Below are 70,050 nucleotides of genomic sequence, written 5' to 3'. Positions count from 1 at the left end.
CTCACACTGGCATTATTTCCCCTTGGAGACCCCTGACTCCTGCTCAACCACATCACAGTACACAGCAGGATCCCAAGCAGGGGCACCTTCATGAAGGTCAGGAGCACAAAGTGGATGTTGCAGAGCAGGGCCCTGCACAGGGAACATGGGGACAGGAGTGAGCTGTCTCTTCAGGGCAGCCCCAGGCCCCGCCTCTCCCTGCCTCCTTGAGCCAAGACCTGTGTGACAGGCAAGCCTTGCTCGCTAGCCAGGAAACCCCCTCCGAGGGGCACAGTCATGATGCCCAAAGGCAAAGCCTTCAGGGGCCCCCCCTACAGGCTCAGCCTGGGGCCCAGCACCTTTGCTCTCTGTCTCCATCCCCCCTTTGGCTGGTGTCCCATAATCCTCTTCAACTCATCTGCACTCCAGCCGAGCTTAAAGGTCTGCCCTTTCCTGTTTTTTGATTCTGCTTCTGCCGTTCTCTCGCCTGTGTCTCCCTTTGTACATTCCACCCTTCTTTCAAGCTCAGATCTAATATTACCTCCTTGAGGCAGAGGAAGGTCCCTCTAGCCCCGTCAACCTGGCTATTTACCTGCTGAGTTCTCCTGGGAGGGGCCTTTCCCGGCTCTGACCCTCATCTGATAGCACATACGAGATGCTCTATCTCAAATGTCCCTTATAATTGGCGCTTGGTCTAGCTAGACTACTGGGCCCTCGGTTACATACGTCCCTTGGTAGTTCCTATCAGTGCATGAGAATTTGATGCCCCCTCACCTTCTGCCTCATTCCCTCCCCTACAAGCAGTGCCAGGACCACCCCTCCCCGCCCCATGTGGACACAGGCCACCCTTGTCCTCTCGCTCAGCCTGCCTGAGCAGATGAGTCATGTTGATTTCACTAACAGGTCTCATGAGAGAGAAAGGCCATGCTGCGTTGCACATTCTAAAATTATCCTTCAGCCACTGTGTTCTTTTCACAAGTTCCACTCCCTGTGGGGCGCTGCACCCCATCTCTCTCTCCCCGCCAAGTTTCCTCTTGTGCTTCTCCAGTCTTGCTAAAAGTCCCGCGTTCTGCGCTCTCAACTCAGCAGAACAACTGCCCTCCAAACAGCTTCATTCAGACTCATCATTGAACAAACTGTCCAGCAGGGGCCAGGCTCCAAGGAATAGGACCTTGACAAAGGAAGGGAGTTGGACTGGAGCAGGGAAGAGAGCCGATGGAGGGCTGTTCTGAGAGGCATGACCCCGAGAGAGAATGGACCTTGACCCTGGACTTTGGGGAAGCCTGAGGGCACCGGGCTGTGATGGGGTGAGACTGGGGCAGGGTGTTTTCTCTTTGGTGCAAGAGCTTACTGATTGCTCTTTGGATGCTTCTGGAGGGGGTGGGCTTCAGGTTGATGTCTGTACCTCTCTCCCACGTTTCCCTGTGAGAAAGCAGGAATCCCAGCTTCCCGCTCCCTCTCAGCATTTCCCTAGCACGTGGGGGAGAGGACAGCTGCAGCCATGAAACATGTACCTGCCCGTGACTGTCATAAGCAGAATAATGACCCTCAAAGATGTCCTAACCCCCAGGACCTGTGACTGTGTTATGTTACACGGCAAAGGGCAACTAAGGCTGCAGATGGACTTAAGGTTGCTAATCAGCTGATTTTGAGATAGGAGATTGTCCTGGGTGATCTGGGAGGGCCCAAGGTAATCACTGGGGTCTTTATAAGTGAAAGATGGACATAGGAGAGTCAGTATTAGTACGATGCAATGTGAGCAAGACTCAACCGGCCATTGCTGGCTTTGGAGATGGAAGGGGCCGCAAGCCAAGGAATGTGGGCGGCCTCTAGAAGCTAGAAAAGGTGAGAGAATAGATTCTTCTCTAGAGCCTCCAGAGGGAACTCAGCCCTGCCAACACCTTGATTTTGCAGTGAGACTCATTTCAGACTTCTGATCTGCAGAACTATAAGATAATAAAATTGTGTTGTTTTAAGCCACCGAGTTTGTGGTCATTTGTTACAGCAGCCACAGGAAACTCACACAGAGCGCTTCCCTTGCGGCACACTTGAGGCTGACCCTGCTACACCTCCTTGTGCTTCTTGGGAGTGGGGTGGCAGTTCGGAGGGAGACCAGAACCTTCTTTCCTGCAGCCCAGCTGAGGAACTTTGTTTGATTAGGTTCCTCGTAGGGAGTGAGTAGCTCTTTAAGTACTCAGAGGCATGGGGGGGAGGGAGAGGCCCAGGCCAGACTTGGCTGTTTCTTTCCCGCACAGGAAACATCAGAGGGTCCCCACGGGGGTCCCTGACAGAGCGCCCCGAGGGGAGCAGCCACAGGCAGCAGTAGGAAGGGTCTTCGGGGGCCAGCTCTGCTCACCTGCTGAGGGGGCTGGTCAGAGCCAAGGGTTGGCTGCTGTTGACGCTCTGGGTAGTTGGAGACGAGGAAGCCAGACTGGCCGGTGTGTCTGTGGCCACAGGTTCGATGGTGTCTGTCGTCACAGTTTCAGTCCTGTCTGTTGTCAGCAGCATGGGTGGCATTGTTGAATATGCTGCTAAACGAACGGAGCAGAGCATGGTTCTGAGGGGGCCCCAGGTGGCTCCCCGTGGCCTTCTCCATACCATACCCCATGGATTAAGAACTTTTCTGTCTTAGTGCCACCAGTCAGCCACATCGGTCTTCTCTCACATCTTTTTGGTTTCTTATTCAAGACATAACATTACTTCATTTACAGAGAAACACCATTTTACCACCATGTGAAGGATTTTGGGTGGCAAGCTATGTAGGCAGTTTACAAATATTCAGTTTAATTTCAGAGTCCTGCTCAGCACAGCTGAGCACGTAAGAACTGTGTTCCCACTCCTTAGAGTTTTAAACTGGCTCTTTTCTGAGTCTGAGCCTTGGCTGAAGCAGGCTCTGTGCCACCTGCCCTGACGCAGTGTGACCCACGGAGCTGGCTGCTCCGGGATTCCTCTCTCTCCTGCAGCTGGGCCGAGCGCCAGCAGCCTCTGCTTTCCCCTGGAGTCCTCCCTGCCTCCCATTGGCTTCCTCATTTCCCCATGCCTGCCCAGTGAAGACTTGTCTGGCTTGGAGGGTCCCAGCCTCCAAATCTCCTGGAGCCAACTCCTCCACTCTTCCACACATCCACCCACCTTGGTTGTCTTTTTCAACTAATTTCTGGAACACTGTAAAACCCGCAGACCTCCCCACTGCACACATATGCACACCATATTTGCATATATCAAGTTTGAAAAGACTTTTCTCTGCTTTATAAATGGGCTCATGGATAACAGATATATTACCCACCTAGTGTTTGTGTGTGTGTGTGTGTGTGTGTGTGTGTATTAGTGGGGGGCAGGGAGGGTAGTTTCTCTGGTGTCCAAAGTAGAGACAAGACTGAGGGATCTAGATGTGGAGCTGTGGGCTGGGAGCTAGAGCCTGCTCTCTTTCTAGGCCTCTGTCTCCGGGGAGGTCCGAGTGCCTCTGGGGCAGGTGCGGCTGAGCCCACGTTCCCCCTCGAGGCTGGGAGGCAGCCAGAGGAGCTCCGTGGGTGCCCCCTGCAATATGGTGGATCCTGCCTTCCCTTCTTCCAGAATGGAGTTCAGAATCTCTCACCCTCTCCTTTGCCCTTAAGTTGACAGAGGAGGGAGAGGAAGAGAGAGAGGGCCAGGGTTACTTGCCCTGGAGCTGAGACAATCTGGATCATGTCTTTCTAGCACCCAACCTTCCCTGCACACTGGATAAGGCCCCGGTCAGGCTGGGGCTGCTCTGAGGGTAGAGGTGATGCCCAAATGACCTGGAAAAGAGGACCTGCCTTCCCTGGACAAGCCTGTCCAAGCCGAGTCTGTCTTTCCCTGCTCCCTCCGAGGACAATAGATGGAGACGTGCGAATATGCCGAGGCTCGCGCTCTCAGTCTCCCCAGACTCTTGGTGCATGCTCCCGCACATGCATATACACATGCGCTCGTCCACACAGAGACACACAAGCAAGTGCACACGTGAGTTTCAGGCAAGACTTGTCTCCAGCCCTCGAGGCAGAGAGAAGAAAAGTTCTGAATCCTCTGCGGGTCAGGACCAGGGCCTCAGAGTACAGGTGGGAGTAGTTCCTACCTGCATCAACCATCACTTGCACTCGGACCCCCAGGTCAGTTCCGGTTCTCTCAATCCCACACCAGTAGGCATCTGCATCATTGCTCCCGAGGTCCTCCATGGTCACAGTGAACGTGTGCCGTCTGTGATCATCCTGGATGGACACACTAGGCCCTTCTTCACCTCTTGCTCTGACCCCTTGGTTTAACGAGGGAGGATCTGGCAGGAACGCCAGGCCTTTCCATGGCCCCACCACTTCTTGTAGGTCTCCCACCCTGGATCATAGCGACACTGAACGGTCACCAAACCCCCTTTTGGGCCGCTCACTGCCCCTGGACCACTGATGGAGAAACAGCCTGGAAAACAGAAACCCAACATCCGTCTCCTCCTTCCTTGAGTCCAGGGCTGGCCTGGGCACTGCTCAGGGCTTGCGGCACCTCCTTGGGGGTTGACCGGGAGCCTCTGCCCTCTGCCCTAGGGTTCTCAAAACCCTGCATCCTGCCTGTTCCTCAGTTCCCTGCAGTGTTTCTTTTACTGTCACCTCACTTGCAAAGTTCCCCTTTGGGCTCCTAACTGCCCATACAGCGGCCTCTGCTCACTCTCCATCCTACTGACCATCAACCACCCCCTTGTTTTGGAAGTTCTCCCCTCCCTTGCCCTCAGGCAACACCTCCTTCCCCACCAGCCTGTAGTCCACACTGCAGCCACAGGTTTATTTCTGAACCTCAGAGCTGGTGAGGTAGACGTATTGGCCTCCTCCCACTGCCACTCCCTAAGATTCTGCACCCACGCTCACCCTCTGAATCTACACGTGTGTTGAAGTTACATGGAACCGAACACACACACTCATGCACACACAGTCACACACTCTCACACACAGAACACACAGAATTTTTTTTTAAACCTAAAAACCATGCTCTTTTGTGTCTCCATAACTCTGTACAAACTCTTCCCTCTGCCTAGGATGTTCTCTCTTCTCTGCTTAAAGGAATCAAGCCCTTATGACTTGTTCCTCAAGGCTTGGCTCAAATATCATCTCTTCTAAGGGTTCTCTGATTCTGCTGCCAACTCAGCCTCTCCCCGGTGCCGCCAGACCACCTTGTCCCCGTCTTGTTGTTGCACTTACTATACTGGACGACAGTCTGGTCTTTGGCTCGTCCAGGGCAGAGACTTAGGCAGGCAGAAGTGTGGAGTTGAGCAACACCCCAGAGAGCCTGTTGCACTCCGGTTTTGCTGCTGTCTTCCTCCCTGAACTCTGAGCTCTTTGGAAGAGAGAGTCTCAGCTCTGGCTGCCAGTCAAGACCAGATGTGGAGGCTTTTAAGGGATCCGGATCCCTGAGCTCTGCCATGACTGAGTGAGTCTGAGCTGGAGCCTGAGCGTCTGTGCTCTTTAAAAGCTCCTCAGATAATCATGTATTTATGTATGTGTGTATATATGTGTGCATATGTGTACCTATCCATCCATCCACCCATCTGTCATCTGTCTGTTGATCTAACTGCCAAGGTTGAGAAACAGTACCCTAGATATCTAGTATCCTTTCTTTCCCCAACACCTAACTTAGTACCTGTCAGATAACAAAATTTTTAATCTTTTTTTTAATGAATAAGTGCAGGGATGAATGACTAGGCCCTGCCATTTCCCCCTAGGACAGACCCTCTCCGTGTCCTGCTCCAGTCCTGCAGGCTCCAGTTCCCGAAGCCCCAGCCCCACTCACCTGGGACGATGAGGAGGAGCAGAGCTGGGAGCAGCCACATGGTCCTGCCTTGTCTGGGTTCCCTCCCTGTGATCATCGGATGCCAGCTGCCATCCAGGGCCTTGGACTGAGACCAGAGGCAAACTGCCTTCTATTTGTCTAAATTGTTATTTTTTAGTTTCTCTCGTCTACTTCCCTTAATTTTTTTTTCAGTTATTTCCTAATTTCGTTAATTAGGGGAAAAGCAGCGTCATCTCTTGGGAGTGTATGACTGGTGTGATGATGCGTCTTCAATGATTTTGGGGAAGCAAAGCATCTAGGCCTGGCCAGAGCTCCAATTGCAAGTGTGTGAGGAGCTGAGAAGGTGGCTGCCAGCAAAACAGGGCATGAAGTGCAGCGGGCCAGGAGAGAGGAGCTCCAGGCCACAGGTCCAAGGGAAGGATGGAGCCCCCGGATCTGCACTCTGGAATGCAGCCCTCAGGGCTCACACCCAGGATCCCTGGAGACACAGCCCCACCCTAAACCTCCTTCCAGGCAGCCCCACCACAGTGCATCTCAGACCACCATTCCTGCCCTGGGCCACCCTCCCTCCCTGAGCCTGACCTGCTGCCCCTCCCTCGGGACGCCCTCCTCTGAGGTCCTGAGTCACTCTGAAGCAGAGGCTGCCACGGGGAGATTATAAGAAGGAGAAGTGGCCTTTTCCCGGCAGCCTCATTTTGCCTGAGATGCTTCCTCTCCCGTCTCTTTGCGTAGTTTCCCAGCTATGGGCTGATGGCCACCTCACTGCACCCAAACTGCTTCTTCCAGTGACCTCCTAAGTGGCTTCCCAACCTCTTCCCTCTTCCTTCAGATGTGCCCCTCCCTCCTCTGTCCCCCTTTCCCTCTCCCTCTCCTCTCTCTCCTCTGCTGAATCTCTCTCCTTACTCTCAGCCCCTCACCCCTAGCATCTCCTGGAATCTGTCCTTGCTGTTATTCTCTCAGGGAGCATCCCTGCCCCGCTCTCTAGCATCACCTCCACACACAGGACTGTCACACGCACACCTCCTGTCACCCCCACCTCTCGGCTCAGTTCTTCGCTTTCATTGCCAATTCCTATTGGCCCTTGTGTAGAAATATCCACCCTGTTAGCAGCTCAGACATGCTCGAAGTGAAAGTCCTTGTCATCCCCCCTCCTCAAATCATCTGTCACAACAACTGGTCCATGGGCCCAGAGAGTCCCCGTCCTGCCCGCCCCTGCCAGACTAGCCTTTCTAAGATGAAGCTCAACGAGTCTTCTTCCTGACACCTGCCACCCTCAGGGGGCTTTGCAGGGGTAGGGGGCTTGGAGGTGGAGTTGAAAGGGCTTTAGCGGCAGGAGCAGGAGAGGGTGTGGTGGGCCAGTCAGGGAGGGTGTGGGGAAGGAGAAAGAGACTGAGCAGCCTCTGTTTATCCTTACATTTGAGGGCTGCGCCTTCTGGGCTGGGGTGCCCCAGTGAGCCTGGGGCTTCTGCCTGCAGCCAAGAATTTAGCAGGGGTCAGGGCAGGACTGCAGGGAATGCTGGCCTCCTCCTAACCCCCCTCCCTCCCTTCCTTTCTTCACAGTTTTATTGAAATGTAATTGGGATAAAATAAACTGCGCACATTTAAAGTGCACAGTTTCAAAAGCTTTTCTTGTTGTTTTTATTATTTTTTCAAATCTGACATATAGTGAAATTCATTTTGTTGGGGTGTGCAGTTCTGTGGGTTTTAACATACACATCACTTCATGGAACCACCGCCACAAACATACAAACAATTCCACCACCTCCCTCAAAAGGTCCTTAACTGTGAATTTGTTTCTTTAACGGCGGGCAGTCAAGCTGGGGAGGTTAAGACTTCAAGTGCTGACCTGGCTTCTGTGTACCGTGGTTGGACCCTAGTTCAGCTTTCTGAGCCTTTGAGATGCAGTCGTATCTGGCCCCTGTGCGCCACCCAGTGGCCAGTCTGTGAACCGCGCAGTGGTCTTCCCCAAGTTCTCCAAGTCTTGGGTCTTCTCTTCAAGGTCTGAGCCGGCATGCACAGCTGGGGGGTGATCCTGGGAGTTCTAGGTCCCTTTCTTGAGCTGCTTCCCCTTCTTGATCTTCCCAACACCCTCTCTCAGCTTTAAGAGCTGTCTACCCCGCTTCCCGGTCCTTTGGCTGGAAAGCTGGGGCTTTTCCCACCCTGATAGGCTGAGTCAGCCTCCAGGGCCAAGCACAGGGAGAAGAGAGAGAAAATGCAACAGTAGTTCCCCCATGTCTTCAGACCACAGTTCCTCCTCCTCCTCAGAGTTCCAGGTGTGGGCCCCCAGCTGCTGCAGACGGAATTGCAGCTTCTGTACTGAGGCTTGCTGGGGATGGGGGGAGGGAAAGGAAACAAACACACACCAAGAAAACACCACGAATCCCCCCTTTTCCTTTAGGGCTCCCTCTTTCTGCTCCTCCTGAGCTCTTCCGATCCCTGCTGAGTGCGCAGTCAGGATGTGGGCTGCAGGGTTTGCGCCCAGGCAAGGGGGATATAGAAGGAAACAAACCCGGAAAAGTCACGGCTGGATTGGTCCTGCTCATTCTGTTTTCTTTCCCTAGTTTTCCTGCCACCATTCACTGTGCAGAATCCTCCGACAGCGGATCCACGCGTTCTGTCTGGGTTCTTGCTTGCAGTGAGTGGGAGAGATCCGTGGAGTGTGTTGACTTCATCTTACCTGGAGCTGGAAGCCTGCAGCGTAGATTTACAAGAGCAAGAGGATGGAAACAGGCTCAGTGGCCATCAACACAGGAGTAGTTAATTACGGTGAAGCCACCCAATGGGACATTAGGCAGCTATTTAAAGAATTAAGTGAACATACATGCAAAGGCTTGGAAAGATTTTCACGGTAAAATTTTAAAACTTTTTATTGGCATGTAAAATTCACACGGAGTGTGCACATATCAAAAGTGCACAGTTCAATAAATTTGCACAAATGAAACACACTCATGCAACCGGGACCCAGGTTAAGACACAAACATTACCATCCCCTAGAAGACCCTCTCGTGTTTCCTTCCAGCTGCTATCCACAAAGCCATGGTGTCACAACTTCCTTCCAGTCACTGCCCATGAAGTCACCACCCTCCTGACTTCAGGCTAAGAGCCTAAATTCATTTTGTTGGTTCTGCAACTTTGTACAAATGAATCACACAGTGTACACTCTTTCCTGTCTGGCTTCCTTTGACCACCATTGCGTTTGTGAGATCCATCAACGTTGTTACAATGTAGTTGTATTTGTAATTTGTTTATTCTGATTATGATATAATATTTCTTTGTGTGAATATACCAAATTTATCCATTCTGCTGTTGATGAGTATTTGACTAGCTTCAAGTTTTGGGCTATTATTAATAGTGTTGCTATGAACATTTTAGCCCATGCCTTTGGTGAACATCTATATATCCTCCTTAGGAGCATTTAAAGAGACCCTCATCCTTTATCAAGAGGAACAATTGTGATGTAGGACCAGGACCTCATTTTAAGAGAAGTGAAACTTCAGCAGGGGTTAAATTCTCAGCCTCAGCAGGTGTTTTAGGACCAGTGTTTCCTGATCTGGAAAAGTGAGCCCCTGAGACTTGGGATGGCACATCTGCCCATGTTCTTGAACCCTTGATCCCCTCCATTTCCCTGGACCCTCTAGGTCTGCAGAAGTCGCTCATCCACTTATTAGGAGATAGTGACTCCCCATGAAGACTATGCAGAAATCTCAAAGGAAGCAGACCTCACAGGACACTGCTCATCCCCTGAGGATCTACTTCAGGAATCTGCCCTCATTTCCCCTCCTGACCACCAGACCAATAACTGAGGTTAAGGTCAGCACGGCCCACCTGGGGATATGCTGGGCTACAAAGGGGAGAGGAAGCTGATATGTACAGGCAGGAACCAGAAGAGCGTGCCTGGGATGGACCTTGAGGTACTGGCTCAGGGTGGTGGCACATAATGCTGAATTAGGAAGAGTTGCTCAACATAGGGGCACTCAGACACACAATAGAGGGACACTCGATACACCTGCAAGCCCGGGAGACTGGTACTAGTGCGCAGCTGGAGTGGTGCTTAGAAGCTTGGAAGCAATGAAGTCCCACATTAAATGAAGACAAGACGCCAGAACGGCCATGGCAGAGTGTGGAAGAAGGGGTCAAAGGCTCAAAGAATTTAGCAGGCTAAAATAGAACTATTATATTTGACCTGAAAACCTACCAAATGTGTATTATCCTTGGGAAATCCTGGAGGACACTCCATTTACAAGGAAAATAAGAAATATGCCGGTGAGGGGCACACGAGCATTGTCCAGAGGCTCTGTAGTGGCTGTCTTCTCTGTGCTGGGTTCATGGTAGGCGAGGCCATGACATATCTAACCTCCACAGGATCAGTGGGGGTGCTAGAACTCCAGAACAGCAGAGGGCAGGTGGAAGCACTTACTGTCTGAGGGAAGGGGAGCATAATTAGTGAGCCAGGTAGTAAGTTCTGAATGGCGCCCACCTGCAGGGATCAACAAAGACAATTAGCAGAACAAGAGACGAGATCAAGATCCTAGATGCCAGAGAGGTGCCTAGCTGGTCATTTTCTTGGTTTCTGGAAACATAAAGGAAGTAGATCGTCTAGCAGTTGGCACAATCCTCCTATTGATTTTTTGGCTCATGAGGTAAGTGATCATATTGGGGAGGCCCAAGTGGAAGCCCTGAATTGCCCCTCTGCTGTGACCAAGAGAGTAAATCAAACACAACATCACATTCACTGAGAAATACCAGAGATTAGCGCCACCCTCCAATACTTTAAGGACACAGGGTGGTGGTTCCAGCATATTGCCTGTAATTCACCAGTGACAATGGGCTAGTGAAAGCTTACCCAAAGTGTAGCCAAACTGCAGCTGCTGTGCCGATAGTGATAACTTTGCTAGAGCAGGTGAACACAACCTGGTGTGTTGTGTGTGACTACCGTCCTGGCAAATGTATCCTTTTCAATGCCCATCAGAAAGCAGGAACAGAGGCAGTTTGCGTTCACTTAGTATGGACAATGGTATACTTTTGTAGTCATGTCCCAGGACTGTGTCAATTCTCTTCTTCTCTGTCACAGTATAGTCCTAAGGCACCTGGATCATCTGGACATTGCTCAGAAGATAGTTAGTCCACTATGTTGATGATATCATGTTAATAGGACTTGATGACAAAAAGAGACAACCAACTGGATGTGTTTATCTGGTAGATAAACCCTATCCAGATTCAGGACCTCCCATGTCGGAAGTTTCCGAGATCCACTGATCTGAGGCATATTGGGCGTACCCTCAAACTAAATGTCAGGTAAAATATACTGCACTTTGCAATGCCTCCCTCTCGCTGACCTGCCTGATAGAACTCAGGGGAGGCTTTGAACTCAGAGTCAGCAGGGGTATTGGAGAGTGTGGGTGAGGGGTGGGACTGGAAACTGGGGAGGCGACAGGAGCTCTGTTCAAGAAGCAGTTCCCCAAACACGTGCGTCCTTGCATGTTCCACAAATGCCTGTAGGCAGGCGTCAACTCCTAAGCAAAAGATCAGAAAGCTCTTGAAGTTGTTAACATACCTGGGGAAACCACACAATTAGAGAGGATGCTGAAGGCCAGCTTCACTCCTCTTCATTCTGGAGCATCGAGGACTCCTCTCTGCCCGCTCACCTTCACGCATATCTTACAAGTCAAGAAGGCTCAAGCAATTTGGCATGATAAAACAATGATTTACATACTGTTTTGCTCCTTCGTACTCAGAGGCCTCAGTCAGCTATATTTTCGCTCATTCTCAATTATGATCAGAATATCAAGAATTATCAGACATTTGAGGAAGGCCTGTAACATAAAAGAAAAGGACCAACGGAACCAAACTGAAAACGTGACCCCAGAGTGAAGAGATACGATTCAGGGGACAGAAGAGAGTTATAAAAACATCAGCAATCAGAGAACCAAAAAAGGAGCTTTTGGAAATAAAAATGTAATTTCTAAAACAAGTATTTCATCCAGGGGATGGAAGAGAAAGTAAAAACACAACACAAAACAGCAACCTCCCAAAAGGTAGAACAAAATCCACAAATGTGGAACATATAAAAGAAGGAGAAGAGACAGTAAGAATGGATTCAGAGAGGAGAGCCAGAGGGAGCGGGCGACAGAGGAGGGAGGGGCACATCTGAAGGAAGAGGGAAGAGGTTGGGGAGCCACTTAGGAGGTCACTGGAAGAAGCAGTTTGGGTGCAGTGAGGTGGCCATCAGCCCATAGCTGGGGAACTACCCAAAGAGATGGGAGAGGAAGCATCTCGGGCAAAATGAGGCTGAAGGGAAAAGGCCACTTCTCCTTCTTATAATCTCCCCGTGGCAGCCTCTGCTTCAGAGTGACTCAGGACCTCCGAGGAGGGTGTCCCGAGGGAGGGTCAGTGGGTCAGGCTCAGGGATGGAGGATCACCCAGGGCAGGAATGGTGGTCTGAGATGCACTGTGGTGGGGCTGCCTGGAAGGAGGTTTAGGGTGGGGCTGTGTCTCCAGGGATCCTGGGTGTGAGCCCTGAGGGCTGCATTCCAGAGTGCAGATCCAGGGGGGCTCCATCCTTCCCTTGGACCCGTGGCCTGGAGCTCCTCTCCACACTTCCCACTGCCAGCTCTGCCTGCTCCTCCTGGTAGAGATCCCCTGCCTCCTCATGTGCAAACCCGACCAGGCACGGATCCTTTTCCTTTCCCACGTGCACAGAGATCTTGACACAGTTCCCACCACACACTGTAAGGAATGATACCCCCTTCTCCTAATATATAAAATGGGGAAGTAGGTGTAGACACAACAGGAAGTGAACGAGAGAGAAACTCAAAGGAGATTCAAACAGCTTCACTCGAATCTTGAAGGAGATTCAGGGCGTTCACTTCTGACCTTGGCTTCAAGTCCTTGAAGGATGTTGGGCACTTGTTATCACTGAGGATGGGAGACAGGACCCTGTGGCTGGCCCCTCCTCTGCTCCTTCTCTTCCTTCCAGGTGAGTGGGGCTGGGGCTTTAAGCAACTGGAATGACCGAGGCTGGGCAGGAAACAGAGAGCATGTGTCCTGAAGGAAGGGGACATGTCAGGGAACATGGCAGGGCCAATTCATTCATCCAGACACTTATTCGTTAAATAAAAACCAAATTTTTGCTATCTCACAGGTTCTATGTAAGGTGCTGGGAAACCAACAAAAAGCAAAACAAAAAAATGCTCCCCTTTAAAAGACAGTTTTTCAACCCTGGCTGTTCTACACAAACAGATGAACAAACTGATGAGCGAATCCATCCTTGATGAACTTTTAAAGAGCACAGATGCTCAGGTACCAGCTCAGACCCACTGAGTCATGGCAGAGCTCAGGCATCTGGATTGCTTAAAAGCCTCCACAACTAGTCTTGACTGGCAGCCAGAGCTGAGAAGTTTCCTTCCACAGAGCTCAGAGTTCAGGGAGGAAGACAGCAGCAAAACCAGGGTGCGACAGGCTCTTGGGGTGTTGCTCAACCCACACATTGCCCTGCCTGAGTTTCTGCCCCAGACAAGCAAAAGACCAGACGGTCTCCCAGTGAAGTTAGTGCAACAGCCAAAACGTGTACAGAGCGGTGTCACCAGGGACTAGGTGTCTATTTCTGGGCTGGATGTCAAGTCCCTGGGGGGCAGCTGGCACTTCATGCTTAGAGAAGACAGGTGCTAGGGAGGCAGGACCATATGGCTGCCCCAGCTCTGCTGCTTCTCATCCTCCCACGTGAGTGCCACTGAGGAACTGGAACCACAGGGCTTGGGGCAGCATGCAGAGAGAGTCTCTTTGGGGAAGAAGGTTATCACGGGAAATAAAGTGACCCCGTTTATTCATCCATTGACTTATTCATCATATATGTAGGAGACAAAACTCTGATAGGGAGATTTGCACGCAGAAAATTTACTGGAGAAACTTGCATGTTATTATGCTCTTAATTTGGAAGTTAACAAGGGTTAAGAGGGGTACATGCGTATATTACTCAGCTTGGGCTGTCATAGCAAAATACCCTAGACTGGGTGCCCTAAACAGTAGAAATTTATTTTCTCACAGCTCTGGAGCCTGGGAAGTCCAAGATCAGGCTGCCAGCCGATTCGGTTCCTGAGGAAGGCTCTCTTTCTGACTTACATTTCTAAGCGTAATTATCAGTGTCTGCATTATATTTCGTTGTATACTTAATTATTTCCCTAAATGATGGAAGTTAACCTGTTTTCTTTGTTTTTGCTATTATAAATATTATGTAATGAATCTTTGTGCACACATTTTTGTTAGCCTCTCTGATTTTTTCCTGAGGACCAAATCCTATAAACATAATTACTGGAGCAAAGGTCATGAATATTTTTGGTACATACAACTGCCGTATTGCTTCTGTAAGGGCTGAACCACTTACATTCCCACCAGCAGCTTCTCCCTGTGCCCACCCCCTCACCCGCGTCAGCGATATGTTAACACTTGTTTGGTTTGATACGAGAAAAATGGCGTTGTCTTCAACATATTTTATCAACTAGATTATTTAGATTTAACATTTTGAATTTTATTATCTGCCTGAATTTCCTCTTCGTGACTTGCCTCTTCTTATCTCATCAATTTTCTAAATGGGATCTTAATGTTTTTCTTGTATATACTCTTTATCAAGAGAAAAGATGTTAATTCTTACCTGTATTATTCGTTCTTAATATTTCTCCCAATTGGTTCTTTGCCTTTTCAGTCTTTTTTTTTTAATTTAAGACAACACAAATTTATTCTCTTACAATTCAGAGATCAGATATCCAAAATGAGTCATGCTGAGCTAACACCAAGGTGTTGGCAGGACTGCGTTCTTTCTGGAGACTCTAGGATGGTCTGTTTTCTTGCTGTTTCCAGCTTCTGGAGGCTGCCTACATTCAGTCTTTTTATTGGTATGTCCAAGTGTTACATTTGTATACTCTCAGATTTCTGGCTCCTGTGTGATGTCGTTCATTAATTTTAAGTTTAGAAAAAGTTCTCCCTTTGATCCAGAGATTTTAATAAAGATTCACTTCTATCTTCTTCTAGTTTAAAGAATGATTTGCTGTTTTATGCTGACCTCCCTAATCTCCCTGAATTTACCTATGGAGCTCGCTGAGAGGCGACAGCGTCCTGACCCTCCCCTCCCCCACTTAGCTTTTTAGTCTTCTGTGGTGCGTGTGAACTTCTTCAATAGACCAGGCCTGTTTTTAGGCTATTGACTATTCTGTTGATATGTTTATCTATTCTCACTAGATTTCCAAGCTGGTTTCTTTATTATGGCCTGATACTGTTTTAAAGTCTAGCAGAGGGCGGGCCCCGTGGCTTGGCGGTTGAGTGCGCGCGCTCTGCTGCCGGCGGCCCGGGTTCGGATCTTGGGCGCGCACCGATGCACCGCTCCTCTGGCCATGCTGAGGCCGCGTCCCACATACGGCAACTAGAAGGATGTGCAGCTATGACAGACAACTATCTACTGGGGCTTTGGGGGAAAAATAAATAAATAAAATCTTTAAAGTCTAGCAGAGCAAGTCTTTCCTCATTACTTATTTTTAAAATGCTGAAAATTCTCACCTGTTCATCTATTCAAATAATCTCTAGATTACATATATGTATATATTATATATAATATATAGTATTATATATATGTATGTAATATATATACATTTTATATATGTGGATTATATATATGTTCTAAAATAGTTTGCTGGTTTGATTTTGATTGCGCCAAATCTATAAATTCATTTGGGAAGCAGAATGTTTACAATATATCTCATTTTCATTCAGGATCTATATAATATATGTTTTCTTTTGTTTAAACCTTTTATGTCTCTCAGTAAAATTTCATTGTTTGTGTTTTTACACAAGTCTTGATTGTTTCTCTCAAGGTCATTCCTAGGTACTTAATAGACTCCTATTGCTATATGAATGAGCTGTTTTCTACTTTATTTTTCAGTGTTTATTACTGGTTTATAGGAAAGTCACTGATTTTTATATATTTATTGTTTGTTTAGCCACTCTATTAACTTCAATTCTGAACTAAAACAGTTTTTAATTTAAGATTTTAAAATTGTTTCTCAATATTGTCATTTTTTTTCAATAAGTATAAGTTTTATATTTTTCTGTATCTCGCGACATTGGACAGAACTTGCAGAGTCAGGTTACTGTATATATTGGGAACTCATGTTTGCTCATGATTCAATTGGAATGCCTGTAGTATTTTACTGTTCAGCATAATTGGCTGTTGGTTTATAATATTCATACAAGTTTTCTAAATTGTGGAAAATAACACATGTACAGAAAAGTGCATAAAACATCAATGTCCAGGTTAACACATTATTATAAAATACACACCAATGCCTCACATTAATTGTATTAACTGAAGCTTTTGATAGATAATCCCTATCAGATAAAGGAAGTTCTATGCTTATTTTGCTAAGACTTTTTAAAAAATCCTGAATGAGTGTTGAATTCTGTCAAATACTTTTGTCTGCATCTATTGAGATGATCATATGATTTTTCTCCTTTCTTCTGTTAATATGGCATACTGTTATTACACTTATTGGTGTTCTAATATCCAAACAATTTTGTATTCTTGGCATAAATCTGACTTGGGGATAATGTATCACCTTTTTTATGTATGCCTGGATTCTGCTTGCTGGTTTTTGTTTTCAGACTTTTGCATTTATGTTCATGAGTGACATTCAGCTATAATATTTCTTTCTTGCACTGTCCTTGTCAGGTTTTGGCATCAAGATTATGCTAGTTTCATTAAATAGATTTGAGATTGCGTCCTCTTTTCCTTTGTTCCACAATTTTTTGTATAAGATGGACATTATTTCTTCCTTAAATGTTTAGTAGATCTCTCCATTGAAGCTGTATAGGCCTGCAGTTTTCTTTTGTGGAATTTTTTAGTAATGCATTTGATTTATTTAAATAGTTCTAGGATTATTCAGGATTTCTATTTCTTTCTGTGCTAATTTTTTTAGGAACTCGTTATTCCATCTAGAATTTCAAATTTATTGGCATAAACTTGTTTATATATCCTTTTATTATCTTATCCCCATATTATTTTATCTTCTTCTTATCTTTTTATCTGTGCAGGATCTGTGGTGGTGTCTCTCTTTTCATTCCTGATGTTGATTAGTTAGACCTCCTCTCTTTCTACCATGAATATCTTGTTAGCGGTTTCTTTTAAAACAATTGTTGGCTTTGTTGGTCTTCTGTATTTTCCTTTTATTTCCTACTTCATTAATTTTTGTTCTTTTCTTCACTATTTCCTTCCTTCTATTTTCTTCTTGTTCTTCTACTACTACTTCTTGTTATTTTTTTGACTTTTGAAATAGATGTTTCACTTATTAAATTTAAGCCCTTTTTTCTTTCCTAATATATACATTTAAAGCTATAAAATGTTGATTCAAGACAGAGTGATATCAGCATCATGGCAGCATAAGAGGTCCCTCCTTTTTGTCCCTGCTTTTTAACAACTAAAATTTGGCATCCATCAACGAACAGTAGTGCGTCTGTGAGAGCTGTGGCGTCCAGCACCATCCACCAAGGAACTTGGGAGGAGTCTCACCCACCTGTGCGTTGAGAAGTAGGCAGACAGATCTCGCTAGGGGCTGCAGAAGAGCAGGAGCCACTGAACTGGCCCCTGCACCTCTCAGCCACAGTCAGGGAAAACCTGGAGAGTGCTGACTTGGGCAGACACTCATGGATGAGAGAACCTTTGTACAAATCCAGGATTCTGGAAAAGAGGTCTCAGCATTGCACTGGAACAACAAAAATATGTGTTTGGATGCATGGAGAAGGTAAGAGGAACTTGGCTAGAGCCACCTCGTCCCCAAGGTGGCACAGGATGGGGCTGAACTGGTCAGTGGCAACTTCTCCTATGGTGTTGTAAGAGGTTCGATGGATTCAATCGGAGGCGTAAAAAGGAACTTTCCAACCCAAACGAATGGACTGAATGCACACTTTATTATATAGAGAAGGGTAAAAGTGAAAGTCAGCAAATAGATCATAATAGGTCAATAAAAAGAAGAGACAACACCAGATCGATCAAAGAGAGAAACATCAGATCGATCGAGAGAGAAACATCAGATTGGGTACTTACAACATCCACGCCCTTACATCGGGGAGAGTCCCTTTAAGTGACACGGCTAGGCGGGAGTGCCAATCGAAAGACGTCCTGGGCAAGGCGTCCCCCCCACAGGCAAGACTCTCATCAGGCCCCAGTTTCCAGCAGCTTATATAGTATGAGTAATTTCCAGAGTAAGCATTTGGTGTCTTCACGTACAAATGGTTATCAGTTGTGTACGTGCATTGAGCTCCACAGATGGCCAGTCCGTCCCAGGCTATGACGCCCGTGGACGTAATCTTGTAATCTTACAAGTTGCAACTATCTCTGTGGGAGAAGGGCCAGTTCCCACCACACAGAAAGCTGCTTTATATTTCTTTGTGTGCTGGTGGCTGTAGGTTCATGGACCGGCCAAACATGGCTGTACTCATGTCAAGACATATAGGGAAAGGGAGAGCAGTGAGTGAGTGCCTTGCTCCCCAGCTGTGCAGGATGCTGCCTTAGGAACCCGTTTCTCTCCTGCAGCACCCAGTGTTGAGGCAGAAGCTCCATGACTGTGGGGAAGGAAGAGATGGAGACAGAGGCAGATAAGAATGTCACAGGGCATTAGAGGGAAGTGGTTCCTGCTGACTGCATTCAGGACTCTGCACGAAGTCAGCTCACAAGCTGCTAGGAAACCCTCACCTGAGAATCCCACCACCTGGACCATGGGTACTCCAAATGTCCCAAGTGCTAAATCCACACCTTCTCCCATTCTGCAGCTGGCTCCTCGTGCATGCTCCCGAGTGCGGTAGTGGTTCCAGTAGAAAGGGAGTGCACTCAGGAAACAGGCTGGTGTCTGAAGAGAAGGGACAAAGCACAAACTTGAACTGTAGTGCCACTTGTGAGAAAACAAAAGAGAGGTTTCAGGCAACCAGGCTGGCGAGTTATAAGATCAAGAGAACACATATGCTTAAGAGATCTGCCCCAAGAGGGAGCAAGAAGCAAGGAGCAGGTACATCCACACAAGACTGGAGAAAGTCCCAGATATAAGCAGGAAAAAGAAACATATCTCCCACTTGAAGGCAACTAGTAAAGATTAGAGGAGATGATGCTACTTCAAATGTGAAAACAGCAACACAAAACTCCAAGGAAACATGATATTGCCAGAAGATGACAATAATCCTCCAGTAACTGAACTCAAAGACATGGATTTTCACAATTTACCTGATAAAGAATTCAAAATGCCTGTTTTGAGGAAATCAATGAGCCACAAGAGAACACAGAAAGACAATTAAATGAAATAAGAAAAACAATAAGTGAACAAAATGAGAAATTTAATAAAGACACGGAAATTATAAAAAAGAAGAAATGAGGGGCCGGCCTGGTGGCGTAGCGGTTAAGTGTGTGCACTCTCCTGCAGCAGCCTAGGGTTCACAGGTTTGGACCCCAGGCACGCACCAATGTAGTGCTTGTCAGGCCATGCTGCGGCGGCATCCCATATAAAGTAGACGAAGATGGGCATGGATGTCAGCCCAGGGCCAATCTTCCTCAACAAAAAGAGGAGGATTGGCAACAGATGTTAGCTCAGGGCTAATCTTCCTCACACACACAAAAATTTAAAAACAAAAAAAGAAGAAATGAATTCTGGAACTCAAGTATTCAATGAATGAAATGAAAAAAAAAATGTAATGGAGAGTATCAACCTCAGAATAGACCAAACAGAAGGTAGACTCAGTGAGCTAGAGGATGGGAACTTTGAAATAACCCAGTGAGAGGAGAACAAAGGAAAAACAACGAAAAAGTGAAGAAAGCCTAGGTGAACTATGGGACTCCATTGAAAGAACAAATATCAGAATCTCTGGAGTTCCAGAAGAAGAGAGGGAGAAGTGGGCAGAAAGTTTATTTCAAGAAATAATAGCCAAGAACTTCCCAAACCTAGGAGAGACTTGGACATCCAAGTTCAAGAAGCTAATAGATCACCCCATTATCTCAATCAGTGCAAAGCAACCATTTCCAAGAAACATTACAGTAAGAATGTCAAAAATCTAAGACAGAGAGAGAATCCTAAAATCAGCAAGAGTGAAAAAGATGGTAACCTACAAAGGACCCCCTGTTAGGATATCAGCAGATTTCTCAGCAGAAACCCTACAGGCAAGGAGAGAGTGAAATGATGTGTTCAAAGTGTTGAAAGAAAAAAATTGCCAGTGAAGACTACTCTATTTGGCAAAGTTATCCTTCAGAAATGAAGGAGAAATAAAGATATTCCCAGACAAACAAAAGCTAAGGGGATTCATCACCTCTAGACCTGCCTTACAAGAGATGCTGAAAGGAATTCTTCAAGCTGACATGAAAAGATGCTAACTGGTGACGTGAAAACACTCGAAAATATACAATACAATCAGTGACACTTTTTTTTTTCTGCTGAGGGAGATTCACCCTGAGCTACTAACATCCACTACCAATCTTCCTCTTTTGGTACGTGAGCCGCCACCACAGCATGGCCACTGACAGACAAGTGGTGTAAGTCCGTGCCTGGGAACCAAACCCGGGCTGCCGAAGCAGAGCTTGCCGAACTTAACCACTAGGCCACCAGGGCTGGCCCAAGCTGCCATTTGTTATCGTGCTTGAAGTGTTGTTTTTCCCACAGTAAAGAAGCATTTCTCTGTATCCTGATTCTTTCAAAGGTGAGAAAATGAACGAAAGAACAAGAAAAGCACGTTATAAGAAAACTCTGCTTCACTCTATAATACCTGCCTTATAGCAAAGCTATAGTATTCAAGACAGTATGGACTGGCATAAGGATAGACAAATGGATCAATGGAACAGAATGGAAAATCCATAAATAACTCACATATTTACTTTTTGACAAGGGAACCAAAGCAATTCAATGGGAAGAAAATGGGATTGTGTGACATGGATTCCATAGTACATGGAGGCCAGTTGGCACCACTGTTTTGGTCAACTTCAAAGGCATTCTTGCCAGGGTGGTTTACTATAGAACCACTAGAAGCCATCAGAGCCACTAGGAACAGCCTCACCACAGCCATGAGATGTGGATGTTTCTGCCGGACCTCCTGAGGTCATTGATACAAAGTCAGGGAAGCGATCATCCTCCTGGGGAAATGGACCCTCGGTTATTTCCTCCCCATCAGACCAGCATAACAGAGATGGCTGCAAAAGGACATTGGTTGAAATATAAAGTTTTACTGGCTATAGAGAAGGGGAGCGGGTGAATTACAGGAAGCTATTATTGCTCAGTGTCAATATTTTTGTTTCTTTGAGATCTGTAGTTGTGCTCATAGGTGATTTTCCTGGTGGTTTGACCCAGTAGAATTTTAAAGGACAAAAGATCTATCTTGTGGAAGGTGTATTCCTTCCTCAACTGCTATTCAACTCGACAGGCCCTGGGATTTATTGGAGCTATTTGCAATGCAGGAGGCTGTGGCCCTCCCTCAGGGTGGGAGATAACAGGTACCCGATTTGTGTTTTCCAGGTTTATCTGCCATCAGGGGTCCAAAAGCAGTGAGCGGCCTGGAGCGGGGCTCGTTGACTGTGCAGTGTCGCTATGGCCAAGGGTGGGAGACCTACAAGAAGTGGTGGTGTCGAGGAGCTGATTGGAATCTCTGCACGATCCTTGTTAAAACCACTGGGTCAGAGCAGATGGTGAAGCAGGGCCGTGTGTCGATCATGGACAATCAGAGAGACCACGTGTTCACCGTGACCATGGAGGAGCTCAGACAAGATGATGCGGACACTTACTGGTGTGGGATTGAGAGAACCGGAGTGGACCTGGGGGACAAAGTTAAAGTGACCATTGACCCAGGTAAGGGTGTGATGTGTGGATGTGTCTCTTCAGGGCCTGCTCTGTCCTGGTCCCTGAGGTCCCTCTCCAGTGACTTAACCGTCACTCAGAGAGAGTTGTCACAGAGGGTGGTTGAGTCCTGGGAGGGGCTGGGCTTCTCTTAGATGCTCTCGTGGCTTCCAGGGCCTCCTCCAGGAAGGGATCAAGCCTTTCTGGGCACAGTTTTTTTCTCTGCACAGCTCAATGCCTGAGTGTATTGCCCTTAGAGATCAAGGTGATGGTCTCGGTTTCAGTCCATGGGCCAAAGGGACCCCATTCCATGGGACCCAGAGACCCCAATACCTGCCAGTGCTTTCCTGGGACCTCTGGTGCCCAGGTGTCCCTGCTCTTTGTGGAGTTTGGGCCTGGGACTTCATAGCTTCTGTTCCCACCACTGTTCCATATCCAATCTCAGGGGGAAAGAGGCCCAGCACAGTCGGGGCTCTGTGGTTAATTCCTGAGGTCTGGAAAGGCCTCCACCGTCAAAGGGCTGTTCCTGGTGCCTGACATCCCATCATGAGCCTTTCACACATCTGGACTTAGTGATGTTCTCTTCCTAAGTCCTTCTAGAATGCAAGCACTCGTGGGAGGGGCAGCTCAGAGGTCGCAGGGCCTCAGTTTGCACGAGTTTATCTGTTGGGCGCTGCTTCTGCTGACCCTTGGACAGGCAGCACCAGCTCACAGTGCACTTGTGGCAAGGAGGGGGCACACGTCAACAGAGCCCCCACCACCCCTGGAACCTGTGAGGCCTGTTGCACTGGCAAGGCGCAGCTCGGCCATTGTCTCATGAAATCCTGACAACATTCCTGAGAAGTAACTGTCCCCATCGTGGAAGTTTAATAAGTTGCCCCAAGTAAAGGCTCTTCCTGAACCTCATGATTTTGTCCAGGGCTGGTCCTGACCTTAGAGATCACAGATCTTGGGTGCGTTAGCCGCCAGGCAAGCCCCATTCTGGTCCTGTCCTTGCTGGATAAATAAGAGAGGGGGAGGCACTGGCCGAGGCCCTGTCATAAGCAGCAGGAGTGTTTCAAGTCCAGCTGAACTCCAGCTCCTTGTCCTGAGCAATCCTGGGCCCCCTCTAGCCCTCCTAGGGCCTGCTTGACATCCTCCCTGGACCTGTGCCCAGCCCCACCTGCCTCTGAGGCTGTGCGTCTCCTAGAGGCCAGGGAGATGTGAGCGGTCCAGGCTCTAGGCCCCTCCTCACGGCCCTGCTCCAGGCTCCTCAGGCCAGGGCAGCCCTCAGCCCCTAGGCTCAGAGCCACGTGCAGGGCTGCAGGTGGGTTAGCAGGGAGAGTAGTGTGTAATCTGGTCTGTGTGCCCAGCACCAACTACAGTGTCGGACACCCCCACCACCAACACCACGTCCACAGCACCAGTCACCCCAGAAGAGACCCAAGTCTCCCCAACTGTGACCAGCCACCCCTCCAACAGCAGGTAAGCCAGCTCTGATACTGCTGTTCCCTGTGCCCACTTGGCCCAAACTGCTCAAATGGGGAGATGCTTTGTAGTCCCAGGTCCCAGCCAGAGCTTGTCTCTGGACCCTCAGGCTCCTTTGGGAGGTTGACGATGCCGGGGGGCTCTTCCCACTTGCTCTCAGGCGGCACAGTGTCCTTGGAGCACCCCCAGATCCTTCATGCTGGAGCTCATGCAGTTTGTAGGTTTGTTGGTTCATTCATTCATCCGTCCCACCTGCGCTGAGGAACTTCTCCACGGCCGGCACCGTGTCGAGCTTTGGGAACATAGACATGGAGTCTCCCCCATGGAGCTCAGAGATCGAGTGCTCAGTGTGGGACACAGACAAGCAGGCAGTCAATGTGGATGGCACGGCCAGTGTGTGTGGGCACAGGGGTCGTGGGGAGACAGGGGTGGCTCTTGGTACAAATTCTGGGAGAACAGGGAGGGCCTAGGGAAGACCTGTTTCCCCTGATTACTGTTATGGCGAGAAGAGTGATACCGATAGTTCTCATCTCTGTAGCACCTGGCAGCACACAGGGGGCTTTCCTGTCCATTATCCTGTTAGTTCTTTGACCTGGCCTACCCTACCTCGTGAGGAGCCACGGGCAGACGCGCCTGCTCCCATTTAGCAGAGGGAGAAGCTGAGCCTCGCTCATGCTTCTTAGTGCCCTGCCCAGCCATTGCCAAGGGCACTTTCTAGAAGCTGAGGGGCCCTTTCATTCTCTCCCTTCACTCTCCTTGGCCCTCTTGACTTTGTTTCTAGATCTGCCATGATCTCCTGTTGCTGGGCCTTCCCACAGAATCGCTAGGGGGCATCCCCAATCTTTCTACGCCCAGAGAACCCTTTTCCTTCCCCTCTCCCATTTGTCTTCTGTTTTGAAAGTTTCTTTCTACCAAATTGCTCTTCACTAGTAATAGCTAAGGAGTATCCTCATTTTATGAATCAAAGCCATGTGTAAATACCAGTTAGGGTTTTTGATCAGCATGAGATGGATAATTCATTCATTTATTCAAAAATCATTCTTGAGCACCCACTCATGCCCATGACTGTGTTAAGGAATATGAGAGGATACTGTAATGAGCAAAATAATCAAGCTCTCCACCCTCCACGTACTTATACTTGAGAGATAATTAATGTACCAAATAGAGTTAATTAATTAATTGGTTGATGAATATATTCTACAGATTTCTGTTAATAGTGATGAATAAGTCCTTGTATTAGTCAGCTCGGGCTGCCCTAACACAGTACCACAGGCTGGGCGGCTTCAACCACAGACACTAATTTTCACGCAGTTCTGGAGGCCAGAAGTCTGAGATCAAGGTGGTGGCAGGGTTGGTTCCTTTAAGGCCTCTGTCGTTGGCGTGTAGACGGCCCTCTTCTCCCTGCGTCTGCACGTGGTTTCCCCTTCATGTGTGTCTATGTCCTAATCTCTCCTTCTTCTTCTAAGGACACCAGTCCTGTCCCTCCCAGTAGAGCAAGCAAGGGTGAGACCAATAAGAAGTGAGGAAGGAGAGTTTGGGGGAGTGGAGGCCATTGTCAGCCTGGGGTCCCAGGCTTGCCCTCACATAGCTTATGGGAACCCAGGACCTGGGCACAGGAAGAGCTGGGAAGAGGGGGCCTGGGAGGCAGCTTATTTCCTGTCACCATGTCCCTCCCCCAGGTCCCTGCTCAGCAGCGTCCACTTCCTTCTCCTGGTCTTCCTGGAGGTGCCCTTGCTCTTGAGCATGCTCGGTGCTGTCCTCTGGGTGAACAGGCCTCAGAGAAACTCTGGGGGGATGCAGAGTCAGCTCGGTCACGAGAACCAGTAGCTCATCGATGTCTTGTCCAGAAAGAAAGACCCTCAAACAGAAGAAAAAGAAGTTTTTATCAGGAAATGGCTGTGGTCAGCAGTGACTGTGGTTCTAGAGGCAACATGGGCCCCTGCTTCAGGAAACAGTCCCCCAGTCCCCAGGAATCTACAGCTGAGATGCCTGGGCCTCTGGGACTCGCTCTGGTTGCCTTCTTCTCTGTAAAGCCCTGGCCATCCTTCTTCCTGAGACCTTCAGTGCAGTAGAAAATACAAGTAGAGACAAATGCCTTTGAGGACATATATAATCTCAAGTCTGTGAGCTACCTACAATGTTAATGGACTTTCTTTTGCATTCTGTGGGGTTCAGGGCTTCAGCCAATAATGAGTTTCAAACCTCTAGACCCCACGAAAATAGAAAAACTGAACTAAACCCAGGTAATGTGCCAACCACAGTGAAGACCTGAATCCACAAGTGGACAGAAGACTCGGGGATCCCCACTCTGATGCACTTTTGCCACTTGTGGGGAAGGAAAGCCTGGCTCCCCTCCTTCCCTCGCCTCCCGGACGCTGCACACCTGAAGATGAGATGGCATCTCATGCCCTCGTTGTCACCATAACCCTTCCTGTTAATACCTCTCAATTTTCTTGCCTCTTTTGAGAGAATTCCGTCTGGCTGCCACTCTCATTTGGGGTACACAGGGAGATAACCCATGCATTTTGGGGACTGCGGAGTAATCCATCAATCAGACGCTGGAGCTGGAACAGATCTGGCAAGTGGGAGCGAGGGGTGGCTGGGGGAGGGTTGAGGCTGGGAGACGTCTCCTGATCCTTCCAAAGAGCCCTAGGTAAGATCTCCCGATGTGGATGTAAGCTTTTCCTATGGTTAATTGTGGAGGAAGGGAGTCGGACACCAGGGAGCCACTCTGTAAAGAGACAGGGACAACTGCTTCCTTCCTCTCAAGTTCCTCTCCTGCACTTTTACCTCTGGGCAGCTTCCAGACCAAAACGGGAGGCCGCTAGAGCAGAGGGACAGCCCACCAGGCGCAGGAGAAGCAGCCTCATCCCAGGCCAGGCGGAGCAGCGTAGGACACGCAGGGGCCGGTCCTCACCGTGCTCAGGCCCTGACGTGAGGCCCAGCGGCCCCTCACCTGGACGCCCTCTGCGCTCTGCTTGGGCCCTGTGCCCCGCTGTCATCACCTTAGTTTTAACAGCACATTTAAACTATCTGTTGACTCCGTGCCCTAAAAGATGAGGACTTTAGCTTCTTACCCTTTGCCCACCCTCCTCTTCCCAGCCCTGATTTTGTTAGTATAGTAGTTTTTGAATTTATGATATTTGTGTTTGCTTCTGTAAATATTTTCCATGGTCATTTAGTCTTTTTTCTATTTTTAAATATTCATTGCTCACCATAGCTGCTTTTTTTTTCATTATTTAACTTATTCCTTTGTTGGTAAAATTTCATCATGATGTAGTTTTTCTATTTTTAAAGGGCCGTGGGTGCTGTATTTTATAAGTTGTTATACACATAAGGACATTTGTTACTGGAATTTTCTTGAAAAACAACAATCCTTGTGCAAAATTCCTGGACTGTCCTGTCTTTTCCTCAGAACGTGTGGATTTTCCCTGTCTTCTGGGATGCGGTGCTGCTGTGGCCTCTGGGGGAGCCTCTTTCCTTCGTGCACACGATTACTCTTTCTGACTTGATAGCTTTTCTGACATGAGCTCATCTGACTCTATCTGTATCCTTGAAGTTCTGTAACTTTAGAATATTCTAGGTGTGAATCCTCAATATCAGGTTTTTTCCTGGGACACTGCGTGGGTTTTCCATTGCGGATTGCAAGATCTCTTTATCTCAGGATAGTTTTTAATTCAATTAAATCATTTTTACTTCTGGCCTATTTTTTCTCTTCTTAGAGAACAGCCAGTGTGCGCTAGTGGAATCGCCTTTCTCTGGCTCCTGTAGCTACGTCTGCCTCTCCAAGCATTTTTCTATCATGTTCCTTTAAACTTCATTTTATGTAATTCCCGAAAGTCGCCAATCTCTGGGTTTCCAGTCACGCGGATCGCTGGGTTGTGCTTCTAGCCCCTGCTTCCTTCTTCCCAGCAGTGTCGGCTCTCTCTCTCCTGTTCCATTTCTTTCCCGAGACCTGCTGCTCGCTTTTCATCTCTGTATTTGGTATCATGCTCTGTTTGTTTATTTAGATAAATCCCATTGTCTATCATTTCCTTGAGACTGAATAGAACTATTTATATGAGCTTATTTTTCTGTTTCTTTGGATCTTTTCCCTCATGAGATATGTTTTATTTGCCTTTTGCTTATTCTTTTCTTTTCTTTTAACCTACAAGCTATTGAAGGTGCTGCTTCTCTTTTGAATAAGAGTTGGTATTTGCCAAAGTGTAGTGTGAGGAGGAGAGGGGGCTGGGAGGGGCTGTGAGCTGGAGCAGATTTGCGGCCTGGACGTCCCCCTCCCGCCACTGAGGGCAGTGTCCTGTCTGTTCTCAGCGTACACAGAATCACCTGCCTAGTGGCTCTTTGATTTGCAGAGTCACTTTTGCCCCTTCTTCTCCTCTCTCTCCTTCATCCCCCGCATCTGCAGCAATCTCCTCTACCTGAGGGTCCAGGTCACGTGTGATCAATTTGCCCAGTCTGCCAATCAGATTGCTCAAGATAAAAAATTGACAATACCTATTGTTGGGGTTGGGGTTGGCATTTATTAACATATTTAGAGAAGAGTGTTGTTACAACCTCTTTGATAATCCCATCAAAATTGGAAAAATGCACAGATCTCTAACTCAGCTATTTTATTCATAGGAATTTATCCCACAGGTTTATTCACTAATGTCTATCAAGCCACACATGCACAAATATTCATTACAGAATTGTACGTAGTTGCAAAAAGCTGAAAACAACTTAAGTGTCCATCAAGAGGGAAAGAATTAAGCAAATCATGATATGGATCTTGTTCTGCAGCTTGCCTATTTGCACTTACTGTATTTGGAGAGTCATTCCATATCAACACCTATAGATTTTTGTTTTCATGGCTTTATAATATTCCACGATGTGTACATATTGCTTTTGTGTGTTTTCTTGTATTTCTCTTTCTAAAAGTCCACAAATAAATACAAAAGTTGGCATGTCTGCCCAGTTCTTTGCTAGCTTCGTTCCCCCGCTGTCCTCCAGGTTTAAAATGAGTGTCTGTGAGGTCATTCCTGCTTCCTCCATGACCTTCTATTCCCCTTGAACACGTTGCTCTAAACAAGGAGGATTGCACAGGCCTTTCAGCAGTCCAGAGAACTGTCACCTGCTCAGGTTCGAGGCCGTGTAGATTGGGTCACAGCTGGGGTTGCCAGATGGAGAAGAGAGAAATAAAGCAAAACGCTCGGTTAAATTTGAATTTCAGATAAATGAAGAGATTTGCAGTATAAGTATGTCCCAAATATTGCATGAAATTCAAGTTTAACTGAGTGTTCCATGTTGTATCTGGCAGATGACTCAGGATCCTCTCCCGGTTTGATCCAGGTTGACAGTATTTAGCAGATAAATAGACTTCACAGTTAGGACAGGGGACCTCCCCATTAAACAAGAAATTCTTTTTTTCTCTATTTTCATTCCCTCCACTCCAACAGAGCACAGTAATATCTTTGCCTTATTTACCCAGATTTCAAATCTTTCTTTGTATCTCTCAATAGAATTTTATAGAATTTTTTTTACCTGTCTCACATTTTACTTAAGTTAATTCCTAACCTTTTTAATATTTTTCTTTGCCATTGTAAATCCTTTTCCCCACTGAATTGTCTAAGTGGTCTATCGCTGATATATAAAAATTCTATCAATTCGTGTGTATTTCTCTGGAAAAGCCCTACTTACCCAAACCCTTTGGTTTCTTTGTTTGTTTGAAATAGTCCACATTGATTCTCTTTGCTGGGTGAATAAAGAAACACATTAATACTGGCTCATCTCTGCCTCTGAGGATCTCCCTGCATCCCCACGCTGGGATGGGGCCTCTGTGGCCCTGTCTGTGCTTTGTTACAGGCCCAGCACCCTCCACTACAGCCACAGGACAAGGAGCTGGACCATTCAGAGCTCTGTTGATGTTCTTGGACTTAATTTTAAGAAGAATAAGAGCCATTGAAGGGTGTGGTGGTTGTGGTTTTAGTGATCGTTCTGCCTTGAGTATGGGAAATGGACTGGATTTGGGCAAACTGGAAGCAGAGAGACTATTAGGGCGCAGGCGCAGTAACACAGAGGAAATCATAAGCCTGCCTGTACTCGGGCAACTGCAGTGGGTATTGAGACCAGGGGACAAATTCCAGAGATATTTGGGAAGCACCATCTGCAGAAATTACTGAATGATTAATCATGGGGCGTGTGGGAGAAGAAGGCTTGAAGGGTGACATCTGGGTTTCTGGCCTAGCAGTGGTGGGGACGGGGATGCCATGGACTGATCTTGAGAACTCAGGAGAAGGAGCCAGTTGGGAGGAGGAGGGAGAGGAAGAACACATTTGGGATAGGTTGAGATGCCGATGACACATCGCAGAGGTGATGGCATGTAGGTGGTTGGATACATAGATCTGAAACTTTGGAGAAATCTGTGAAGAAGTAAACGATGTGAGAAGACTGATGGTAAATAAGATTGTGGATGCCATGAGACCACACAGTGGAAATGGAGAGAGTAAGAAGAGGCAGCCTAGGATGGAAGTCTCAGGAGTGGACAAAATTCAAGAGGAAGAACATTCCCAAGGTAAACTAAGAGCAGTCAGAGAAATAGGAGAAAAACCTGAAGAATTCAGTCACAGAAATTGTGGGGCAGTGGAGGAGGGGCTACAAAGAGGTCAAGTCATTTAAGGACTGAGGTGTGGATTTGACAAGGCCATCACCGGGGACTCCGAGGAGCTGGGATGGAAGCCATGTTTCAGTGGGCTGAGGAGTGTGCCAGTGGGTGGTGCGAAGGTAGAGACAGTGAGAGCAGAGTACACACCTTTCTAAGAAGTTTCAGGAGGATTTGTAGGGCAGAAAGTGTGAGGTCAAGAGACGTGTGTAGGGAAATATTTGTGTATCAGTGGGAAACCAGGTATTGTCTAGACTCTAGGGGACGCCCCTGGATTACCCGATCCCGAGAGTACGGAGGCTGTTTCACAGCTCTGCCTCCATTGGCATGTGGATCCATACAGGTGTCTGTTCTTCGGATTCTCTTTTGAACCAGGTATAACATCTGATTGGTCCCTCACTGATTAATGAGTTGAATAAAATCTTTCACACATGTTCATTTTTACATCTATATAGAGAGATGATTTTACCTTTTCTTTGGAAAATCATCATATCATAGAAATTTTACTTTTTTGTTGTTTATTTTTAAGTGGGGAGAATGTTGGGTTGTTCAAAGGGGGAAGAATCCAGATCTTGTCCGCTTCCTGGGGACATGGGGTGGCTGTCACTCCTACATAGAGGGCTGTGTCCCCTCTGTAATCACAGTGTTGGCGCATTTCTTGTCTCAAAGTCTGGAGCCCAAAAATTGTTCCCCTCTTGTCTGAGAGTCTGTGTTTCTGGACAGGTTGTCATGGGCACGGTGAGCTGCATGGTGGATTCCCCTGGTCAGACTGACTCTGTCTCCCTCCAGGGCCCCTCTGAGGCCTGTTCACCCAGAGGACAGCACCGAGCATGCTCAGGAGCAGGGCCCCTCCAGGAAGACCAGGGGCAAGAAGTGGACACTGCTGGGTAGGGACCTGTGGGGGACATGGTGACAAGCAGGGAGCTGCCTCCTCAGATGTTCCTCTCTTTACCTCTCCCTGTGTTCAGGTCTTGTGTCCCTGTAACCCATGTGGCAGGAAGCTTGGGAGGGACAGTGGCCAGGGCAGCCAACCACTGAGGGGGTGCTGTCATCCATCTCTCCAGTTCATCGCCAGGCCTGACAGTTGGACGGGCTGGGCTGTGAAAGGGTATGGGAGGAAGCATGGAGTAGGGAGAGGGCAAAAGGGACCCGGGCAGTCCTGCCCCATAGCAAACTAATTCTCTCTCTCCCCCATGCTCTTACACACACACATACACACACATTCCTCAGCGCTGGGCCGGGGGCATGCTGGTGTTTCTTAATGACCATGTGACATTCCACAGAGGCTCAACCATGTGATTTTGTGGCTCTTCCCCCCAGGACCTGTGGCTGCACCCGCTCTGGTCCCAGCCCCTCAGCTCTGTGGGTGGGATCTGGTTCCTCCAGGACCTATAGTCCCTTTCTCAAGGGGATGGGAGGAAGATGTTCCACTGTGCAGCCTGGAGCTGCCCCGTGTCCCATGAACCCTCCAGACCCCGCAGGGCCAAGCCAAGCCCTGATCTTTGCAGCAGGGACCTTTGCTCAGCGACTTTGAGTTCCCTGTGGGAAGCCCCTGAAACCCACCCATGAGTCCTCTAGATGCCCCTGGGTCTTTTCTTCCCGCTCCAGGCAACTGACCTCTCAGCTGGTGGTCTCAGGTCCCTCCCTGCCCAGCTGTGCCCCACCCCCTCCCTGGGCCTCCAATCTACTCTCTGCGGGCTGCCCCTGAGGGCCAGGGGGAGCTTCCGGCAGACAGGGCAAATCCTAAAACCACTCTGTTTTCCTGCCTCTTTCTCTCCCCCACCGCTTCACTTGGAGATCAGTACTGTGTGCTGCTTAAAAGCGTGGGTTCTGGAGCCGGACTACCTGGGTTTGAAATCTAATTTTGCCGTGTAACTGGCTGGTTGACTTTGCGCAACTTCCTTAACCTCGCTGAGCCTCTGTTTGCTCATATGTAAAGTAGATAATATAATGAGTTTACCAATTTAATAAAATTAAGTGGAATGCAGCACACATGGTTCTTAGCTTAGAGCCTAGCACACAGCGAGTCTTCAATACGTGTTAGTAGCAGCTGCTGCATCTGGCAAGGAAGGTGGAAACTCCCAGCCCTGAACGGCTCCCAGGGAGAAACAGAAGGTCAGAGCCTGAGATGAAGAGAGAGGTCAGGATAAGAGCAGAAAGAGGCCCTTTGGGGAAGTTGGGGCAGAAGCGGGAGTCTGGAGAAGGGCCTCTCAGGCCACATGTGTGGGAAGAAGAAATGGAGGGTCCTGAGTGTACAGCAAGACCCTGTCCTGTATGTCCTGGGAGGGCTGGGCCGGGTGGAGGTGCAGAGGCTGCGTGGACCCGGGAAGGGAAGCAGGAGGGAGACACGGGGGCCCAGAGCTCCAGCCCAGTAGGGTCTGGCTCCCGAGAGGAGAAGCCACAGGGGAAGGGTCGCAGGTCCTCAGGCACCTCCCCCCCGAGGTAGGCAACTCTGGGGTGTGTGACAGCAACCCCTCCATGCCTGGTTCAGTCTGGCAACTTCTTCTGGGGAGGGACAAGTTGCAGCTGGGCTTGTGGCACTCTCTGTGGACAGACACCCATCCGACCCGCAGTCTCTCCTCCTAACTGTCCCCTCCGCACACCAAGCACGGGCTGGGCTTTGAATCGCTCACTGGAGAGGGGGTGGGGGGATGATATGTGGCCAAGGGCTCCCTGAAGCCAGCCTCAGGCCTGGGGGGAGCCAGGTGACTCCTCCCCTGAGCCCGACCACAGCACCTCGCAGGCCAGGGGAAGACATCGCAGACCAGAACACAGGCCTCCAGTGAACGTCAAGTCCCCAGCTGCCCCATCCCCACTTCTGCCTTAGCCAGGGAGGGGCCTGGGGCTTCCTCACAGGCATTTTTTGTGGCTCATGCATGTTATGCCACATTATACCAAAAGACACTGCTCCGGAATTTCCCCAAGAGTAAGTGAACACAGGACTGGTTGGAAAATGCAACCCTTTCTGGTCTAAAGACCTAGAAGAGGGCGGCCTGGGTTTCTATTTCTGAAGTAGGGACATCCAAAGCCACAGACTGGGTTCTGGGCCTTCTCAGAGCCTGGACCATCTCCTGTACTTCTTGAAGACCAGCCACCTGAGGCCAAGAGGAGGACCACCTCTAAACACTGGAATGCTGAGGGGAGCCAATGCTCCCAAATTTGGGCCATTCAGAGAGGACAGTAGAGGTCGTGAGCCACAGCAGCCCTTTTGGGGCCATGAGGACAGAGAGGAATTCTATATCTCAGAACCCAAAAGCCAGCTGTTTCCCTGCTTGTTCTTGGCCGGGACCCCTCTGGCCCCAACTCGCTGTGTTATCATTAGAGACCGGGCGTGACACAGGGACACACACAGACAAGCAAATACAACCACACAGCCTCTCAAGTCACCAATACCCAGAGCTGGACTTGCTGTTTTTCCCTGAGGGCTTCTCAGGTATAAAAATGTGGGTCCTCAGACCTCAGCCCCAGACCTGGAGTGGGAGGGTCTCACCTGGGCAGACAGACACCACCACCTGGACCACAGGGTGAGGAGTGAGTCCATCTAGTCCATCCGTCATCCTGTGCATTTCAATCCTACCCCAGTAAGTTCTCGCATCATCTGCGTGAAGGTTCTCCATGGTCACTGTGAGGTTCAGGGTCTCAGGACGGTCTCTGATGGACACAGGGCCTCTCCTCTGCTTTCTCTCCAATTTGGTGGTTTCCACAAGTCTCCTATAGGCAACGAGATATGTTGTTCTCTGCACCAGAACCTAGTGTTCATCTTGAATTTCTCCTCATACAGAAACAGCACACTCAGGGGTCCCCCTGTGGGGCCTTCCACCTTTTTGGGGCCACCAGAAGCTAAAAGCCTGGAAAACATGGACCAGTGTCCTTCCCCTCACCCAGACAAGGGAAAGGGTCTTGGTCAGTTCCCAGGAGGCTCCTTTCAACAGCTGGTATGCACCTCCCACTACGAGGATAAAGCAGCCCCTACTTAGTGATGCAGGGTAGCCACTGCCCCCTGCCTTTTATCATTAGCTTTATAAATAACATCAAGCCTTCATGGACAGCCACTGCATGCCAGGCAGACACACTCAAATCTCCCTCAGGCATCTCCCGATTCTAGACAAATGGAGCTCGGGAAACCATACAGATCATTTAATCCGTCCCCTCCACTTTACACATGAGGAAACTGAGGCCAGACAGAGGGCCTGCCCCTGACGCAGGCCTTTGCACCCCCCAGCCTCAGAGTAACCCCTGTCTCCTGGTTGCTGCCTCCTCCAGCTGCAGGGTGACAGCTCCTGAGGAGCCTTAAGGGGACCTGCACCCCAGGTGTCACTGCACCAGGCCCATCTGTGTGGGGAGCTGGGACTCAGGCTTGTATTCTCCTGTCTGCTAGCCTGAGTGGCCCCTGCACCATGGGGGGCACCATGAAGAGGGGGCATCTCTGAGCATTCCATCTTGGAATGAGGAGGAATTCAAGATGTTTAACAAATACTGATGCAGAGAACCATGTCATCAGCCAAGGAAGAAGACTAAAGACTTTGGGGCCAGAGGCGGTGGCAAGCAGAGGTTGGGTGTCCATCTACGGCCATCTTTGGGACTGACCCTCACAGTGACCATGGAGAACCTCCCTGAGGATGAGGCAGGCATTGACTGGTCTGGGATTAAAACAGGACTGCTTAGACGTGAAAACAATGGGTGACCGGCTCTCCTATCATCCCGGTGATACAGTCAATTTTCCCAGGTAAGTCCCTCTTTTGCTCCATCAGCAGGGCTAACTCTCCTGGTCCCTGAGAACAGAACAGCTGAGCCAGAGCTGGGCTTTGATGGCTCTAGACAGACTCTGTGTGTGTGTGTGTGTGTGTCTCTGTGTACGTGCGTGTGTGTGTGTGTGTGTGTGTCTCTCTCTCTCTCTGAGATCTTGGCCTCTGCCCCAGGCCTTGACTGAGGTCTTAACAAGCCTGGAGGATTCTGAGTTTTCTGGTTGTGATGTCAGTTGGGCCAGGGGGTGGGGTACTGAATCCTCAAGGTAAAGTCAGCAGATTTAGCAATTTTACCTAGGTGACCTGTATTTTATGCGGCAGCTCTACCTGAGAGCCAGCAGGACTGTGGGACCCATAGCGCCCCACTCTGAAGGAGTCTCTATTTTTCCCCTGAGCCCATGTTTGGCCCTCCTTGTAGGGGTTGTGGCTTCTGTTAGCAGCCTAATGCCCAGGATCTCTCACCAGCTGCCCTGGCACTCACGCCCCTGTGTTCTGGTTAACCTCAAGTCTCTAGCACCTGTGCGTGCCCTAGGTTCCTTCCTCAGCCTCTAGTTGTGCTTCTGTTCCTTTTCTGTCCCCTGGGAAACCCCAGGTTCTTATGTTTTCCGGAAGAAGCTCATGTGAAGAACGTGGGCCTGGTGACTTCTGCAGCTGTCGGAGAGGCAGTGCCCAGTGTACCTGTGATGTTTCTGGGCTCCTCCTGCATCCTGCTCCTCCCCTCTTCTCTCGCCCCCAGGACCCTTCATCTGTCAGGAAGGTGCTCTGAGCAGCCCCTGACTCTCCACTTGGGTGGAGGTCAAAGTCAGATGGGCAATCTCACTATTTGATTTTCAGTTTCAAAAAGCTCTCTTATTCGCTGAACATTTCCTTTAAAGTAAATCCTATTTTAATTTTAGCAAATTAACATCCTCTCTTTTTTTCAAAATATGTCAATTTCATGTTTTAAATTGTTTTAGTTTTTTCCTGCTCCCTGCATTATGTCTGTTCCCTGAGTCCTTTCTTCTGCATATTTTGGTCTTTCCTTTCATGTTGAGACTGCTGTGTCCTCACCAAACCCCATTTCCTGTGCCTCCTGGACACACAGAGATCACTAGTGTCCCCAGCAGGTAAGTGGGGCCTTGAAATATGGAAGCCATGATGGTGACTTCCAGGCTAGGCCCTATATTCTAACCCCATTCGATCCTCCATGTTCTCCCTCTTGCCCCCGCCGTTGGCGGGATGCTAAGGATCCAGCGGAAGCCCTAGGGGATGGTGATGCCCCAAAAGTGAATGATACTGCACCCTAAAACATCTCATGAAAGGCCACTCACCAGACACCCACGTTGCGACTCTGTGAGCCAGAAACCAAGCCCTGCTGTGTTAATCCAATGAATACCGTGCTTTGTTAGAGCAGGTAAACTAGCCTAAACGGAGGCTTTTCCCAAACATCCTTAGCAATGTATCAGTAGTAACCAGTGAGAGACAGATAAACCAGGTTGAAGACTCTGTGTGAGGGCAGAGTTTTCTCAGTGGAGCCTCACCCAGCCATCCCCGGATCCAAACTCTTTCTCCATTGAAGTCTCTAGAAAATGAATTCCATCCCGGTCTTTGGCTGGTGGAGGAGGGAATCCAGGAGTCTTACTGCTCCTTGCACAGACTTTCAAATTCCACCCTGGATTCAGCAAATTCCTCCTGTGGTCACTTACATGACCCTGAAAGGGGAGGTTCACTCTCAAGGTCGCGTGTGGCAGTTGCCACGTGGCCACAGAGCAGCCTGGGGTGGGGCCGGGGGAGAGGAGCCCCAGTGCCCTGGTCAGGCCTGGGTCTGCCTACAGGGAGGTGTTGCTCCCGGAGCTCGTCCAGCCCCTTCCCCGAGTATCGTGTTCTGGGTGAAGTCACAGCCGTGCAGGTGCCTGTACACAGTGGGGAGAGCCCGGGGAGCACCAGCCTCTGTGTTCTTCACTCTCAGCCCCCTCAGCCTCCAGCCCCCAGAGCTCCACAAGGGCACCTGGCCCCTCGTGTCCCTGGCAGTGTGTGCACGATGTTCAGGACACAGCCACCTGGGGAACTGCCAGGGTAAGGGACCCGCTCACGTGGTTCCTCCCCAGACTGAGGCTCCTCATTCATTCATTCATTCATTCCACAATTATTTATGGAGCACCCCCTGCATACCAGGCACTAGGCTAGGCACTGGGTCTACTTCTGTCAGCAAAGCAGAGCAAATCCTTTCCCTTATAAAGCTGACATTCTAGTGAGGGGGACAGTGAGCAAATGAATCAGTAGTAAGTAGCTGATTACAAATGCCGTGAGAAACTTAGTCAAGCAGAAGAAAAGGAACAGGGCATCCTGGGGGTGAGGAGGGGTGGGCAGCAAGCAGCACTAATCATGCTGCATTTTGCAAAGGGAGGTAGGGAAGGCCACTCTGATAAGGTGACATTTGTGACAGAAAGCTGAGGAAGTAGGGAGCCAGCCTAGCAGGGCAGGAGAACTCTGGGCAAGGAGAAGAGCGAGTGCAAAGGCCCTGAGGCAGGAGCCCAAAGCGAAATCCTGACATTCTTCTGGTCAGGATGATCCCTGGGTTTCCAGGGTCTCTTTCTTCCTCCCTCCCCATCACTGTGTAGGAAATATCCGACTGATTTCAAATATTTCAGTTCCCTGAAATGGGATCAAGAGCTGCTTAGGGGTGGTCTGTTATGTATCCATTCAGAAACTTCCTATTGAGTACTTATTCTGCGCCCGCACTGAGCACACAGCTGTTCCAGGACAGCATCAGTGTCCAGGCAGAGGTACACATGGTACAGTTTCACCAGGTGCCAAATGGCTGAGTGTTCAGATTTGGCTGAAGCCAAATTCCACCATCACAGAATAAGTTTCTGGGATATGAGAGTATATTGGAAATGTATCAAGGAGATATGCATTTACATTAGAATTTCACTAGTTGACATGTTAGCAGTCAAGTTTTATAAGTAAACGTGATATGGGAACGCAATCTCTCAGCATTGTCAGTGGCTGGCAGTGCTCCTGGGGCTTCGTGCTGCACAGCGCCTCCTGAGCCGGCCTCACGTCCTAAACAGGTGAACCGCTCCTGTGCCTCCAGGTCCGTGATGAGGCCGTGCCCGCCTCGGCCGGAACAGAGGGTGTTTGAGTATTGCCTTCCTTCCCAAGGGTGGAGGGCTCACGTGGTCCCTATGGAAAGTCGAATAGTCTCGACACCTGGAACCTGGGAATGTGACCTGGTTTGGAAAAAGGGTCTTTGCAGACTTGCTCGAGTTAAAGATCTTGAGATGAGATCATTTGGCTTATCCGGGTGGGCCCTAAATCCAATGACTAGTGTCTAATAAGAGACTGAAGAGAAGACGACACAGGTAGAAGAGGAGGCCGTGTGAAGACGGAGGCAGAGACTGGAGAGATGCTGTCACAAGCCGAGGAATGCTGCAGCCAGCAGAGGCTGGATGACGCAAAGCAGGGCTCTCCCTACAGCCTCTGGAGGGCGCTGTCAACTTCTTGATTTCGGACTTCTGGTCTCCAGAACTGTGAGAATAAATGTCTGTTGCTTTAAGTCACCAGATTTGTGGCAACTTGTTTCAGCAACCCTGGGAAACTAACACAGCCCCCCAAAGGTGGACCCCCCTGTACTGTGGGAACCCCAGTACTGACCATCGAGGAAGTTAGGGCTGAGGCTACTTTTCCTTCTGGGAACACGGGTCTGGACCACCCAGTGGCCCCTCTGGGGCCAGCCTCTGCAGCCAGGCCAGTTCCTCATTCACTCAATTGTTCATTCAACAAAAATGCCTTGAACATCAGCTAAACGCCAGGTCTAGGCAGCAGGGAGAACTGTGGCAGACAGACCAGGCAGGGCTGTGTGGCTGCACAGCTTCCGTCCTAGTGAGGGAGGGGGAAAGGTAGTGAGTAAATGAAGAAATCAACGTGATACCACACTGGACGATCATCGCAGGAAATAAACGGGGTTCAGTGATGGAGACTAAGAAGGGTGGCCCCTAGGAAGTGTGACCAGGGGCCGCCTCTCTAAGGAGGTGACATTGAGCTGAAAATGATGAGGCCGGGCAGGCCGTGAGAAGAACTGGGGAAAGAGTGTTTCATGAGGGGAGCGCAGGTGCTAGGCCCCCCAGGGGAAAGGGCATGGTGGCTGGAGCAGGAGGCCCAGCTCTTGTGGAGGCTACAGCCTCACAGGAAACAAAGGCCGTGAAGCAGATCAATGACAACGCAGGTGCACGTGATTAAGTACAGAAATGAGCCTTGCAGGTGGCAGGGGGAGGGCTCAGGCAGGCCGGGAGTAGACGGGACGGCTTCTAGCAGAGATGTGGCTGAAGCTCATCCTTGAAGACTGAGAAGGGAGTGGGGGTGGCCTTCGAGGAGATGGAGAGAGCAAACACAGCACTGAGGAGGCAGGGAGCAGCACGTGGGTTGCCCACCCCACTCTGGCCTGCGGACACCCAGTGTTTGCTCTGAGAACGCACCCCGACAATACTTGTGGGAGCCCCACGAGCTGCTCCTAGGAGCAGGCACTGGTGGGCCTCAGAGGGCAAGGGAGGCCGCAGGCTCCCTGTCCTGCTGTGTGCACCTTGCTGCTGGGGCTCGTTATTCCCAGGCCTCCCCTGGCTCTGCTCTCCTGGAGCAGGAAGCATTTTCCAGGACAGGAATCAGCCACGGGAGGACAAGGGCCTGCTCTGGGGCGGGCAGTACTTCCAGATCCCGGCCCTGACGTGGAAAAAATCCCTGGATGCCCCACATGAGCCATCCCCTCAAGGAACCCGTCATCTACTGAGGGAGCTGGACAAGCGACATTAGAGTGTGCACCTCCCGAGGGCCTGGTGTGCATCTGGTTTAAAGCTGAGGCCCCATGGCATTGCCATGTGCATATGGCCAAGTGTCCTGGCTGTAGCTAAGGAAATGAAAACACACACCTGTGTTGCTAAGACAACCTGCAGCCCCTCCCTGCCTTGACCTGAGATGAGCGGGAAGCTGTGAGGTCTGTGTGCTGTGGGGTGACCTTCAGGTGGAGTTAATAGAAGCCTTTGATGGTAGGTTGTGCTTTTGTTTGCAATTACTTGCTGCCTCTCCCGGTAAGAGGATTATGCTTCTCCACCCCCTTGACATCAGGCTTGGCTGGATGACTTGCTCTGGCCAGGGAAATGTGAGCCTAAGTGACGTGTGCCCCTTCTGAGCAGAAGCTCTAGGAGCCGCTGTGTGGTTTCCCTCTTCCTACTGCAGACAGGGGCCGCTCCTTCAGTCTGACCCCAAGCAAAGGTCACCCACTGCGCACATGTAGCATGAGTGAGAAATAAATATTTGTGGTTACAACATTCTGAGACTTGGGAATTTTGTTACAGCAGCATTACCTAGAATAAGCTGACTGATACAACCCTATGCGGAATAGGCAGTTCAGCCAGAATGAGGGTGGTGAGAATGCCTTTCTGGAAAAGTCTGTAGCTGTGAACCGTCCCCTTCCCCCTTAACCAGAGGGAGGCATGTTAAGGAGCCCTCACTGTACCCGCCTTGCCACAGACAGGGCTCCTTCAGGGGGACTGAGGATGAGGCACCCTTTCCTCAGATCCCAGAGCCATGAGCAGCTCGTGGGGCTCTGCCCTTAAAGGGCTGATGGTGTAAGGCAGGGAGTAGGGGCAGGCTGGCCTGTCACTGGCAGACGACAGTCACAGCAAGGACAGGCCTGCCCCTAATGAGCCCGCCTGAGCCGCCTAGGCCAACGCAGCTGTGACTCTCTCGGGGCTGGAAGAGGAGACATCCTTCACCAGCCCAGTTCCTGCCTCGCCCAGTTCCTGCCTCCCCCCATATGCATGCACTCGCACACAGACGTGCACGTGCACAGCCGCGAACCCACTGCCAACTGCACCCAGATGGGTGAGTTGGGAAGGCGGGGTGTGTTTGAGTCCTGGACTGACAGCCTTCACGTGACGCCCCGAAGGTCACACAGCTGAGTGGCAAGTGAAACTTTCAGCTGCACCTCACAAATCACATTTGGGGGGAACAATTTTCTTTAGAGTCACGTTGAAAAGAAAATAATAATTTTCAGATAAAACATCACAAAGACTAGTGAAAAAAAGGTAGAGAATATGAACAAGAATCTTTGTCCCTTTGACCAAAATCTTAAGGTTTAAAGGGAGAACAGTCCCGTGGAAGTAAATGGAGGCTAATGGACTGAAAAATCCTTCTGTTTCTAGCAAACTTCCTTCTCCCTAGCTCTGTCAGCTCTGTGTGACTAACACGTTGTGCAGGAAACCGCCTTCCACCACAGGAGGGGGAGGTGTGCACATACACACACACAAACGTGCACACACACACACTAAACCCCAGAAAATAGGAAGCCTCCCATTGCAGCAAAAAATGAACAAGCGAGGAATGTATTTGCTGAAACACTCAACTAAGAGAAGATAGAATTCTAAGAGAATTCAAGAATTTTAGTTTTCTACTTACATGAATCTAAGTTCTTGGGTAAAGCATTCCAAATTTGTGTCTGCCTTTTAAGTCCTCCGTGGCTGTTTTGTGTGATTGCACACATTTCTGGCCGGTATGCCTGAGTTACCTTTCGACACACTGAAACTTTCCTACCCCGTGAGAACCTTGACTTCTCATCTAACCACATAGGCTAAAGCGGAGGCTTGCGGATGGCTTGTCAAGTTCAGCCTGGTGCCAGAGCGATGGAGCGTGTGACCAAGACAAGAAAACATTCAAGGCTTCCGGGGTCTGGTGAGGCCAGATCAAGAGCTGGGGGCTCAGAAAAGCAGAGCCCCCAGAGGGTGGATCCAGCCTCACTATCTGTACCACCAAGAACCAGAGACAGGGCCGGCTTCATGGGGCTGCAGCCCGTGCAGTCATACCAGGCCCTGGACTTACCAGGGCCCCGTACTTGATTTAATGCTCCGTTGTTGCCATCTTAAAATTCCTAATAATTCTGGAACCAGGGCATTTTCATTTTGCACTGGGCCCTGCAAGTAGCTGGTCTTGTCCAGAGAAAGCCTCGTCACGCCTGAACCGCATGGGACTGCCCATGCTGGCCACAGGACATTGGCTATTCATAAAGGGGACGACCAGCTCTGAAAACCTAGATGGAAATTAGCCCAGACTGGCGCGGCTGTCGGGGCTATGCTGTGGTTTAGAGAAGGGCAGGCCTGTCAGCTGTGGGTGAGTAAAGAAAAGGGCGTTGTCTTCACATGGAACAGAAACGGGGACTACACATTCAGCTGTATGTTATGAGGATGAACTTCAGCAAGTTTTCAGCACCATAATCGACTGACCACATGATGCCCTGGCCTCAGCTTCTCTTGTTTTCTGACCAGGTCTGAGGACAATACCAAGAGGCTAAAGAAGGAAGCAGACAAGTGCCAAGAAGAGCAGAAGAGGGAGACGGGGTGAGCGGACCCTCGGGGAGGAGGCTCCAGCCTCAGGCCCAGCAGCAGCGGGAGAGACCGCCCAGCGGGACGGGGCCATGTGGCTGCCATCAGTTCTGCTGCTTCTCTGTGTCCCAGGTGAGCAGGGCTGCGCCTGGACGGGGGAAGTCTGCTGGCAGGTCAGGGTGAGGAAGAGTGAGGAAGCGTGGTGATGCGAAGGGGAAGAAATAAAGACATAAGGAAAAAGGGGATGAGGTCTGCATATGAAAACCCTCACGTAGCTCATCAAATTTCCTCATCGGGATAGAACGAGGATTAGAGGGTAACATGCTTCCCATGCAGTGAGCACATACTGATCCCTAAATAAATTTGGTCATTTTAATCATTATTAGCATCATTGTTAAAATCAGAAACACCGTCTTGATTCACCAGAGAGCAGCGAGGGGAGCAGAGAACTGATACTAATTGGGCTCATCACTGGGCTACCTGATTTTCCCTCCTGATCTAATCCAATCCTCATCACGATCCTTATTAAAACCAGAGTCTGAGACTCAGAGAGGTGCAAATAACTAAGATCAGTTCATAAAACACAAAGATTCAAACCAAAACACTTTATTTCCAAAGACGTCACTCATTTTATAATATGACGCCAATTACTGCTAAGCCATCTGTGAATATCCATTCGTGTATCCCCCACCCACTGTGGGGGCCCTAGGCCTCGTGGCAGGTCTGGCTGCAGGTGGGGCTCTGCGCTGTGGGCCCCTGGAGGCCAGGCTGCTGGGAATTTGTGGTCAGTCCTGGTCTGAGAGTTTCCGTAAATGGTGGTGGAAGGAGAAAGTCAAAGGTTCTTTTTGAGGCCCCATGGGCAGGGGGCTTGCTCTGGGGGTGAGGTGGAGTGGGCTGGGAGGACGCCCGTGCTGGGTCTGGTGGAGGATCAGAGGAGAGGGACGCTCTGGGTGTAACTCAGAGTGTCCCTCATGTGTTTTCCACCCAGACCTGAGGAAGCAGCCCCCAGACCTTCAAGGGTCGGGCTTAAGCAACTGAAGGTGTAGGCTAAGTCAGTGTCCTACCCTGAAGGGCACCTCTCCCTCAGACCCCCACCACCCCCACCCCTGCCTTGGAATCAGAGAACAGCGTCCCCAGAGCCTGAGCCCAGAACAGCGATTGCAGAGAAGGCTCAGTGCTGCTGTCCCCTCTCCGCCCAAGCCCCACGGACCTGTCTGGAGATCCTCCAGCTGAGGCCTTTTGCCCCCTCAAGCAAGGTTCCTCAACCTCGGCAGTGTTGACACTGGGGCTGGATCATTCTGCGGGTGGCTGTCCTGTGCACTGTAGGATGTTCAGCAGCATCCCCGGCCTCTATCCACTTGGTGCCAACAGCAACTCCCCACCCCTCCAAGTTGTGACAGCCAAAAATGTCCTCAAACATTGCCAAATGTCCCCTGGGGTGGGGGCGGTCAACATGACCCCTGGTTGAGAAGCACTGCGGCAGGGAACGTTGGTGGGAGAGGCGGCCGGCGCTCTGACCGTGAATAGAGGCCAGTGGGCTGCGTGAGCATGCCTGTGTGGAAATAAAGTGAGAAAATCAATATATTTAAAATGAAGAAGCAGGGCCGGCCCCGTGGCTTAGCGGTTGAGTGCGCGTGCTCCGCTACTGGCGGCCCGGGTTCGGATCCCGGGCGCGCACAGATGCACCGCTTCTCCGGCCATGCTGAGGCCACGTCCCACATGTAGCAACTAGAAGGATGTGCAGCTATGACATACAACTATCTACTGGGGCTTTGGGGAGACAAAAAAGGAGGAGGATTGGCAATAGATGTTAGCTCAGAGCCGGTCTTCCTCAGCAAAAAAAGAGGAAGATTAGCATGGATGTTAGCTCAGGGCTGACCTTCCTCACAAAAAATAAATAAATAAATAAATAAATAAACAAATAAATAAATAAAATAAAAATAAAATGAAGACGCAAAAACTACAACTTTTCTTTTAATTTTAGGAAAAAAATAGCAAAAGTCTCACATCTTGTGGATGACAATATACTGCCTGGATGGCTGGATGGGTGGCGGGAAGGAGAGAGAGATGGATGGGTGGGCCGATGGACAGACAGAGAGACAGATAGATGACAGGTAGATTATATACCCAATATTTTTTCAGAAGTTTGGTATTTGCCCAAACCATTTCTCCATAGCCCTTTGCCCTGGGTTAACCCCTTCCTGTCAAGAGCAGATCAGGCAGCAGCTGTTGCTTGGAGAAATGACGACCCCTCGGGTGTCTAGGGCCAGCATGGCTCTCCATGCAGGAAGCAGAGAGTGTAGGGGCTGGATCCTAATTATTTGGAATGGAGCCTTCAGAGTGACTGGGGAAGTGAGGAAACGTCAAAAACATGGAGATGAGGCCCAGGGCATGCCAAGGCTGGTGGGGGGCTGCTGAGGAGTGAGAGAGGGAAGAACATCTGGTGAGTCATCAGTGTGGAGGTGTTAGGTGACAGCAAGTGTTGCTGCAGGATTCTGTCCCAGGAGGGAAATCAAAGTGTGATTGTCCTTGAATCATGGCCCCTTCCTAAATGGCCTCTTTCTACCTCCCAGCCAATGCCCATCTCCTGTGTGACCCAGACCTATGAGCCAGAGGTTCCATCTACACAAGTGGGGATTATAAGCTTGGGACCCACAGATGTGCTTCTGGGATGGGGGCATAGCCAGAAGTTAAAGGCTTCCTCCTGGGAGGGATGCTGTCAATACTGGGCTTTATCTAGTTTTTCTTGGTTCCCATCCTTATTTCCTGTTTCCTATTCCAACTGTGTGTCCATCTATCCATCCATCCATCTATTTATTCAGAGTATACTCAGTGGCTTCATTCAGTTCTTGGTGATTGATGGGGACAGGTGTCTCCTCTCAGGACTGATACTTCTGGGGACCCAGAAGCTGTCTGGGGCCACCAAAGTCTTCCTCCCCTGCTCACATTCTGAGTTGACTGAGCACACACAGGGTGGGCATGACCTTTCGAGTCTCATAATCCCACACCAGGCATCTCCTTAGATCTCCCCCCATGTCTGCAAACTGCCCAGACCTCTCTGGTTCCTGACCCCTCCTTCCTCTGGCCTCAGGGTGACTTCTGGGCTTCCAGAGGACCTGACACCCAAGGACCCTCCGGTCCAGGCTCTTCAGGGTGAACAAGGCTGACTGTATTTTCCAGGCTCTTTGTCTCTGAGTGGCCCCAGCAACGTGATGGGCACTGTGGGGGGATCCCTGAGCGTGCAGTGTCGGTACGAGGAGGAATACAGGACGTTTACCAAATACTGGTGCAGACAACCATGCTTGCCACTTTGGCAGCAGATTGTGGAGACCACAGAGTCTGAGACAGAGGTGAGGAGCGGCCGGGTGTCCATCATGGACCACACTGAGGACCTCACCTTCACCGTGACCTTGGAGAACCTCACTGCAGACGACACAGGAAAGTACAGGTGTGGGATTGCAACGATACTGCGGGAGAAAGGACTCCAGGGCTTCCTGCCTGATCCTTTTTTCCAGGTTCAAGTGTTTGTTTTCCCAGGTAAGACCTTCCTTTTCTCTGGTACCAGTGGTGAAGGAATCTGAGCGAATCTCTGCAGAGCATCCAAGGAAATTTCGACTTGGGAGAGAACTGGGCCCTGTGTTTGTGCATCAGAGATTCAGGACCAAGTGTGTTGTGTGAATGTGAGTGCGTGGGAGATGTGCATGAGTGTGTGAAAGTGTGAGTGTGTGAGGAAAGTGTGTGTGAAAATGTGTAAGTGGGAGTGTGTGTCAAGTGTGTGAGCGTGTGACTGTATGTGTGTGGGTGTGTAAGAGTGAGCCTGTAAGAGTGTGAGTGTGTGTGGGTGTGTGAGGGAGAGAGTGTGTGTGAGTGTGTAAGGGTGAGTATGTGAGGGTGTGAGTGAGAGCGTGTGTGTGACAGCCAAGGTTCCTGCCGCCGCCCTGGGTCCTGACAGTGTTTGTGGGCCTCAAGGTGTCTGAGGCTGGTGTGGGGAGGGAGGGCCCTGTGTCACAGGATCTATCAGGACTGAGGGGCTCGTGCCACCTTCCTGTCCTGTGTGTGGGAGGGTCTACTCCAAAGGGACTCCCTTCTCACTCTCCCTTGGCTCGAACTCTTTCAACAACCCAGGGCCCAGGGCCTCACCCAGGGTCAGGAGAAGGTCCCTGAGACGGTCCAGGCTCAGGGATGGCCCAGACCACCAGCCTCATCCCTCTGACCAGGTGAATCCTGCTCCAGAAATCCAAGATCCAGCCCCAACTCTCCCACTGGCCTCTGTAGCAAACCCCCTTTGGGCCTTCCCTCAGCCTCTGACACCTGTGCTGGCCCTAGGGGGTAAAAACCCCATTTCTGCATTTTCTGGAGGCCCTGGCCCCAGGGCTGTGGGTCAAGGGGGTTTGTTTGAGGGCATGGGAAAGACCAAGAGGGAGCCCCCAACCCTCTGACCGGTCTTGATCTGTCTGTGTCTGTCTGTCTGTGTCTCTGTCTGGCATCATCTCTGGCCCCCAAGCCTCCTCCTGCTTCTGCCCCTTCTCCCTCTGACATTCTTGATAGGGCAGGAGGGAGCCCGGTAAACCCCTAGCCCTGACAGGGCAGAAGTGGGATGGGACACCTCTAACACATTTTTCTTTTCAAATGCAAACATATATATAGGCTTGTTCTTGTTTCATGAGAGCTACATCCTCCCTTAGCAATCCAAGGATATTCATTTTTTTTTCCTTCTGCTTCGTGCATTGTCTCATCTTCCTCTGAGTTTCTTTTTTCTGTTTGTGTTGGTTTCTCTCTTTCATGTTGGAGGCTTTCCTTGAAAGGTCTTCACCCACGTGCATTTAAGAATGCGGCCCTAAGAAACTGGTTGTGAGCTCCGCGGTGAGGGACGTGCTTGTGGAGGGCTGGAGGAGAGCCTCGCCCTCAAGAGACTGCCCAGAGACTCAGCAGTTCTCCCCCGGGTCCCTGAGTGTCTGTCTCTGTCTGTCTTTCCTCCTGGTTGGCCATTGACCCAGTGAGGATTCTCCAGTCTCCTGCCTGAGGGAACACAGGTGAGGCTGCCAACGTTTGAGGAGATGCGTGGGCTAAGGGGGCTGGGATCCCACTTTCTGGAGTGCAGATTCCACCCCCCGTCCCTGTTTGGGGATGGTGGCGTTCTCCAGCCCTCAGCTATGTGACGTGTTCTTGCTTTCAAACTTCCCTGAATCAACCTCTACAGTCTTCTGCCAGGGTGGACAAGGTGTGGGTGGGGGGTGTGGGGTGGGCACACTGGCTAGGGGGTGGGACCTGAGGTCTAACTCTTGTGCTGACCTTCAAGCACTCCTGTTCTCAGCGAGGTGAGGAACACCGAAATGTTTAATGGCAGAAAGCGAGGACTCTCTGATCCTGGTTTGTAATGTGTCCACCCGGCTGCAGAGCAGATGGGGCTGGGGTTGGTGGGGACACTCCTTCACCCTGGTCAGGCCTTGGTCTGACTATGGGGAGATGATGACTCCAGAACACCTGTCCAGCCTCTTCCCTGAGATCCCTCTGCTTTGTGAAGTCAGAACCATGCAGGTGACAGGTACCTAGCTAGCGGGAGCCGTGGACAGGGCACCGGGCCTCACTCTCAGCTTCCTCCATAGCCTCCAGCAGCAAAAGCTCTACGTGGACACCTGGACGTTCCAGCCAACAACAAGGGTAAGGTGCCTGTGTCCCAGTGTCTTCTACCACCCGCCTGGCTTCTTCCCTAGAGTAGGCTTCCTAGACACAGGTTTCTTCAATCATTCACTCACTCAACAAATATTTAATTTACTTGCTATGTGCCAGGAACTGATCCAAATGCTAGGGATGTCACAGTAAATAAACAGGCAAGGTTGTGCTCTCAAGGAAGTTCCTTTCAAATGAGTGAATTTAGACAAGGGCAAGATGGATTAGACAGATAGATGATAGATAGATAAATAGATGGATGGATAGATAGATAGAGAGAGAGATAATAGATAGATGATAGGGATGGATAGATAGATATATGATAGGGATGGTTAGATGGTAGAGAGATACATAGATTGATGCATAGATAGGAATAGGTAGATGATAGTTGATAGCAATAGATAGATTGAGATATATGATAGGATGGACAGATAGATAATAGAGATAGACAGATGATAGATAGACAGATGATAGACAGACAGAGGAAATGTCTGTTAATGACGATTCCTACTGAGGAAAATGAAGGAGGTGTTAAAGGAGAGGTGACAGGGGCTGTGGGAAGACAGTGGGGCATGACGAAGGCTATCGAGATGCTCAGTGAAAACAAATAACAAAGAGACTTAGTTTCCTCAAAATCAGCTCCTGAGACAAGGATTTAGGTGCAATTAGTTTACGGAGAGGTGATCCCAGGAGATGTAGTGAGGGAGCGGGAAGCAGGGAAAGCCAACGAAATGTAGATGAACGAGAGCTCACCACTGGAGCAGCTGGGCTCAGTCCCGCCAGGCACCCTCGGAATGAATGAGTAGGACACTGCCGAGAATTGTCCCACTGAGAGGTGAGGAAGCTGGGGCAGTGATCCACACACATCTGTCCCTCATGGTGTGGGAAGATGGCAGGGTTTGCAGAGTGATGACGGAAGGCCTCTCAAATAAAGTGACATTTGAACAGAGACCTGAAGGAAGTAGGATCAACCAAGCAAGAATCTGGAGAAAGAGTGTTTCTGGGTCACTCCTGGGGGCGTGAATTCTGTAGCACTTCCAGCCTGCTCTGCTCAGCCAGCCATGCACACTCCTGTAGCTAGAGACAGCCCTCAGGTAAAGAGATGCAGGAGCTGGACGCGGGAAACCCTGTCGGGGCCAAGACTGTCCACGGCTGCCAGGAGCTCAAGTGAGCAAAGAGGATACGGGGAGAGAACCAGCAGGGTTTGCTACAGGGGCCCGATGTAATCTTGGAGGGCCAGGGAAGGCATCAGCCAAACCCTCAGGCTGCTAGCCAGGCAGAGGGTTGGGGAGGGGGAGAGATTAAACAAAGGTCCAGTGTTGGGAGAGGACACAACATATGTGAGGAGCTGGAATGGAGGCAGGTACTGGGACCCAGGGGGTGAGAGGATTGGCCATGAGCTGAGTTTGGAATGCTCACTCCTTGCCTTTGAGATCGTTGAACGGTTTAAGCAGAAGAGCTGCTCCCATGATCATATTTAAGGCAGAGTCAAGACTTTAATTTGAATGAGGAGTGGTTATAAGGGGACATTTTATCCTTGAAGTTGGTCCCAGCAAGAGCTGAGTTCCTGTGAGTGTTGATGGCTGAGGGATCAACACATGGGTTCAGAGAGCTGTTTCTGGTTGCTGGGGCCTGGCTGGGTGCCTACATCTCTCTTCCTCTCCGTTCCTCGCCCCCACATCCTCATACATCTGCCAGGTCCTGACACTCCAGGTCAATTCTTGAGTTGAAGGACAGAGTGTGCGGCCCTCAGCATGGGGCTGTCTGGCCCTGGTACCAATCAGGTTTGATGCTGATATTGAGTTTTGAAGACACAGGACTTGAGCTCAAAGGAAAAGGGGGGAGAGGCAGAGCCCGGGCCTTCCGTTGAGAAGGAAGCTCCCTGTCAGTCACCATGTCCCTCTCATAGGTCCCTGCTCAGCAGCGTCCACTTCCTGCTCCTCATATTCCTGAAGGTGCCCCTGCTCCTGATAATGCTCAGCGCCGTCCTCTGGGTGAACAGGCCTCAGAGGGTAATTTGTGGAGAAACAGAGCCAGCCTGACCAAGACAACCTGCGGCCATCCTTGCCCATCCACATCCTGTCCAGAGACACAGCCGCGCAGACTAGAGAAGAAGGAATTTCAGACCCTGAACCTTATATCTTTTTTCACCTTATTGCCAGAGACTTTAAAAACAAACTGTAAAAAATATTTTAATGAAATATATCACATACAAAAAAGCCTATATATAATGTATACGTACAGTTCAAGGACTAAAAATAAACATGAGTATCCACCATTCAGCCTAAGAAATCAAACATTACTAGGACCTTTAAAGCCCCCATATGCCTCTCCCTGATCTCAAATCCCTCCTTCTCCTACTCCCAGAGTCAACCACGGTCTTGATTTCCTTGTGATAACCATTCCCCTGTTTTTCTTTAGGGCTCTCATCAAGGGCATCATTGTTTCTGAATCTTGCACAAAGGAAATCACAGTGTTTCAAGCTCACCCATTCATGAACCATACTGGATTTTCCCTCCTCTATCAGCAGGTTGTAGGGAACTCCCTACAAGGCTGTAGGTGTGAGAGCTAAGGGAGCAGCACAGGACATCGAGTGACTACGTGGCTGGAGCTACTGATCGGGAGCCTGGTGACGTAGCATCCACCAGTTGTAAGGCTGGTCAGGCGTGTCGTCCACTTCAGCACAGCAGCAAATTAGGGGCTGCTCGGGGCGGGCCGGGTGGCGCAAGCGGTTAAGTGCACGCACTCCGCTGCGGCGGCCCGGGGTTCACCGGTTCGGATCCCGGGCGTGCACAGACGCACTGCTTGTCAAACCATGCTGTGGCGGCATCCCATATAAAGCAGAGGAAGATGGGCACGGATGTTAGCCCAGGGCCAGTCTTCCTCAGCAAAAAGAGGAGGATTGGCAGATGTTAGCTCAGGGCTGATCTCCTCACACACACACACACACACACACACACACACACACAAATTAGGGGCTGCTCATTAAATGAGTAGTTTTATCTGGTGCAGGTGGTAAGCCTTTGCTCCAGGATCCTAGTGGTCTCCTGTTGGGGCTTGCCAGAGACACCACAGGGCATCCTTCTTCCACAGAGACTTCTAGCACCGTGGAACCAACCAGGTCATACAGCACCAAATTACAGGGCCACTTTTACCTCAGCCTGGGTCTGCTGGAGAGGCCCCTCTTGCTCTGGGCACTGCTGAAAACTGGCAGCTTTTCAAGTCACCCAATAAGTGAGTCTGAGCAGTATTCCCAGGTGTGGAATGTGACAGCCCCAAAATTCAAGCCCACCAAGCTGTGTGATTTTTCTTAGAGGTTTGAGACACAAGACAAAATAACTCATCCCAGACAATAGACTCCTAAAACTTGTATCTATGAGATAGGCCCCTGAAACTCAGTAGGGTTTACTTCCCTCCTTCTGGTGCAGATGTGTTGTATCAGGGCGTCTAGAGTACTTGCTTCTTCCTGCTCTTCCTACCATCAACCAAGTGAGCCAGCATGGTGTTCCGTGGAGTGTCTAATGGAAGTCTCTTTGGACTGCATTGTGACAGTTCGGAAATGTTGCCATGATCCTGGTTGACTATGAATGTGTGTTGTTATCTTCCCAAGTAAATGTGAACTACTTCTGATCCTCCGTCTTTACAGGGATTGAAAATGCAAGGGATGCATTTGCCATACCAATAGTAGCACACCAAGTACCAGAGGCTGTTCTCATAAAGATAGTACACTGACAAGAACAATCGCCATTGGGCTATCAATTGGATAAATTTAAGTTGGTCCACTGTTATATGATAAACCTCATCTGAATTTTTCAGGCATTGGGCTAGTGAATTAAGTAGATGTCTTAAAATGTACCTAGGATTTGTTTTAAAAGGGTATGGTAAGATATGCAGACATGGAAATACTGTAATGAGAGAAGAAGTTTATACTCATAGATCCCTAGAAACAGGAGGCACGGCATACCACACAGGGCCACGTGAGGAAGCACCAGTGTGGGTCAGGAGGCAGAGGTAGAGAGAGGAACTGTGGGCCAGAGCCTTTATTGTGGTTTTTGTCGAAAGGGGTGGGTGAAGCAAGGTAAACAAACTGAGCAGTTTAGGATTGGATGGTTTGAATAATATCAGCAGGCTCTGGGCTACAGGGGTGGTCCCTAGTTGTCCGGTACCTGGCCCTGGGGTTATTTATGGCAGGGGAATAAAGTCCCAGACTGCAGGAGCCTGATAAAAGGAGACAAGGGAGAGTGTGGATTTGGCATTGGTTGGTTTGCATATCAAAGGCGTGGTTGCAAGCAAGTCATTTACTCTTGAGGAATTAGCTAAACCTAGGAAGGGCAGTCACTCCTTAGTCCACAAGGCCCCAAGATGTTAAAGCATTATAAAATATAGAAAAAAATTTTTAAAAACCCACATGATTAATTGATATTAATAATTAATAGTAATTAGTAGTAATAATTAATCAAGATTAATTAGTAGAGGTATGATGGGAACTCCCTACTCCCGCATCCGTTAAGTCTTGGAGCCGTGTCATTAATCTCCGCCATTTGCACTCAGAATATGGTATTGCTTATAACTTACCATCTGGATGGGGGGGAACACCGTTTCAGGGCTTTTCTACCATCATAGCCTTTACTCCATTGGACCAATGTGAGGGTTCTGCCTGCTCTTGAGAATATCTAACCCGATTATGCAATCATGGATCTGAGATACGGCCACAGGGTAAGTCCACAGAGTCATTAGACACACCGTAAGGCAGACTTGGGCCAGGCCACCGATTACAACCTGGTCTCCATTTCACACCAGAGTTGTCCTTTTAAAAGATCACTTTGCAATTGGACATCCATAGACAAAAAAATGAACTTTGACCAAAACCTCACACTTTGTACAAAAGTTAACGTGGAGCACGGACTTATATGTAAAACACGAAACAACGAAACTTTTAAAAAAAAATAGGAGAAAATCTTTGAGATCTAGGGCAAGACAAAGAGTTCTTCAACTTGACACCAAATCCATAAAATGAAAAACTGATAAATTGGACATTATCAAAATTAAAAACTTTGGCTTTGCAAAAACCCTGTGAAGAGGATGAAATGACAAGCTATAGACTGGGAAAAAATATTTGAAAAGCACATCTGACAAAAGACTTATATCTAGAATATCTTCATAGAACTCTCAATAGTCAACAGTAAAAACAATCAAACAATCCAATTAGAATATGGACAAAAGACCTTGGTTTCCCACCCCAGGCTCTCCCTCAGGTCCTGCCCTGGCTCTGGCTGCCCGGCAATGGCCTCTGAAGGTCCTTGAGGAGCTGACCCCCAGGGCGTCACTAATCCAGGCCCTTCTGATGAGGAGCTGGGACTCGACTGTGTTTTTCAGTCTCTTTGACTCTGAGTGGTCCTGGCACTGGGATGGGCACCATGGGGCGATCCCTGTGTGTGTGCAGTATGAGGAGGAATTCAAGGCAAATAGCAAATACCGGTGCAGAAACCCATGTTGGGCACTGCGGAAGAAGATTGTGGCAACAAAAAGACCAAAGAGAGAGTCAAGGAGTGGCTGCGTATCCATCAGAGACTACCTGAAGGACCTTCCCCAGTGACCATGGAGAACCCCACAGCAAAAGACAGACCAATACAGGTGTGGGACTGAACGTCACTGTGGGCAGAGGAATTGATCTTCCTGATCGATCCCATTTTCCATGTCACAGTGTCAGTATCCCCAGGTGAGACCCTCTCTTGCTCCAGCGCCAGGCCTGCCCTAAGCTGAAGCAGACACCTGCCAACCCCAGAGGCCAGTGCAGGGGGGCCAGGTCTATGTCAGTGACTTGGGACAGACTGCTTGTGTGTGTGCATTAGTGCATGTGTGGGCAGTGTGTGTGTGTATGAGCACACATGCATAGATGGATGCATGGGTGTGGCTCTGTTCGTGCATGCATTGATCCATGATTCATGCCTGGGCCCCAGGACCTGTTGAGGTCTCAGCCTCCTCCCTGCTTCCCCCGTCCCCCAGCCCCGCAGGAGGCTGTCAGGAGGGAACCTTGCCAAGTCCCTAAACCTCCCTCCAGAAAAGGGTGAGAGTGGGTCATGGACATCTTCCTATCATATTTTTAATCTCCAAATTCTGTTCTTCTCTAATTGTGCTTTTTTTTTTTTTTTAAATCAAATCCTGTTGTTTCTTGAAAGCAATAATTTATCTCATCCAGCTAAGGAAATTAAATGTTTTAAAACATTTTCTTCTTCTTCTTTCACTGTTAGCTTCCTCTGAGTTCCTTTCTTCTGTTGGTGTTGGTTTTTCTTTCACGTTAAGGGCTTCCTCACTTAGACGCTGATAAAAATCTCTGTGGAATGGGAGGGGCTTGTTGGTGTGTGTGCACTGGGAATGGGGGGCTCCCCACGTATCTGTCATTATCCCCAACCCCATCCCCACGAGGATTCTCCTGCCTCCTGCTGGCTGCCAATGTCTGGGTTGCTGAGAGTCTTGCCTCTCAGTGCACACACAACACGTAGCTTCCTGTTTTCCAACTGATGACTCACCCCAGCCATCTTCCATGTCTGGTGTCCCTGGGGTCTCAGGACCAACCTCTCCCCAGTGTAAATTACTCAAATATTCTGCCAGGGCAGGGGCAGCAGGTGGCTGCCCTGGCTGGGGATGGAAGCTGGAAGCTCTAACTGCTCTTTATATCAACTTTCGAGCACCCTTTTCCCCCGGGCTCAGTGTGACGAGATGCCCCGATGCATTTACTAGGATGGAACTGGGGCTGACTCTTGGAGTCTAGTCAGGGGGGCTTGGAATAGAGCTGAGGAAGAAGACTCCCCTGCTCCAGGTGCCTGGGGCTGGTGCAGGCAGACATTGGTTGCAGGCCCCTTCCAGCCCCTTCCCCGAGTGACCTCTTTTCTGTGCAGCCAGAACCAAGCAAGTGGCTGGTGCTTGGCTGTGGAGAACCGGGGAGAGCACGCCACAGGGCACCTGGAACTCCTAATTCCGTAGCAGAGAGCACCAGGCACAGCACGATGGCCAGCGGACCCCAAGGTAGGGGGCCTGCTTTTCTGTGACCTCACCCTCCTGAGTACACCTAGGTGTGGCTTCTCAACTCAAGCTTTCTTCATTTACAATTCCTCCAAAGAAAATTAAATGCCTAAGTATAAACTTAACAAACTATGTGCAGGATATGTCTGTTGAAAATTACAAAATGCTGATGACAGAAATCAAAGAATACTTCAATAAATAAATATCAATTCTTCCCAAATTGACCTTGAAGTTTAATGCAATTCCTATCAAAATAAAGATGTGTATGTAGACATAAACAAGATTATTCTAAAACTGATATGGAAAATCACAGGCACTAGGTAGCTAAAACAATCTTGAAAAAAGAAGTGGAGGAACCACCCTACTCTATATTGAGCCTCCTTTACAGTGTCAGTTACCAAGATGTGCGGTATTGTCAGGGGGATAGACACATAGATCAATGAAAGAGAATAGAAAACCCAGAAACAGATCCACAAAAATACGCTCAAGCAATTTTGACAAAAGTGCAAAACCAATTCAATCCATGAAGGATTGCCCTTTTCAACAAATAGTACTAGAGGCATTGGGCGTCTGTAGGCAAAAAAACATTTAAACTTTAACCTAAACTTCATACTTCATAGAAAAATTGACTCAAAGTGGTTCATGGACTTAAATATAAGACATAAAACTTGGGATATAAGGCTAAGCAAATAGTTCTTAGACTTGAAAAGCATGATCCAAATAAGGAAAAAAATCATAAATTGGGCCTCATAAAAACTAAAAACTTTTGCCTGCAAAAGACTCTGTGATAAGGATGAGAACATAAATTACAAACCGGGAGTAAATACTTGTAAACCACACATCTGATGAAGTACTAGTATTTCAAATACATAAAGAAATCTCAAAACTCAACAGGAAAAAAATCAAACAAATCAATTAGAAAGTGAGCAAAAGACATGAACAGACATTTCACCCAAGGGGACACACAGACGGCAAACACGGCCTCTGGCGTAAGCCGAGTGTGACAGCGCAGGGGGGAGCATGGGCTCCACGGTGCTCAGACGCAAGCTCTGTTATGACAGAATCTCTCTGTTGATACATCCTATTTCTCCTAGAAGACGCGTGCTGTCAACTAGGAGTTCTAGACTAGCCACCAAACTAGATCCCCTAATCCTATTTTTATGCCTCTGACCCATTTCTTGGGTCATGTTTAGTTTCTGCTTAAAATTCGTTGACTGCGTCCACCACAAGCACCCGCTCCACCTGAAACCGCCGCCTCTAATTTGTCTTCTAGTTTATGTCTAAATGGGTTTGTCACATGTATGTGGGGAACTTTACCCAAGCATTTGCCCAAGAAAATGCTTTTCTCCCTACCATCCTAACCAAGCCCTCCTGGCAGCTGTGTTATTTCCTCCAGGTAATCCAACATCAAAAACACTGTCTCGGTAAAAATTTAGCCTCTTAATCTCTTAGAGTTGGGAGCTTGTGTAGAGATGCATTTTGCCTCGTTAGAAGCCTTCTCCCATGTCCAAGCCACACATCAGTCCGAAGGCTTACTGGTGGGGGGGCTCTGGCCCAGACCCTTACCCTGGAGAACTGTAGCAGGGAATGGGCAGGAGAGGAGGGGGAGCCCCACTGTCCTATCTGTGCCTTCTCAGTTCCATACCTGGGTCCCCCAAAATTACCTGCAGATACAGCATTGCCCCAGCTCCGGAACCAGTTCTGCCCCAGAGGGTAAGCAAACCCATACCCTGAGAAGTCCCAGCTGGACTGTTGCCTCTCAGAACTGCTCACTCAGCCAAGCCAGCTGCACATTGTGGGTTCCCCAGGGCCTCACCTCCTGCATGCCCAGTGCCCCCAACTCTCTGCACCAGCATTCTCGGGCCCCTCCTTGGGAGACAAGTCCTTAGAGGATCTGCCTTGTTTCTATTTTTGTTCTTGCAAAGCACCCTATTCCTGCCCAAAGAAGGAGTCTGAACCTGAGCTCCAACCTATCTCACTCAAGACTTTTTCCAAGGGACTAGAGCCTTTCCTTGAGGTCCAGCACTCTGTCTGGAGGGATCTGGAGGGACCAATGACATGGCTTGATACTCAAGGACAGAAGCATTTCTATTTCCCCCCCTCATGAGCAGGAACCAAAGTAACCACCAGAATATGCTTGTGGCAGTTCTTCAAGCCACCAACAGATGGCGCTAGAGGCCATTTGCAAAGCTTCACCAGGGATGACTTCAAGGACTTACAAACAATTCTTCTCTAAGAGGATTGCTTCTCAGCTGCTGGGTCCCTCCTGGCTGATTTGAATATCCTGATGCTGACCACTGCAAGTATTAGACCTAGACCCATTATATCCTGACAGCTTTTCCTCTCTAGGCTGAGTCCTACAACCTGGTCCACTCCGCAGCCCCATCCCGCTCATCAGCCTGAGCTAGTGAGTAGGGATCACCTTCTCTCCCTCGGGGCCAACCAGACACGGACTCAGACTTTCAGGGGCTCAGGGGCCAGGGCTCAAAGTGCAGCCAGAAATCCGGAGCCCATTGGGCAGTTCAGACTGGAGTAGATCAAGGCCCTAAAGACCCATGCCCAGGGGACAGGATAGAGCAAGGCGGGAATGAGGAAGACACATCTTTCTCCAGCCCAAGGCTTCAGCCTTATTGAGAAGCAGCAGCCACACTGCTCTTCTGGATTTCTCACTCCCTAGGAGAGACTCCGTACCTCCCACTGCCCCTTACTGAACATGTTCAGCTAGCTTGCGACTTGGTGTGGTAACAACGGCCAATACTTCCTCTTATTGCCCATGAACAAGGGAAGCAGCTCTTTGAAGGACTAATGATCAGTGCCAGGAAAGGTCTGAAGGCAGCTGTGAGGATGAGAAGCAAGGAGACAGAGGTGCAGGGGCCAAGAGAGACGGGTGGGTGGGAGGGGCTGGCGGGAGGGACCTGCAATTTGGCCCTGGCCTAGCATCCCACAAAGGGCCTCAAAATTAGTCTTTAACGTTATCTCTAAATCAAATTATCTATACAACCACAGGGCTGCATTGACAGAAATGGTTATCCTATGTGTTTGCATGTGTGTTTTATTCCTGCCAAACCATCAGTAAATTAAATTTTTAACACAATAATCTTTTCTTTCTTTCTTTCTTTTTGGTGAGGAAGATTGTCCTTGAGCTAACATCTGTGCCCATCTTCCTCTATCTCGTACGTGGGACGCCACCACAGTATGGCTTGACGAGCACTGTGTAGGTCCACACCTGGGATCTGAACCCGAGAACCCCAGGCCGCTGAAGCAGAGTGTGCGAACTTAACCACTACACCACTGGGCCAGCCCCAACCCAATAATCATTTTTATAACCCAAATAATTATGCTTTACGGTAATTTGTGCATCAAAAAGTTGATTTGTGAACTTTACACATTTAAAATATACCATGATTTTTGTAATCCTATTTTGACATCTTTCTTTTTTCAATGCTGGCTGAGACCTTCTAAAAATAAAAGTGGCCCATGCATCTCTGGACCTCAGAGAGACCCTGGAAGCCAGAGAGAAATAAAGCAGATAATTCTGATTCCACCCCAAGAAAGGCAATAACATTTGGCTTTAACTTTATCTTGGCTTAATTATTTTTTCCGAAAGAGAGACCTAATTCACTCCGCGGATGGTTCCCACGCTATTTCATGCTCAGCCTGTTGACTTCTTAGGGCTTTTACTCTACTTTCTCTATAGCAGCCCCTTGAAACACAAACATTTCATCATCTCTGGGAAATGTCTTTGGGACGACAGGTGAGCTGGTCAGATTTGGGGTCTTCCTATGTTGAGTCTTCACATGGACCTTCCTGAGTTAGGTCCTCATGTGCAGGCTTGAGAATTGAAGAATTAAATTCCCACAGGATCAAACACATGTGTGTGTTAGTCAAGGTTTTCTAGAGAAACAGAACCAGTAGGAAATATATGTATATGAAGGGATTTATTATAAGAAATTGACTCATAAAACTATGGAGGCTGCAGAATACCACCATCTGCTGTCTGTAAGCTGGAGACTCAAGAAAGCTGATGGTATAACTCAGTCCAAGCTTGAAGGTCTAAGAACCAGAGGTGCCAGGGGCAGGAAGATCAATGTCCCAGCTGGGGCAATCAGGCAGGAAGGAGCGAGTTCTTCCTTCCTCGCCTGTCACCCGTCACCTGTGTTCTATTCAGGCCCTCCATGGATTTGATGATGCCCACCCACATTGGGGAAGGCGATCTACTTTACTGAGTCCACCCATTCAAATGCTAATCGCATCTGGAAACACCCTCACAAACACTCCAAGAAATAGTGTTTAATCTGGGTAGCCTGTGACCAGTCAACTGACACATAAAATTAGCCATCACAACACACACTCAAACCTAAAGCCAAATGCGTATTCTCAAATTACTGTTGTTTTTGCGTTGTCCCCCTGTTGGATGTTCCAACCTATTAGCACAGCCAGGAGCTGGCAGAAACTATTTTTAGTTCAAGAAGTGTTTTCTGAAAAGGAAGATGCTCTGGGGAAGTGAAAGAAAAGGGAGAGAGAGTGGAGGCAGAGAAGACGGGAAATAGTCACTCACTGTCGCATTTCTCAATTTGGGTTACCATGGCTACCAACTGCCTAGCAAACCTCTCATTCTGTCTTGTGGGTCTGAAGGCTGCGCTTCAGCCGGTTGCAGGCCCTTGGCTACTCTCTCCCCTTCAGAGTCATGGGAAGGTGGAAAGACATGTGGGCGGTCATGCCAGAGAAATCCGGGTTGCAATCCTGACACCATCACTTACAATCTGTTTCTGGTAAGTTTGTTTACTCTCTGATCTGTTGGCAAGGTAGTTGGGAGGAGGAGAGATTAATATACATAAGCTCTTTGCTATGTGAAAAAAGACCAATAAATAATAACCAAAAAAAAGGAAATCAAGCAAACTTTCAGAGGTATGATTTCATGTTTTGGTTTTTGTTTTTTAAATTCTTTTATTAAGGTATAACATACAAGCAGAAAATTATACAAATCATAAATAAACAGCTCAGTGAAATTTTAGGAATTGAATATCCTTGCGTAGCCAGTACCCAGATCAGATATTCATGCCCTTGTGTAGGCCCCTTCCACATTGTGTCAGGATGGGTCTATGGGATCCATAGATGTGGCAGAAGCAATGATATACGACTTCCAAAGATGCTTCACAAAAGATATTGTGCCTTACTCTCTCTTGGATCACTCATTCTGGGAAAAGCTAGTTGCCATGTCATGAAGACACCAAGCAGCTCTCTTGAGCAAGGAGCTGAGGCCTCCTGCTTACAGCCATGTGAGTGCGCCATCTTGGAAGCTGATCCTTCAGCTCCAGTCCAACCTTCGGATGAGTGCAGCCCTGGCTGACATCTTGACTGCAACTTCATAAAGGAGACACCCTGAGCCAGAACCACCCAGATAAGCCAAGCTCAGATTCATGACTCTCAGGAAGTGTGAGATAATAAATGTTCACTGTTTTCAACCACTAAATTTTGGGGGAATTTGTTATGCAGCGATAGATCTCTAATATAGTCGGACCACACTTGTCTAGGGCCAGTCTGTGGCCAATTCAATCTTTATTTATTCACTCAATCACTCATTCACTCATTCAGCAAATATTTATCATAAGCTGACCATTGGTCACATAGTGCAGTTGGGCACTGGGTCATCCCCTGATGAATAAAACAGACCCGAAATGCCACTATGATATCAGCTATATCCTAGAGGGGGAGACGGATAGCAACCACCAAAGGAAAATATAATAACAATGTTTGGTGAACTATGGAGAAAATAAACAGGGATCAGTGATCAAGACAAGCAGGGTGACCCCTAGGAAGGGTGATCAGGGAGGCCTTTCTGAGGAGGTGACATCCAAGGTGAAACCGAAAGGACAAAAAGGAGCAGGCAGTGAGGAGAGTGGGGGAGGGATCCAGGGGGAGGGAGCAGCAGGGGCTAAGGCCTGGGGAGGGTCAAGCGCTGTGGCTGGAACATAGGGCCATACTGGGGTGCGGGGAGCGAGATGACACTACAGAAGCAAGCAGTGGGCTGGTCCACTCAGGCCGCGCAGGCCAACTAGAGAGAGCTGGTTTCGTTTGAAGGGCATGGAGTGAGGAGTGACACTGATGACTACTGATGTCTGTTAGAACTCTCCCTTCCTGATGAGTGGGGAGAAGGGGGGGGAAGGGCATGAGGGGGTTGGGAGGAAGAGGGATGTCGCCGTAGTGTTGAGGGGAGAGAGGACTTTTTTGTAACGTCAGGGGAAAAGGAGGGAGATGGCAGATTAGAGAGTTAGAGTCAGGATTGAGGGGGAGTGGAGGAGAGAGGAATCTGGATTACAGCGTTGAGCTGCAACAATTCTGGGAATATCATCGCCTTTGACCATGATAAGATAGTGTGGGAGAGGAACAGATCTGGGGAGAGAGTGTTTGGGGGAAATCGATAGACTGGTTTGTGCATGGCAAGATTGAGAAACTGGCATAACTGGGTGAGATGCTAAGTAGGCCCTGCACCTTGACCTGCCTCGCTACCATTTCCAGGGTGAACGGACCCTAAACCCACTGTCGTGAGAACAAGCCACTCTGAGTTAGGACAGATCTGCCTCCCCACCTCCTGGGAAGGACCACGCCCATCTCTGCACCTTGAAGAGGCCCCTGCTCATCACTGTGAACCCAAAAGAGACACCAACTGCCAGTGCCTTTGGGGAGACTGCCCTCTTGTTATATGACCACCCTCTCTGTGCCATTGGATGGAGAGGAGGGATCAGTCTCAGCTTCACATGCTCCTCAACTTCTTGTCAGCACCTTCACCCTCTGAACTCCCCTTGCCCGTTCTCGGTACTCTGTCCTGAACTTCACAGTGGAGTGAACTTTCAAAAGAAGAGTAAAAAGTGAAGTCCCTGCAGAGTGTTGGAGACGGCTGCTCCACGGCTATGTTGGGGAACAGGGAAGTGCACGAGGAAGGAAGCTGCAGCCTGTGGAATCTGTGCCCTGGTTAGGAACCCAGAACCAAGTTGGGACCTTTGAAAGCATCTGAGGTCATAGGGCCAAGGTGGGTGGCCAGAAGTAAAGCTAGGGGTCCCATGGGGGCAGAGCTCTCCATGGATGCCTGGAGCTGCAGGTTGAGGGTGTCAAAATACCTCTTTGGTCACCACCAAGGCCAGAGAGGATGGATGGATCTGGTCTCCACCTCCAGAATTGTCCATCTTGACCACAAGGAAGTGATATATCACAGAGGCGGGGACGCCCCACTGAGGAGGAGGTGCCCCAGCTTGGCTCTGCTGTGTGGGAGCGTGTGGAACAGTGAGAGGAGAGGGGCAGCTGTGGGCTGTGCGGAGGGGCAGCTGTGGGTTGTGCGGAGGAGCAGCATCCCTAACCAAGTCCAGGGCCTGGCCTGGCCCTGTCTGGTCACTGGGATGGGGAGAAGCCAAGGGCACTGGGCCCGGGGGGTCTGCACCGCCCACGCGGCTTCTCTCCCTGCGCTTCCTGCACCCTGACCCGCTGCAGCATCAGACCTGGCTCGGGGCTGGACGAGGAAGCAGAAAGGCAGAAGTGGAGACGCAGAGATTGGATCCCATGTGAGGAAGCTCAACCTTGTCCCACCAAGGGGCTGGCGCTGCTGCAGGTGACGTCTGTGCTGGAGAAATGACCCCGAAGGGTGGGGCAGCATGGCTGCCTTCAGCTCTGCTCCTCCTCCTTGTCCCAGGTGAGGGGCTGGGCCTGGGCAAGGAAGTCTGCCCTGAGTGGGGCAGAGGAAGAGCGGGATGAAGGGGGGTGGAGGAACCGCCCAAGGGGAGGGAAGGGGAACGTGGGATGGAGGAGGGAGAGGCAGAGAAGCTTCCAGGAGCAGCCAGCACCTGCCTCAGCAGTGACCGCGAGGATTCAGTGCATAAAGCAGGTGAGTCTCATCCACTGCGCCGGACAGAGTAGCATTAGCGAGGGGGGTGTCTGTGATTGTCACTACCTTAATTGTCACAGTCAGGAGTGACGTCTTGGCACATCACACAAACACACACACATGCATGTACACACATACTCACACACGCACACGCATACGCACAGGCATTTTTTTCCCACCCTGGCCCTTCTTCTCTCCATGGGCACCCTATCCCTGTGCCACCTCTGTGAGGAGGGAGCTAGTCCCCCCCTCTTCCCCTCTCCTGGCTCTGAGGAAGGCCAGTCTCCTGCCGCGGCCTCCTCCAGACCACAAGGGCCCTTGAGGGTCCCGCACCCCAGGGCACCCCGGACCCAGGCCCATCTGGCGAGGAGCTGGGACTCGGCTGTGTTTTCCAGGCTCTTTGTCTCTGAGGGGCCCCAGCACCGTGACGGGCACCGTGGGGGGATCCCTGAGCTTGCAGTGTCGGTACGAGAAGGAATACACAGAAAATAAGAAAATACTGGTGCAAAAGCTCACGTTCGTTACTGTGGAGGGAGAAGATTGTGGAGACCACAGAGTCAGAGAGAGAAGAGAGGAGCGGCCACGTGTCCATCAGGGACCATCCTGCAAACCTCACCTTCACAGTGACCTTGGAGAGAGTCACAGAAGATGATGAAGGCACATACTGGTGTGGGATCGATGCATCGTGGCTGCAAGGAGTTTTACGTGACCCCGTCTTCCAGGTCGTTGTGTCTGTGTTCCCAGGTGAGGACTCCCCACCTCGCACCAGCACCAGGGCTGCCCGAGTCTGGGGCTGGTCATGCCGACCCTCAGGAAAGACGTGGGACATTGGATAGAAGAGCTGGGCAAGGTTGAGTGTCAGGGACTTGGTACACAAGGTGTGTGCATGCATACGTGTGAGTGTGCACGTGTCTATGTGTGCATATGTGTGTAATTATGTGTGTGTGTGTGTTGTGTTGTCTGCACAGGCACACAAGCACATGCTCACCTCTGGCTGTTCTAGACCCTTCTGTGTGCTGCACCCTGACACCCTCTCAGGCCTGAAGCTTTCCTGGGAGGGGGAGGGGAAACTGCCCTGAGTCTGGGGACAAGCTGCCTGCCTGTCCTCACAAGGGCCGTGGCCACTCTGGAGGGGACCCCGTGTCTCTTTTGCACCTCTGTCATTCCTCCCTATGAACAGGACTGCTAGGGCATCTGCTCCTCTCACTCACAGGCTGCCCATGCCCCTGCGCCCTAAGAGGACATCACTGTGTCGTGGCTGGTTCCTGAGGCACCAGCATCACAGCCGTGGTCCTGGGGGTCTGCAGCAGCCATGAGAGGGGCCCGAGAAAGAGCCCCAGACCCCGAGGGCCCTCGAGGGACCCGCACCTCAGGGTACCTGTGTCCCAGGCCCATCTAGTGAGGAACCAGGACTCGGCTGTGTTTTCTAGGCTGTTTGTCTCTGAGTGGCCCTTCTCAGAGGAACATTGGGCACCACTCTGTCCATCCAGGCTGATCCTGACCCCTTTCTATAGCACTTTGTACCCACAGAGGGAATCCCTGAAGCCCTAGAGAAACCCCTGAAATTGCTCCCCTTAGCAAAGGAGAAGAAGGATGAGATAATTGGGTCTTGGGTGTTATGGCCCCAGATGTACTACAATTCTTCTTTAACAAAGCCCTGTTCTTGTTTCCTAAGGACCAGATGGAGATCCTTCTCTGAGTCTGTGGTTTTTCCTTGGGTTCTTATTCCAACCTTGTCTCTCTGAGACAAGGTACCTCTGAGTGCCTTCCAGTTGGTCTTGGTTTCCCTCATAGGAGAAGTTTCTCTCAGATGCCGTTTGTGGGTTCCTATTTAAGATGAGGAACTGAAAATCCACTGGAACTGGTGGGTGTGTGAGGGAAAGGCGCTTTTCCAGTTGGCTTCCACACAGGCCACATTTTATAGGATCATCCAGGTGCATGTCTCTCTAGATCTTTCTTTCTGGTCATTCCCTGCCCCAGAGAGGGCTGTCCAGTGGCCACCTGGGGCCATAGGCCCGGCTGACAGTTTGGGGGTGAGTGCCCTGAGCGATGTGGGGTCCCTTCATTCATGCAGACTCTGCTGCACGTCCTTGTTTCTTTGAGCCTCACTCCAGCCATCAGCCATGCCCCAGGGCCTTGTCTCTGCCATCGCTCTGGATCAATCTCTACAGAGTAATGTCACCAATCTGTCCCCTGACAGGGTGGACAGGGAGGACAAAGGTGTGGCTGTGGCTGGAGTGTGACCTGGAGTCAAGTGCTCTCCACAGACTCCCAAATCCCCTGGTGTGCAGCATGACCTGGCATCTGGAAGAGCCCACATGGCCAGGGAGCACTTGGAGAGGGGGCTGCAGAGGGGCCCAGGGTCCTCGTCAGGTCCTGGTGTGGCCATGGGGGACATTGGATCCAGACCATCTGTCTACATAGTATGAGTGACCTCAACTGTGTGAGTCAGAGCCCCACAGGTGACGGAGAGTGGGAGAACCGAGAGTGGGAGAACACCGGGCCCAATGCATGCTTCTCCGTTACCCCCATGGCAGTCCTCAGCCCGAAGATCTTCACAAGCACCCCAGGTCCTCCCATGACCCTGCCAGCACCCTCCTGGTCCAGCACGACAAGGCAGGAAACCCTAGATCCCAGCCAACACCATTGGTAAGGGGCCTGCGTCCCAGGCCTTTGACACCTGGGTGACTTCTCCTCTAGGCGAGGGGGCAGGTAGAGGGGTTCGTGCCTCCCTTCTCCCAGGTCCCTCGTTTATTTACCAACTCCACACCTAATTGTGTGAGTCAGAGCCACACAGGTGACACCACACAAGTCCTACTAAGTGCCAGGCGCTCTTCTGTGGATACAGCAGCGAACCACACAGACCCAGTACTGCTCTGACAGAAGTCATGTTCTAAGGGGGGATTCACACAACAAATCAACCCATAGTCAACACAAATATGCCAGTTCGTGGTGAACGCTTGGAGAAAATATGCCACATGGGTTGTGTGGGAGGGTGATGCGGTTTATTACACAATGATCAGGGAGGCCTCGCTGGTTTGAAGACATTTGAGTGGAGACCTGCAGGATTTGGGGAGCTGAGCACGCAGGCATCTGCAGAAATAGGGGTCCAGGCAGAGGGAAGAGCCAGTGCAAATGTCCTGCAAAAGGAGCCCACAGGACCCCGGCCCAGGCCAGGGCAGGAAGCAGATGCTCCGGGGGTTGGTGGCCCCTGCACTCTGTCCCCTACCTCCCCCCAAGTCCTGGTCAGAAGTGTCATCCTGTGAAGAACCCTGACCTCCAAGGGAGGTGAGAGCTGAGGTGGGTCATTCGTTCATTCCATCACTACCACTGACTTTCAAGGGTGGACATTTTGGAGGCACTGGGCAGGTACTGGTTGCTCACTGTCAATAAAACAAACAGTCCCTTCCCTCATGGGAAATGCTGTTTACAGGAGAGCAGACATCAGACGAATAACCTTGTTGTTGACCACTATACCACAGACGAGGTAACCCCCAAACGTGGAGGGCTTAGGGAGAAATCTTTCTTCTGGGCCCAGGTCCCGCCTGGATCCCTGGGTCTCCCTCACATCATTCTAATGGCTGTGACCTTCCTTATGTCACAGTCATAATTTTCAAGAGCAATTGTTAGGCACGGAGTCAGGGGCAGTGGTCTTTTGAGTGGGGCTGCTCTGTCCAGGGTTGAGCTTTATGTGGATTGTGTGGCCACAGGACCTGGGCACAAGGACAGGGGGAATGTAGAGGGCACCAGAGCCTCCCCTGAGGATGTGGCTCACTGTCTGTCACCGTGTCCCCCACAGGTCCCTGCTCAGCAGTGTCCACTTCCTGCTCCTGGTCTTCCTGGAAGTGCCCCTGCTCCTGAGCATGCTCAGTGCTGTCCTCTGGGTGAACAGGCCTCAGAGAAGCTCTGGGGGGAGGCGGAGTCAGCCCAATTGTGAGCACCAGTAGCACCTGTTGGCTATCAATGCCCCACCCAGGAACACAGCCCCTGTGGTGGATGGCAATGACCTTCTGAGCAATAAATCCAGTGTCATTGTCTATGAGAATACTATGACAATGTAAATTTTTTTGAAACTTTTTTCTTTCAATGTATCCTACACACAAAAGAATGTACCTAATAAATGTATACTCAACACTTGTGTGCCCGCCTTGCAGCGTAAGTAATGAACAAACATCATAAATTCTGAAGCCCGAAGGTCCTCCTCTGAGGGTGCCAACTCTGAATTTTACACTCACCTCCTTGTTTTCTTCATGGTTTTCCATAGTATTTCCAGAGTATATACATATATTTTTAACAATCCCCAAGCTTACTTTATTTTTATTTTTTCCAGCTTTATTTAGATATAATTGATATATGGTATTGTGTAAGTTTAAGGTGTACATGTGTTGATTTGATGCACTTACATATTGTAAAATGAGTATCACTGTAGCGTTAGCTAACGTCTCCATCATGTCGCATAATTACTATTTCTTTTTTGTGGTGAGAACATTTCAGATCTACTCTCTTAGCAACTGTCAAGCATATAATACAGTGTTGTTCACTATAGTCAACATGCTGTGCATTAGATCCTAGAAACTGTTCCTCTCGCCCTTTTCAATGCATCCAGTCTTGGATTCTTTTTTGCTCCAATGGTGTCCTGGAACGGCTCCACCGGACACCCTCACTTCCACAAAGGCTCTCTCATCCCTGGATGGTTGTCTCAACTGGCATTTTTGCAGAGAAGATGGTAGAAAACTCTTATTCTGCCATGTTGATGATGTCGCTCCCTCTTGTTTTTCCCTTGCTGCTATTATTTACAATATTGTTATGAACACTCTTGAACCTATGTTCTAGTGGATATATTCAAAACTTTTTTGTAGAGTCTAGTTCTAGGAGAGAAATTGCTAGCTTTCACCGCATGAGTTTAATCAACTCTACTAGGCAGTTCCAAATCATCTTCCAAAGTGACTCGACCAGTTTGCACTCTAGTCAGCAGTCCCGCTGCTCTGAATCCCGTCACACTTTCTAAGTTTTGCCAAGTTAATGGGTGTGAAATGGTATCACATTGTTTTAATTTGAATTTCTCTGACTACTAATGAGATTAAACCCCCTTTTTTTGCTTTGGTTTGTCATTTGGATTTCTTCTTTTGTGAAATGCCTGTTCTACAGTTTTGTCTGTTTTGTATTGTTTTTCTTTCTTTCTTTCTTTCTTTTTTTTTTTTGTGAGGAAGATCAGCCCTGAGCTAACATCCATGCCAATCCTCCTCTTTTTGCCGAGGAAGACTGGCCCTGGGCTAACATCCGTGCCCATCTTCCTCCACTTTATATGGGACGCGGCCTCAGCATGGCCTGACAAGCGGTGGGTCGGTGCGCGCCTGGGATCTGAACCCCGGCCGCAAGCAGCGGAGCGCACGCACTTAACCGCTACGCCACGGGGCCAGCCCCTGTATTGTTTTTCTTATGGATTTGTATAAATTCTTTACAAGTCTGTTGTTAGTCACACATATTGCAATATCTTGTCCTAGTTTGTGGCTTTATGGTGTCTTTTGAAAAATGGTTTTTAATTTTAATACAGCAAATTATTCAATAGTTTGCTTTATGATTTATACTTTTGTACTTTGTTTAAGAAATTATTTCATAACCCAAAAAATTTTTTAAATCTTCTATATTTCACCTAAAAGTTTAAAATTTTTCCCTTGGACAATTAAGTTCTGGATCCACTTTTAATTGATCTTTTGTGTCTAAGTTGAGATGGTAATCAATTTCTTATCTTCCATATGGATAAGCATTGTCCACATTTCCCCACAGATCTGCAACGTGACTCCTGGCATATACTGATTTCCGTGTATTCTTGGACATTTTTCTGGACTCTTTATTCTGTTTTGTTTGTTTAATTGCTTATTTCTGAACTGATACAGTATTGTTTTAACTATTACAATTTTATTACAAGCCTTGATATCTGTCTGGTAGGACATGACTGTACATTGCTCTTTGATATCAGGAATCTTTGCAAACATTGGCCATTTCCTCTTCCGTATAAATTTTAGAATTAGGCAGTCATGTTTCTAAGAAACAAAAACTCTGTTGAAACTTTGAATCCAATTGTATCACAACCATCTTTATGATAATTTCCCGATCCAAAAGATGTAACCGGACTGAAGAGTCCGATCGCCCACGTTCTTGGTCAGCGTGAGAGGAATTCAGACACGAATACAAAGGTAACAGCAAGCAAGCAAGCTTTATTAGAGGGAAGGTCAGATACACTCCAAGTGAGGAGCGGGCAGCGCCAGAGAATGCATCTGCCGTGTCTTGGGTTAGTTTATTTTTATTTGGGCTGCATAGAAGGGAGTTAGCATCATCTGGTTATCGGCCTATAATGGTTCTTCCTCCACCCACATATAGGGAGGCGGGGTTCTTGACCTTCTAGGGGAATCTCTGGAACTGTCATGGCAGTCATCCCCCGTGGAAGGGGGGCTAATGCATATGGAATTTGTATGTAAATTAAACAAAGGTCAGTGTCCTCTAGAGGTGTAGAGCAGAAGGCTTTGTATGTGCTGTTTGTGCTCTTGTTATTTTTATCATCCTGGTTGAAGGTCTCAGACTCTGGTGGCGGCGCCAGGTGAGTCTTAGTTCCCCTTTATCTGTGTCTTGTGGGATGCCAGCAAGACACTTCTTTGATGTAGCGAGGTCTCCAGCTGTGATTCCCCCGCTCATGTCTACCTAGCTACCTATCTCAAAACCTGGTATGTGACTTAGATTATTTTTGAGCTTTAACAATGTCTCTTAATGAAGAGGATTCTGGGAAGGTGGCAGAGCAGGAAGCACCAGGAATCTGTGTCCCCATCTAGACAACAACTGCACTGGCAGTTGGAACTCTGGAGTCTATTGACCAGATTGGAACTCTGGAGTCTATTGAAGGCTTATGAGTTTCAGAGGAAAGCTTGGAGGTAAATTGCAGTTAATTTCAGCTCTTAGCACAGTAGCAAATACCCTTCCCCCACCCCAGCCATGCGGCAGGCAGCTGTGCACATGTGCCCGGAGCAACCAGCATACAGGCTGTGGGAGCCAGGGAAGGCAAAAAGGATCCTGTCCTCCAAATGACAGAGATTTGTGCTCTGATCACAGGGGCGCAGACAAAGAAGAGGGTGGGTATAGACCTATAACCAGTAGGAAGATTGAATCAGTAATCAAAAATATCCTGACAAATAAAAGCCCTGGACCTGATGGCTTCACTGGTGAATTCTACCAAACATTTAAAGAAGAACTAGTACCACTTCTTCTCAAACTTTTACAAAAAATTGAAGAGGAGGGAACACGTCTTAACTCATTTTATGAGGCCTGCATTACCCTGATACCACAGGTAGATGAAGACACTACAAGAAAAGGAAACTACAGACCAATATATCTTATGAACATTGCTGCAAAAATGCTCGACAAATACTATCAAACTGAATTCAGTAGCCTATTAAAAGGATTATACACCATGACCAAGTGGGATTTATTCCTGGAATGCAAGGATGGCTCAACATACAAAAGTCGATCGACTACAATAGAAACAATCACTACATTAACAGAATGAAGGAAAAAAACTCACATGATCATTTCAATTGATGCAGAAAAACCATTTGACAAAATTCAACACCCTTTCACAGTAAAAACACTGAACAAACTAAGAATAGAAAGAAACCATCTCAACATA

General features: G+C 49.3%; 3 protein-coding genes, 1 long non-coding RNA gene and 1 pseudogene across 4 annotated transcripts in view; 3 read left to right on the top strand and 2 right to left on the bottom strand.

The window, feature by feature from the left end:
* LOC147915067 (uncharacterized) overlaps window positions 1–5,915 on the bottom strand; it is a 6,552-nt gene extending 637 nt beyond the window's left edge. The window contains exons 1-3 of the long non-coding RNA XR_015554761.1: window positions 5,761–5,915; window positions 2,336–2,510; window positions 1–132 (exon numbers count right to left, since the gene is read on the bottom strand). The exon at window positions 1–132 is cut by the window's left edge and continues 637 nt beyond it. This is a non-coding gene — a long non-coding RNA (uncharacterized LOC147915067). The remainder of the gene's footprint in view (window positions 133–2,335; window positions 2,511–5,760) is intronic.
* A 6,698-nt stretch (window positions 5,916–12,613) lies between these two features.
* CD300LD (CD300 molecule like family member d) lies at window positions 12,614–28,904 on the top strand. The gene is made up of 4 exons (XM_087441524.1): window positions 12,614–12,736; window positions 21,285–21,614; window positions 22,955–23,066; window positions 24,749–28,904. The coding sequence occupies exons 1-4, from the start codon at window positions 12,682–12,684 to the stop codon at window positions 24,894–24,896; spliced, it is 645 nt and encodes a 214-aa protein (XP_087297650.1). The 5' UTR covers window positions 12,614–12,681; the 3' UTR covers window positions 24,897–28,904.
* Window positions 28,905–30,433: 1,529 nt separating this feature from the next.
* On the bottom strand, window positions 30,434–34,807 carry LOC106802238 (CMRF35-like molecule 2; annotated as a pseudogene).
* A 6,858-nt stretch (window positions 34,808–41,665) lies between these two features.
* Window positions 41,666–49,596, top strand: LOC101394483 (CD300H molecule). The gene is made up of 4 exons (XM_087441526.1): window positions 41,666–41,935; window positions 44,984–45,340; window positions 47,410–47,464; window positions 49,383–49,596. Exons 1-4 carry the CDS (start codon window positions 41,896–41,898, stop codon window positions 49,513–49,515), a joined length of 585 nt encoding a protein of 194 aa, XP_087297652.1. The 5' UTR covers window positions 41,666–41,895; the 3' UTR covers window positions 49,516–49,596.
* A 9,495-nt stretch (window positions 49,597–59,091) lies between these two features.
* On the top strand, window positions 59,092–66,472 carry LOC101394232 (CMRF35-like molecule 6). Its single transcript, XM_087441527.1, is given in 7 exon segments — window positions 59,092–59,268; window positions 61,016–62,180; window positions 62,768–62,856; window positions 62,858–63,116; window positions 64,573–64,729; window positions 64,731–65,021; window positions 66,172–66,472. Coding segments are annotated over 6 exon segments (1,005 nt in total). The 5' UTR covers window positions 59,092–59,268; window positions 61,016–62,119; the 3' UTR covers window positions 66,320–66,472.
* The last annotated feature ends 3,578 nt before the right edge of the window (window positions 66,473–70,050 follow it).

Source organism: Ceratotherium simum, chromosome 16, assembly GCF_057802395.1.
Source record: "Ceratotherium simum simum isolate JZ-2026a chromosome 16, ASM5780239v1, whole genome shotgun sequence".
In the NCBI taxonomy this organism is placed as follows: Eukaryota; Metazoa; Chordata; class Mammalia; order Perissodactyla; family Rhinocerotidae; genus Ceratotherium; species Ceratotherium simum.
This window is presented reverse-complemented; position numbering and strand designations above follow the sequence as displayed.

What these genes read in the sequence shown, in the direction of transcription:
- CD300LD (XM_087441524.1), top strand. Translation starts at nt 12,682, where the DNA reads ATGGGAGACAGGACCCTGTGGCTGGCCCCTCCTCTGCTCCTTCTCTTC. An exon ending in GCTCCTTCTCTTCCTTCCAG is followed by an intron (nt 12,737 to 21,284) that starts GTGAGTGGGGCT and finishes TGTGTTTTCCAG; the next exon opens with GTTTATCTGCCATCAGGGGT. An exon ending in TAAAGTGACCATTGACCCAG is followed by an intron (nt 21,615 to 22,954) that starts GTAAGGGTGTGA and finishes CTGTGTGCCCAG; the next exon opens with CACCAACTACAGTGTCGGAC.
- LOC101394483 (XM_087441526.1), top strand. Translation starts at nt 41,896, where the DNA reads ATGTGGCTGCCATCAGTTCTGCTGCTTCTCTGTGTCCCAG. An exon ending in TCAAGTGTTTGTTTTCCCAG is followed by an intron (nt 45,341 to 47,409) that starts GTAAGACCTTCC and finishes CTTCCTCCATAG; the next exon opens with CCTCCAGCAGCAAAAGCTCT. An exon ending in CGTTCCAGCCAACAACAAGG is followed by an intron (nt 47,465 to 49,382) that starts GTAAGGTGCCTG and finishes TCCCTCTCATAG; the next exon opens with GTCCCTGCTCAGCAGCGTCC.